Source organism: Amphiura filiformis, chromosome 10, assembly GCF_039555335.1.
Source record: "Amphiura filiformis chromosome 10, Afil_fr2py, whole genome shotgun sequence".
Taxonomy (NCBI): Eukaryota; Metazoa; Echinodermata; class Ophiuroidea; order Amphilepidida; family Amphiuridae; genus Amphiura; species Amphiura filiformis.
The window spans coordinates 2,437,218-2,498,165 of record NC_092637.1 but is presented as its reverse complement, the minus strand read 5'-3'; the positions used below and the strand labels follow the sequence as shown (position 1 = coordinate 2,498,165).

General features: G+C 35.8%; 2 protein-coding genes across 2 annotated transcripts; both read left to right on the top strand.

Annotated features, from left to right (window-relative positions):
* The first annotated feature begins 19,854 nt into the window (after nt 1-19,854).
* Nucleotides 19,855-36,340, top strand: LOC140162084 (uncharacterized). Its single transcript, XM_072185372.1, has 5 exons — nt 19,855-19,951; nt 21,508-21,691; nt 33,666-33,829; nt 34,745-34,928; nt 35,499-36,340. Exons 2-5 carry the CDS (start codon nt 21,536-21,538, stop codon nt 35,697-35,699), a joined length of 705 nt encoding a protein of 234 aa, XP_072041473.1. The 5' UTR covers nt 19,855-19,951; nt 21,508-21,535; the 3' UTR covers nt 35,700-36,340.
* A 16,948-nt stretch (nt 36,341-53,288) lies between these two features.
* Nucleotides 53,289-59,438, top strand: LOC140162411 (uncharacterized). Its single transcript, XM_072185629.1, has 5 exons — nt 53,289-53,559; nt 56,676-56,856; nt 57,331-57,494; nt 57,904-58,072; nt 58,664-59,438. Exons 2-5 carry the CDS (start codon nt 56,701-56,703, stop codon nt 58,862-58,864), a joined length of 690 nt encoding a protein of 229 aa, XP_072041730.1. The 5' UTR covers nt 53,289-53,559; nt 56,676-56,700; the 3' UTR covers nt 58,865-59,438.
* The last annotated feature ends 1,510 nt before the right edge of the window (nt 59,439-60,948 follow it).

Sequence of the window (60,948 nt, the reverse complement as noted above, 5' to 3'; positions counted from 1 at the left end):
GTGGATTTTAGATATAATATCCCAATACTGTTACACATCAAACATCTTCCTTGAATGTTGTAGGTTGAAAAAGCAGAAGTGAAATTACAGACCCTTCTTAGCGACGTGTTAAATGAGACTGGTATACAAGACGCCTTTGAGGATGTAAGCTGGCTTCAAGATCCCCGGTATTACACTACTCCTCTAATTACTCACACCGAAGATCAAGAGGAGGAGTACTTGGAAGAGTAAGTAATGTTTCTTTGTTATCGCTGTTGTAAATATAAAAAAAAAGAGTAACTACATAGCGATAGTGCAGTGCGGAAAAACGGCAAAACGTGTAAAAGGTGGGTTCCATTTAGCAGACTTGAAGTCGAGTCGCCAAACTCGAGTTTTAAGTCATGTTAAGACATTTGAGGTATGAGCCGCGAGATTTTGGGTCACAAAGCCTATTCGAGTCGAGTCACTTCAAATATCATTGAGTCGAGTTGAGGCATTTCAAAACGAGAATAACTTTGCAAGACACCTTCTTTAATGATCACCGGCGATCTTGGGGTCAAAAGCATAGCAGAGGAAATACATTGAAACGATGGATGATGTCTCCAGCAGGGCTGGTGTTATAAAACCCAAACCAGACCAGGAATATCGTAAACTGTGCCGAACATAGACGGGGGAAAGTTATCTCATTGGTTCAAATAGTCCTTTTTAGGTCGCATTCATCACAATTTTCATGATTTTGACCTAATTGTTAATCAGCAATATTCTATATTTTCGCACAATTCGGCCCAGTAAAGTCAGAGCAAGAAAATCTGCGGAAGACGCTGGTTAAGCCGGTAAAAGCGCTCTGATGTGTGTGCCAAATTTGAGTAGGGTAGAAGTTTCATTTTGTCTTCCATTTGCATTTACCGCTCTTTTGTTGGTTTTGTCTTTTTGAATCACACATTTTATAGATATCCGGATCTTTTCTTTCCAAAAGAGGAATTCAACAAGGTCAACGACACACGAGAAGGAAATGGTCAACTAGAGTCGTTAGTTGATGTTGCTCCTGACCCAGTCGGTCTTGGCAGTCCAACCGAGCCCCCTAATGGGAGACGGAAACGAAGCGCCGGATATTCCCGTATTTGTCCAGCTTACGTACCAGGGTCAACCCAACTCGTAGCTTTCAATGACGGGGGCTCTGGACAAATGGTACAGGTATGCACGCTATATTTTAGTCAGGGGGTAGATCAAACCCGGATAATTCACCTTTTCGGTAAATCCCACAAGCCTTTGCGAGTACACCTGAGAACTCGTCATTTAACGTCACATGCCGACTTGCAATGCGCAGACACGATGTTCGATACACAATATGCGCATCGGCGAAGATCGGCGTGATTTCAAATGACAAGTTCTCATGTGTACTCGCAAAGGTTAATGGGATTTACGAAAAGGTAGATTGAATGAATGATGAGGATTATGCAGTTTGGTGGTACTGTTTGACAGATCACCTCTTGATACTGGTGTCTTTGAAAGAACTGAACTGCAGAAAAATTTGGTTTTGGAGTTTCTAATTCAATACAACAACGAAAGGTTTATGTTATTGAATGATAAAGCATTTTCAGATTTTCTCCGATCTTGAAAAACAACTTGAAAAATCATAACTCATTTTAATTCATTCCACGAGTCAAAAAGACTCTGCATTGAACCAGCCATGCCTAATACCCAGTGCTTGAGGACCGATTCATTTGTTCGACGTCAAATATTCGTTCAACAAGTTATGATTATTCAATACTATTAGAGCTTTACCTATTCATTACATTGTACTTCAAACAAAACGGAATAAACCAAGAAGTAGCTCTTTCATGAAAGATATGGTGCATCATGTTTGCTGCATAGACTAAATTGGGAATGATTTATCCAACCCTCATCACCGAAGGTCAGAATGGGTTAAAAAACAGCCTTTAGTGCTAATATGTAACCTCACTAGTAGACATTTATAATGAGAATTCTTTCAAAGTGATGAGAATTGGATAAAAGTATGAGAATTGAAATGTTCTCATTTCTAATACTGATTAACGTGTCATCCACGTGTCATATTGTTATGAGAAAAGAAAAAAAGAAAGAAAAGGAACTCTAGTGACAAGGTTGTTGACACTTTAATTAGTATTTCACATTCATTTGGATGAGAAAGTTTCATAGAAATGAGAAATTTTTTAATTCTCATAGTTTTGTCAAATTCTCAACGCTTTGAAAGAATTCTAATTTTAAATTTCCACCAGTGCTTGTTATTAAATGTTATGTTAATTCCTTTCAGCTCAACAATCACGTACAATGGGTTTTCAACGAAGAATGCTCTCGTTCATATTGCAGTCCAGGTAGCTGTTCATGTCGTAAAGTACGACGTCAGGAAATGGCGTTAGTATACATCTTTAATGCAAATCAACAACTGTCAGGAACACCTGTTCAGAAATCTGTGTACGTGCATAGTTGTGTTGCAGTGGTTTAAGATGAGATTGAATAAGGTAGAAGAGTGTGTGGTTCACCTGTTAGCAGAAACTCCGTTACTCAGAAGGCTCGATATTCAAAATTCTGACTGGGGTATTCTAATTTGATAATAACTAGTTACTAAGAATGTCCGCTAGTCAGAAAACCCGTCGGTCAGAAAACCTATCGATCAGCCATTCTGCCCGGCAATTGTGGGCGTAATTGAGCTATACCAGTTGAAATCCCATACAAACCCCATATAAGTCATGACCATAATCTTCTACACTAGGAGTGTGATGTTTAAAGAGGTTTAACTCCATTGGTGTGCACCCCTTGTTGGGGGGAGATTAAGGTCATGTATTGTAGGTTTTGAATTTTAACTAGAACGACTCATTGCATAATCCAGTCCGCAGCGTTCATTTAATTTGTCATTTGGTATTTTTGAAATGACAAATGTGGCAAAAAACGAAGAAAACAGCAGTACTGACGAAGTTGAAGCCCCATTCAAATACATGTAGCTAATTTAGATACTGTAATTACAGATTCGTGTAAAATGTCTTATTTTGTCTTAAATACATGGCTTTTGGCTGAACCACTCGCAGGCTATGTTAGCACATCTATGGCAATGACAAAGGTACCAAAATCTGAATTTTGATGATTTTTACGATCATCCGGATGAGCAAATCACTGAACGGGCCTTTAAGTAAAAAAATTGAAACATTACGTTTAGCGTACATTTTGTCGACATTTCTAATTGAAATCAATATAAATTGGAAGAATGTGGTGAAAAGTAAATTTTTAAATTTGTACCTTAAGGTATAAAGAACATTAACCCCATGAGAGCTACCTGCCGATTGGTCAAAAAGTAGTTTATATTATCGATTTGACCAATCAAGAACATCTTTAGAATAATTTCACCACCCAAATAATTCAGTGAACTATTTTCAAGCTCTATTCTGATTTTGTTAATATTTGGCAAATCAACAAATTAGATTGGCATGTGGTGCTCAGCATTAGGAAATGAATTTGGAGAAAACCTTCTGTTAATATAATACAGGGTGAGTCAAAAAAAGTGCAATAGAGCAAAGAATCGATATTTATGTATTAGAATTACGTTGAACTTTCCAATTATTAAAAGTTTCTATAAATGCCACACTCAATAGTCACCTGTTGTGAAAAAATATGAGTCCTTTTGCTACGATACCCAATTTCATTATTTGTCCACGAGGTACCATGTATTTTGAATGAGAGCACACACTACACAATAAAGGCACCAGCTCTGAAACTGACTTTAACTTAAATAAGGTTGATTTTTGCGTTATTTTAATTTCTTTTTTCTGTTCAAATTAACTTTCTAACATTACTTTAAGTCCTTCATACCTCACTCCACTCCAACTTTTTTTAATCCCAATATGTCCAACTTACTGGATATTTTATAATTCACTCCACTTCAATTTGTGCGCATTTCATTTCGACATTTGAAAAAATCCGCCTACAAATGTGTATGTTTTTGATAGAGAATAAACATCTTTAAAGTAAAGGTAAAATGAAAATAACAACAAATAATGTTTCTTTTCCTTAAACAAGACCAAGGACAATAACAATTTGGGTGCTCCATTTTATTTCAATGCTAATGAGGTTAAGAAAATAGCAGTTGTTCCAAATCTACCTTACACAGAGTGGGCTGACATTCAAATTTAAGATGTTTCTTGGACAAACATTAAAATTGGGTATCGCTATAAAATGTGTCATAAAAACAAAACGGTTAATGCTAATTCCTTGGTGTTTTCAAACAAGGTCACTAATGGATATATCATTTATAAGATTTAAAACCTAAAAGGTTCAAATCGGTTCTTAAATAAAAATGGATTCTTTTCTCTATTGCACTTTTTTTTGACTCACCCTGTACTATGCTGCCACCAGCCTGGGTGGCTCACGCTCCAGTAATTTCAGATGATTGAGCTCAGTAATACATCAAAGAATGTCTTCTAATTCATGAAAACAAATGGATAATCAGCTTATCGGATTAAAAGCTTATTCCATGTTATTAGAGGGAAGGTCTTACTGCTCAACGAGTGTTTGTAATTATCAGAAGGTTTTCTCCAAATTCATTCTCTAATGAGGGGGTTAAGTCAACCTTAGTTTGGTGTAGAGTACCATCAAATTGTGACCCACCTGTCGCCAAGTTGTAGTTGAAAACATTGGGGATTTAAACAATAAAGAACATGAGAATCGGCGCCAAACTCAAAAACAACTTGGCGACATTGTTTTCATTTTGCTTGTTAAGGTCATAAAATATTATAGTAACTTCATTAACTCATAATTTTGAATTCAATAATACCCAAAAATCATATTTGTGTTTGGTCGCAACGAATCTGTCATTATGTAACATGTTTAGGGTACAGTAGATTGATGTATTAAGGGAAGGGGTATGAACGTTTGGACAGTATTTATTGTGGGACATTAGAGCACATCAGACATATCGACTTGCATTCTGAATACGAAGATTGTCCTTCTGATATCAAATAATTTTGATTTTTTTGAAATTCGCAATGTAATACACATTTATGGCAAATCATTAAAATTGATATTTTTGATATTTAACAGTACTTGAAGTAAACTTTATAAATCTGATGATTTATACTTAAAGTGTATGTAGGTGGGATGAAAAGCCGACGATCAATTGAAAATTTTTGAAAAAAAAAATTTGAAAAATCCATATCTTCAATATAAAAGGTCAAAATTTTCAATTGATCGTCGGCTTTTCCTCCCAGCTACATACACTTTAAGAATATATCATTAGATTTATAAAATTTATTTCGAGTACTGTTATATATCAAAAATTTGAAAAATATCAAATTTTAATAATTTGTCATAAAACTTGTATTATATCGTGAATTTCAAAAAATGAATTCGATACGTCTGAGGTGCTCTCACGTCCCACAAAAAATACTGTCGAAACGCCATAAACGCTCATTAAGTTTATAATTAAAGTATTTTATACAAACTCCGACACAGTTGTGTGTGCCCTTTTTTTATCAAGTCAATATAATAAAATCCTTAAGAACTAAACCTCTGTCTCTGAATTACCGTTCTCTTCTTTTATACTTAGAACAGCTGTACTGTGTGCTCAGACATTCACGTAATACATTATACATGTTATAAGCAGACATTTATTAAAGGCAAGTCATCAAAGAATCTATAAATTAATATAAATTCAGGTTTCTTTGGTAAAAACAAAAATTATGGATCAAACCTTTATTGTCTTTTAAATGATGGCCGGCTTTTCCTCCCAGCTAAATACACTTTAAGAGCATGCCATTAGATTTATAGTGTTTACTTCGATAAATGTTAATATAAATAATATAAAAAATATAAATTGTTAATCATTTGCAAGAAAGTTTGTACTATAGCGTAAATTTCAAAAAAATAATGAAAACTATTTGATATTAGAAAGACATTACACGTATTCAGAAAAGAAAAAAAAAGAAGTATATACAAATATTATACTACTAGTCCATTACAACAAATATCACACTACTGATATGAATTTCAAAGTAAGATTGCCAAAATCAAAAATAATTTTAAAACAAATATTGCCATAATCATGATTATAATAATATATACTTTAATTTTTCATTTACATTTTGTAAGTTGTAATGTTTAATTTGCATTTCAATTATATTTTGTTTTATTGATTTTTATTTGTTTATTAATTTCATCATCATCATTCGTCGTCTTTGTTGTAGTTTCTTCGTTGATGCTGATTCCTCTTTGCCCGCCTATTGTTGGGTGCTTTTGGGTGCAATATTACCCTAGACAATTTCACGTTAATACCTGCCTTCAGTGGTATTTTTGCATTGGTAATGACAATAAAAAATTTCTAATTCATTTATCGTAATGTAATTTCAGCTGTAATTTTAGTAGTTGACATCCACAATCTTACTGTATCCACGTGTTAAGTGGTTTGCCACGGGGAAAACGCTTAAATTTGCGCTTTTTCGGTTGAAAAAATGCGTTGCCATGGTAAAAAATTGATGTGTGGCATTAGACCAAAAATATCTTTGTTATATTTTTGGTTTATTATCAATTTGGTGGAAACACAAAATTGAGAGAAAAAAAAAGGTGCTCGGCAGTCAACAGCGATGGTTCATTTTGTGAATCGTGATTTCAACTTTCTGTCTTAAAGTTTAATTAGTCTTACCGCCGATGAACTTTGTTGTTGAGGAAACAACTAAGAATTTCAACGTTCGGATCTTGTCAAAGACTACCTTTGCTTTTTACGGTAAGTATTTTTATTTTAACATTAAGTTTACTGCTATGTTAAGCGGGGATTGTATGTACTAAGAATTTTTCTTTTTCCGCCTGGTTATTAAATTATTATAAGACAATGGTGTAGGAGTTGTTTGTTTAAGGGTAGCAGCTATTTTAACCGTTGTGATATCGTAGTTCACAGCATCTTGTGAATGGTAGTGAGCTTTGGCAAAAATTGCATCGATCATTTCATACCGAGTGTGTACAAGAATTCAAACATCACAGATAAACTGTTGTAGGTCCTATGGTTCTTGAGTTATGTTATTTAAATAGAGGGATGAAACAACAATATTTTTGTAAAGCGTACATAACTCATTAACAACAGTGAATTAAGCAATTTTTTAAAAGTATATGATTTGTATAATGAACTTTTGCAAAACATCAAAGTGTTATTTTTTAATAATATATTGATTGAGATAATGATTTTTTTGGCTGCTTCGACCAACAATACCTAGTCTACGCTTAAATGGTTTGTTAAAGATGGTTTTCAAATGGATGATTTTTAATGAGATGATTTTAATGAGATGGTTTTTAATGAGATGGATTTTAATGAGATGGGTTAAAAATATTTTAATGGTTTGTTTGAGCAACAGGAATACATTTCAATTATCAATCGATCTTAAAATATCATTATTTGCATTTTTGTGATCTTTTCTGTTATGGAACAAAATATATTCGATCATGCATGCTATGCGACGAAAAAGTCTGGATGAGTAACAATAGGTCTCTAATAGCAATCACGATGTTTGTCATCTAGGGACAATATTTTTAAATAGATTTAAAAGCATTTTGAATTTTGATACGAATGAATGCAAGATAAAAATACCATTATAGGTATGCCTGCTATTTGTAATTTACGCAGAAAGGTAGTTGTCAGTTATCATGGTTATTCGCCGTAGAAGTGATGATATAACAGGGTTATCTACCATAGCAACAGTTAAAACAACTTTTGAATATATATATCTCCCTGCACTACAAGCAGGTTACACTCATTACCAGGATGTGTATGTCTGCAATCATAGATTGAAAATAATACCGCTTCTTTCAAAGATACTAATCTTACAGGTGTGAGTGGTCAGCATAACATGAATATTCTATAAAATTACGATACCAATGTCAATGTTTAAGTACAACAGAGCAAGTTCTACCTAACTATAAGGGTGGTACTACACCCCTTGATAAATTTGTAACTATCTTTGTATTTTACTCAAATAATAACACACTGTAACACAAGTTATTTATATTATAGGGGCAAGGAATTCAGTTACTACACTGGTATTTCAGTGACTCAAGACAAGCGGTACGTTATTTATGATAAGAAAAGAGGTACCGCTCGAATGTACCTCATTTCTTAACATAATAGGCCTATAATGAACCACTTGTCTTGTATCACTGACATTTCACTGAAGTAATTTCTGTCAATAATTTCAGAAACCAACCAAAACGTTGCACCTAATTTGCATATCAATGGAGTCATCCGATCAAGAAACCCCACTGATTCATGGAAAGAACTGCCCCGTAGGTTATGAAGAACAGATCAAGGCTGCGAACGAGGACCTTGAAAAGTCAGCAGTGTATGCAACGGGAATCGTACAGGTATGAGTCCCGGGGGGCCATCATATTTGGCCATTTTAGCCCCCAAAGTAACAAGTTCTGCGCGCTTCGCGCGAATTTATTGCACATTTACACCATATTTCACGAGATTAGCTTCAATATGGTAAATTTGTACGTGGCCATTTGTAACATAAACTTATTCTGTCGCAAAAAAGTGCTGGATTCACTATACTTCAAGAATTTTTTTTATAACCCCATCCACCCCACCCCATGTCAAAAAGAAATCTACGACACTCGCTATGTCATGGTCGCGCTCTTCAATTCACCCCTACACCTCTGCGTGCTCATTTTGTTTCTAATTTAGCAACTTTTACAAATGCACCAAATTTCATTATACTGGTATCTATTATACTATATCTTAGTAAATTTAGAAGTTATGGTAGCAAATGTGGTATCAAATTAGATTTTACAAGATGGTGCACACGACTGTGTCAATCAAATCGTCACGGGTTGCATAAGTGAGGACTTTCTTTTTGTGTTGTGTTTATATGAAGAAGTTGTCCCTCCTTTTCCTACAGATTTTGTGCGGATCCATTTTGGTGATCATGGGAATTGTATCGATGTTTCTGGGCAGCCTCTATCGTTCTGGATTCTTCCTTTGGGGCGCTTTGTTGGTATGTCTGTTTGAAATTTAATCTACCGTAAAACCTCGTCTACAAGCAAGAACACTACATTAATTCGAAACAAGCGTAAATATGCCAATACAATAGATTGGTCTCAGAATAATAATTGCTTGTATATTTGGATCAGTAATCTATTTGCTCAAACTCCGTAATGGCGCCTGGGTTAATATTAGCGTTCATCAGAAGCATGCTTGTAGACAAGGTTTTACGGTATAACGTGCTGTGATTGAGAGTGATGGTCTGCATTAATGGATATATATTATTTTGTTTTTAAAGTTAATTGGTGTTTAAATTGTGATTTTGATGGAATAAATTGAACATAAAATAATGCATTGTTTTTGTTTTACAGTTTCCAATTGCAACAGGTATTGTTGGATTAAAAGCTCAGAATTTGAAACGAAGTACGGTATGTTTCTTGCTGCGCATAATATGTTTCTTTCTCTCGATATAATCACACCACACTCTAAATTACAAGGATTTAAAAATAAATCCCTTAAAGGTTGTAATTAGGGAACAATCAATTTTAGATTTAAAATTAGTCTTAAAGATTTGAATTTTAAATCTTAATGATTTAATTTTAAATCTGTAACATTTAATTTTAAATCTAATACTTGATTGGCCCCTTATCACAATCCCATAGGATTCATTTTAAGTTCTTTAGAGTTCAAACAAGTTCACATCACACCCATACATATCTAAAGTAGTCGCTGTGTAGCTGTTAAGTACAACTTTTGAAACTGCATCTTTTTGCATTCAATGAGTCAACATCCCAGCAAACACAAAAACGTTTTAAAAACGTTTTAAATAAGTTGGCTTATTGGTTTAGGTAAACATGTTTTAATAACATTAAAATGTCGGGTTATATAAAGGTCATGAAAACGTTTTGAAACGTTTTGTATGAAAACACACTACAACAATATGTATTAAATGTTTTCAAAATGCTATTGTAAACTTTTTTTGCAAACATATTTTGCCTAATATTTTGTCAGCACTTAAATAACATAATGTTGAAATATTTGCACCCAGCAAACACAAAAATGTTCTTAGGATGTTATTTTCAAAACGATTTAATAACATTTAAATGTCGGGTTATATAAAGGTCATGGAAACATTTTAAAAACATTATTGCAAATATTTTGGTCAAACATTTTTCGCAAAACATTTTTTCAACCCCAAAATAACATTCTGTTTAGAATGTTTTGTATCAAGTTTTCAATTTTTTTTGGAATGTTATTAAACGTTTTTATACCCTTAATATAACTCGACATTTAAACGTTTTCTGTAAAACATTTTGTGTTTGCTGGGGAGTAGATTATCATAAAATGTTATTTAATGTTATGAACACGTTTATACCCATAATATACCCTTTATATAACCGGACATTTAAACGTTTTCTGACAACCTTTTATGACCTTTTGCGAATGCTGTCGAAAACATTTTGTGTTTGCTGGGATGGCTACAATGGTCCGTATGCACAAAAGAGTTAGACCTGGTCTAAAGTTAGACCTGGTCTAAGTGGAATTTAGTTCCATCAGGAATGGTCCTTTACTCTTATTTGCTTCCAAGAGTAGCTAGCAAATTTTAAAGATTTAAATGCCAAGTTCAGAAACACTACAAAATAACTTAAGAAAATGTAAAGGAATATGTCCTTTCTCCTGGTACTAAATTCCACTTAGACCAGGTCTAACTTTAGACACGGTCTAACTCTTTTGTGCATACGGACCAATGTGTTTATTTTTGCTATTCCAGTTTTAAACCTTAATGTTTCAAAGGTTTCAATGGCCTGGAATTTAGATACTAGCAGGATCGTTATGCAAGCCCTTTGATAAAGCACCTGCTAGGATCGAAAGCTAAGGCACCTAAAAAGTTTGAAATTTTATATTATACATGCTGTTTTTGTGGATAAGCAGTTTACAACAGGTGCGTTAATGCTTAGATTTTGAGTTATAAATTTAAAATTATTTTATTGATGTGTTTAAGATGCATACTGCTATTATATAGATTTGATTATCACCTGATCTCTTCTACTCTCAGAAACGAATCTACACCCTGATGTCCAGTACGTCGGCTTTATTTTCCCTTCTCCTGATTCTGTATGACTGTATTGCCTTGATTCTTCAGCAACAGCATTGTGACATGGATTACCATGACTATTATGCAGAGTATGCAACCTACGAGTGTCACCATGTAAGTAGTAAAAGTAGCAGAAATTATATCAGTGCAATATTTTGCTTAACTAGTAAACGGAGAGTTTGGTTGGTTGGTTGTTGAGGAATCGGATAGCAAAAAAAAAAAAAAAAAAAAAAAAAAAAAAAAAGCGCAGTGATTTATAGTGAGCTACGCACAGGCACATTGCCTAGACATTGATCCATAAGCCTCAGCACACTTTACAGATTGTCGCTGACCCCTACGGCTCACATTCCATAAACCATTAAACAACAATACATGGACTTGCAGCTGAGAAGTGCACACCCTAGACATCATTCCACATTAGACCTTTGCAGCCAGGATCAGCTCCCCGAGTTTCGTACGGGTTAAAATGAGACAATTAACAGTAAGTTCCTTGTCCAGGGGAATTTCAAGTACAGTATTTTTGTGGGACTTGAGAGCACATCAGGCACATCAAATTGCATTTTGAATACGCAGAATGATCAAAAAGTGACATTTGTTTATATTTTTAATAATAGGAGTTCTCGAAGTAAATCTAATGACATGTACTTAAAGTATGTAATTTGAGAATTTTGACCTTTCGTATTGAAAGTATGCATTTGTTCCCTCAAATGACCTAAAATTTGCATTATATTGCCAATGTCAATAAATCTAAATTATTTGACATCAGAAGGACATTCCTAGTATTCAGAATGAAATTCGATGTGTCTGATGTAACCTCATGTCCCACAAAAATACTGTAATGTTGCTATCCGATCCCATGTTAATAACATTTTTGTCTATCGAACTTTACCTACTTTTGTGCCTACTTTTGCTGTACATCTGCCAATGTCTGCATACCGTTGTGTATTGTTTCTCAACATCAAGTTGGCATACCTTGCTCTCGTTTCAGTTGTTCGCATGTACACTCTTGTATCATCTAATTGATCCTTCTTGGGCTTCATCCGTTGGATGCAGTCCTAGTACTATAGACGGACTATCCACGTCTGACGGCGAGTTTTATGGTGCTAACTGTCGAGTCCTTCTAGAAGGACTAGTTGGATGCATCATTATCACTACTTTTTGTGCTGGGTTGCCGTGGCAACCCAGCACTTATTGCTTGGTTTCTGTTTTCTGTTGTTTCTATTAGTAATTCATGAAGAAAACGGAAACTTGTAAAAATATTGCAAAAAAATTATCAAAATGGGTATGACAAACATGAATACTAAAATTGGCCTGTACAGATATCAGAAATGTTGTGTTGATTTTGCATTTTAAGGTATATGTTTTAGGAAAATAATAATTCTGAATCTAGACTAGGAAGTTTTGATGGTTCTCTTCACTAGCACACTGAGCTTGGCAGGCTATGGGTTCTATGGGCAGACACACCGGGTACCATACATGCTTTGTTGTTGTTCAGTATCTGCCATGTATGGCCTGTATCTCTGTTGAGAGCTACCTGCTGAGTAGTGAGCAATGAATACACATGTTCCTTAATCTCTTCATGTAGATAGTGGTCTGTCTGTGGTGGTCTGTTATCAAATATATGTTGGATAATTTTCAACTACATGTAACATGTTTGACCCTGCAACATGCAGCATAGTTATTTGAGGAAAGACCTGTGTTAATAAATAAACAAGATCACTGCTTGGAAATAAGATAGGCCTGTGTACATTTCCTGGTAACAAGATGGTGATCAAAAGCTATTGATGGACACATCACTTTCAAATATTTGGGTCTATTTTATGATGACACAAATGTCAAAACTAGAATGAAGCATTAGAGCATACGTAATGATTGGTTTTTGTTACTACGAATATTATCAATAAACATTCACTTATTGGCTTTAAAGGTGTTATTTTTGGGTTCAATTTGTGTAGGCCTGTAGTATATACTGGTACTTAAAAAAATATATTTCTTGAAAGTTTGCTTGTTACTTTGTATGCTTAAATCCTTAAAAAAACAAAAAGAGATATGAATTAATCTAGGGTTGAATTAAGGTGCAAACGTTGGCTCCAACTCATGCCATCCAAACCTGGTGATAATTATTTGAGTAGGGGGACAACACGTGAGTGGAGATATTTGAGGTCAAAGGTCATTTAGTGATCAAATGAAGTCATTGTTGATTTAGATAAAGCGATGGGGAAATTGCCCTCCTTTGTAAAAGTAAATTTCAATGTCAAACATTACCTAGTGGTAATAATCTGTGTAAGGGGGCATCAACTGAAATTGTTCGTATTGGGCTGTAAGTTAGTGAACGTAAATCTTAGGAGGAGTAACAACATAGAGAGCATACAGAAGTATACAAATTGGAATGGAACTGTTACTCAATGTGAACAACCATGTCCCAGCACATCCCTTTTTAAAGGGATTATTATTATATAAATTTGACGATGTCTTTCTTAAGGGCTGGGGTATGAGCGACCTTGAAGTTCCGGTATCTGGAGAGGGGAAGCAATGAGTTACCCCAAATCACAGCGGCAGGTAGTGACTGGGCCGCCGAGTGCTAATATATATTTATTTTGGAAGGTTCGTGTTTGTTTTAAATTTTGGGGCGTTTTTCCAAAATTTGATATTTTTGGTCATATTTCAAAAAAAGCGACATGCCAAAGACAACTCTTTGGGCACATAGTTTGTTATTGTTATTGCAGTTCTTTTCCACATACCTACGTTAACATTCGATTAGGTGATTTACTAATATTATATATTTTATGACTGCAATTTGGCGTTTTCAATGCGTTTTACACGTATCATGAAATTAACGCAAATATCTAGTCACGCTGCTTTTAGAATTTTACCTGATCGTCGGCTTTTGCAGGCAACAGAATGTAGATTGGCTCACGATAGATGTCGTATTCCTCTATGTGGTTCACTTACTGATAAAATGAGTTTGTATTCCTTGTAACAACGCACACATTGCCGTCTGGAAACCGGGTCTGGTACTGATTTTGGGACAGCCAATAGACTTCAGCGCCGTATCAAATCTCATAAAACCCACACGACTGACGACTATGTGTTTATGTTTCCCGCACGAAAGCTCGTGTCTACATCTATTACTATACTTCTTTGGAAACGTTGACCTTTGACCATTCTTTGTATAACGCCCTGATATGACCTTGATATGTTCGCTTGATTGGGTACGTTATAGCATCCATTTCATTGAGGTGTTAGGACTTGGTCAGATCTATAATACTTGCAGGGATACAATAGTTTAACATGGTGTGTGAGCATGGTGAAAGACTCATTATTGATTAGGCGCGGACATATTAAAGGCACAGGTCCTTTGCGTGTATAACAGAAAATTATAATAGAATGTGTGAATAGAATGTTTGGAATTTTGCAACTAAAATACTAACTGCATTCTGCATTATGTATTTATTTATTTATTTAGGCCTATGCCTATTTATTTATTTACTGACTTATTTATTTATTTAATTTATTTGGTATATTAGTTAGTAGACCTAGTTAGTAATATTCCATGATAGGCCTACGTCGGTTTATTATTGATTGTTGATAACTTGACAACTTGATTGATTGATCGATTGATAGCCATTTCACATTATATTCCTAGTTTATAGGCCAATTTGAATAACATCGTACATTAGATAAATAGACCTATCAGTATTGATTTATTCTATTCAGCAATATCAAGGATTACTATCAAACTTCTCATAGCTGATTGTCAGTTGGCTCAGTGGTAACGCAGTAGGTTTTACAACACCGAGGTCCCGGGTTCGATTCCCACCTCTGCCTATTTTTTGCAAGGCTGAGAAAAATGAAATTTCTGGACTGCAAACTTATTTGGCGCGCGATCTGAGCTGGTCCTTTTCTGGTGGCTGTGTCTGTTACAGGCACACCCCCTCTGCATCCAAACCAGGTTCACGCTCATTACACCTCCCTTAAACGAGCAAGAATGAATACGAGACTGTGGATCACAAAATGTTTCTTCAATCCATTTAATAGCTACATTATATTGTCCTGGTATATTACATGGTGGTGTGGTGGAGGTAGTGATGCTGGTGGTGGTGGTGGTGGTGGTGGTGGTGGTGGTGGTGGTGGTGGTGGTGGTGGTGGTGGCGCTGATAGTAGTTAATATGAGAGTAGTGATGACATCATAATCAGGGCTGTCAACTTTTTGGAATTGCTTGGCGTGAGACGTAGGCGTACCGGGATTTGCCGACTCCAATGTTCATTTTGTACCATGATTATTTGAGCCACGGCGCTCGAGAATGTTAAAAGTGGGATGGGGGGGGGGGGTGGGTTGGGTAGGAGCAACAAATTATTCATGATGATGCGTGAGATTTTACTCATTTTCCAGCTTTTTGCGTGATATTTACTACCTTGGCGTGAGATTATACAACCTTGGCGTGAGACCGTGAGAAAGTGACCCAATGTGTGAGACTCACGGCCAATACGTTAGAGTTGACAGGCCTGTCATAATACCCACAAATATATTCACCTTTTGCAAAGTTGGTTGAAATCTCAAATGTTATTCATTATGTGTATGTCTTGGTGAGCCATTTCAAGTTTTTAATCTTATATATTTTTATCCTCCAGAATACGTACGTGGTTGCTCTTCATGGCTGCTCCGCGGTTGTAGCGTTTATGGACATGGTAATAGCCACAGCGGCTGCTGCGTGTGGTTGTTGCGGCTGTTGCTGTGTTGAGACAACAGTTGATCGAGATGAACTAAAAGTAAGTAACATCTACCATTATACCAATAAATTCTTTAGTACAGTAGACAGTTAACAGTTATATAACCAAACTGATATTTTATTGCTAGATTGATGACACATTATCCATTGCTCATCATCTGACTGACTGATTATGTTTATTGGTTGGAAAACCGCGGATCAAAGTACGAACATGAAGTGCAAGTGTAAAATAGAATTAGTATGTTGTTACGAGCTCCGACTTATTTAGAGCAAAACTATTGTAAGTTTACATAATGTGTGCATGTATATTGTTTTGCCGAACTGGCTTACCAGTGGAGCCAAGCGAACATGAGACTTCACAGAGACTTGAAATGAAGGAAAACTACGCATTCCTAGCACCTGATTAGAGCCTTCTTTATCTGAACTTTATATCGAATTTTAATTGTGATGTTTAGAGTATGGTTTGCAGATTCACTGAAATATGATTTACATCACTCGAAAATCGCAATTTATACGGCGGAATGCGTTAGGAATTATATAGCCTTAAAATTTACATTCTATGGCGCACTTATTAAAATAAAAATACCGCTTCAGTAGATGACTTTTCCTACTACAAATTATTAGCTCTGAAAAGAACCATTCAAATGGAGAATGGACAACTATCGCTGTGCTTTCCATTGATCTGAACATTCAAACTTTTGATTTCGTTCCTTCCTTCGGGTTTCGATAAATTCTGAACGGATTTCAACAAATGATGTCTTAAATCAGAGCTAAAGATTATTGGCTGCTGGTTTCGACATTTTGTCTGTGTTTAGGATATACAAGAGTGAACATAACTGGTATCTTAATCCATTTACTGTCTATATTTGTATGTAGGCTCAGATTGATGTATCCAATGAAGAGGGCTGTTTGTGTGGTCTAATGAAATCTACCGATACGTTTCGCCAACCAGTGCATCTACACTGTGCGTAGACGGTACACCAGAAACATCTTCTTGACTCCGAATTATATAGATCACCTGTAACTGATATATAATGTGGAGGCACATTCGCTAATGACACACTTTACGTATGTTTGATGTTCTTTACACATTTCTGGACAAACCATGGCTTGTTACATATTGGCAGCAAAAATTGGTCTCCAAATTTGCCACGTTTACATCCAGCGAACATTGTATTTCACTTTCTACAAGATTCTGATCAATAGAAGATTAATGAGTTTTACTGAGTGATAAAAAATCTTCCGATAAATCTAAGCATCTGTATTCACACTTAAGACCATAGAAGATATCTCACACTTCCCACAATGCGTTTCTTCAATTCCCTGATTGTCTGATTTGCAATCTAGTGCAATAAGCGTCCATATAGTAAAAAAGTACCTTTATGAACAGAGCCCATCCAGATCTTGCACAATCGACTCATGTTTAGCCAGTCTATTCTTAAAGGGCATATCTATTGCAAAAACAAGTTAACTTGGTTTTGAAAAGCAAAAAATCCAAAATGTTTATTTACTGAACAAACCTGATGAATCTATTCAACGAAGTTTAACTCCATTCGAAGAGAATAATTATTACATTATAAGTTGACAATCGTTGCAATTTTTTTTTTTCGTATTTCTCCTGAAAAAAGTCAAAAGACAAACTGTGTTGGTAAAATGCTGGCTCGTACGGCCCTTTTCAGCGTTCGAAGCGAAATTGATTTCCAATGCAGCAGATTGATGACGTACATTATAAGAAGAGTAGTCTCCTCCGCAGCCAGTTTGGTTACGCGTAACCAAACTGGCTGTGTATGTTCACGAGAAGTACATGAGCTCTCGGAGAGCTTTTTTGATGTTCATTGATGTATGTAATGCACGACATTGTACACGATAAATTGTGAGGGACAACAAAAGGTTAGTTCCCGGGCCATGGAAATTGGCTATTTGCATAATAAACACAATGTTGATATGTCATGCTCAAATTCTAAGCTCGTACGGTGAAATTGATCTAAAATTTATTTTTCATTTTTTCGTCCAAGTATTTCTCATCAGGTTGATATGCAAATACATATGAATTGTAATATCACAATTTACTAATATATAATAAAGAAGCGGCCTGATTTTATCCATATGTGTAAAAACAATTAAATTTGTAATATTTGATTCAGATGTTTTTCTGATAACAAAAACAGTATACGTTCCGTGCATTGAGAGTGTGTACAGTCATGAGTCCATTCTCTTGAAGCTCGCAATTTTCATATTATTTTCATAGTTTATTGTTAAATATCAAAAATCAGAAAAACAAATCAGTCATAAAATTTGTATTATATCGCGAATTTCAACAAATCAAATTATTTGATATCAGAAGGACCGTGACTATCCTCGTATTCAGAATGCAATTCGATATGACTGATGTGCTCTAATTATAATTATTACTGAAGCGTGAGAGCCTAGAAGCGAAAACCTATTATATTACCGTAGTAACCCAACTCACAATCTTTTGACGAAGCCGCGTATTAAGGGTAGACGAGGTATTGTTGGTCGAAGCAACCTAAAAATCGATTTTCATTATCTAGCTCAATATATTATTGAAAATTAACACCTTGATGTTTTGCAAAAGTTCATTCTACAAATCGTATACTTTGTAAACCTGCTTAATTTGTTGTTGTTAATGAGTTATGTACGTTTGACAAAAGTGTTGTTGTTTTAGCCCTCTTTACAACGTAACTCAAGAACCGCAGCACCTATAAAAGTATATCTGTGATATTTTACTTCCTCTACACGCTCGCTATGAATTGAGCAATGCAGATTTTGCCAAAGCTCACTACCATTCGTAAGATGATGTGAACTACCAAATCACAACAGTTTTTAAAAATTTAATAACCTTAAGGTATAACCACATTTTCAAAACCAGTAAGGGAAGATATAACCCAATGTTAATTGAAGTACAGGTAAATTATAATATACATGTATTTATTAAGCTACACCCATTTACCGTAGCAACTAAAAAAAGAATATCGTTAAAAGGCGAGTGGTATGTCAGCAGCCACATGTTTCCACTTTTAACCATTTAACCAATAATTGCATTTATAGTTTGATCAGCTCGATCGTAATCGGCGGGAATTTTTATGCTTTTATTACTACGCCGAAAAGTAGACCCACGTTAAGAGTGATATAGTTGACATATCTGGTCTATAGACGATGCATAGGACTTGAATGCATAATTCGTGATGCTTCTTGCGAAATGTCACAATACAATTCTCGAAATAAAACATATAGATATTAATCTGCGATGTTATAAGACCCGCCGATTACGAGCTGCTCAAAGTGTACATTTTAATAGGTTATGAGTTAGGGCCAAAAAACAGAGGTATAGCCAGCTTTATTGGTCAGTGTGGGGGTGGGGGGCAAAATAACATTTCGGGCGCACAGACAAAACAAAATTACAGTTGCATCATACAATACATAGAGCCAAAAGGCTTTATTGGGACAATGTGCGCGCGTAGCGTTCAACGATTTGGTATTTTACACTATTTTCGCCCATTATCATGATTGAAAGGGTTTTATGTTTACAATGTATTGGGCCAATTTTGTATTTTCCGGCTGAATTTATTTTTTGTCAGAGGGACACTTTTTTCTTTCATTTTTTGTCAGGGGCACTCTGCCCCCTACCCCCCCTGCTGGCGACGCTACTGCCCAAAATAACATTTTGGTGTGTTCTCATCATGCACATGGGGCGGAAATGATACCCCTTATATTAAAGCTTCCTTAAAGAACCCATCATGTACCATTTCTCTTGATTTGTCTCAATATTAAGTGGCAAGTATGCTAACAACGCTATGGTATGCTCCCACTGACACGCCTTAAATGTATCTAGGCAAGTATGCTAACGACGCTATGGTATGCTACCACTGACACGCCTTAAATGTATCTAGGCAAGTATGTTAACGACGCTATGGTATGCTACCACTGACACGCCTTAAATGTATCTAGGCAATTCAACAACACGGTACTATGTTGTTTATACGTTGCCTATCAACGATAGCTTAACAACATATAAATGGGCATGTTGATAAATCATTATACTCATTTGGAATTTCAACTGCGTTTGATTATCCCAGAAGAAACATTGGATTTGGGTATTTTGAAACGCCGCATTTTAAATTTTTGAAGAAATTGGTAAGTACTTCGTTTATTTAAATGTAAAATGTTAATATTGTTCAGGTGAACTGTACATCGTTTGTTTGCGAAATCAACGGGGGAGTCTCACAGTTCTCCAATGGCGTAGCAGCGTAGTGGCGTAACTACCGGGGGCAGAGGGGGCAACGTGCCCCGGGCGGCGCCACCCTTAGGGGGGGCGCCAAATTGACTAATTCAGCATCGATTCTGCGCCCCTCAAAGCGATGAAAGTCAAAGTTTTCGCGCGCATTTCAGCACAAAATCAATTGAGAGAACATTTTAAGACCAATATTCAACATCCAGTAAACAAATTTAATTAGTGGTAGCCCTTATTTGTCCAAAAGATATTCTCGGGTTGGGGGGGGGGTAGGGGCGCCATTTTTTTTCTTGCCCCGGGCTCTAACTCCCCTAGTGTCGCCACTGAGCCAGCGGGCATGCAGTACGGAACAATTCAGGGAAAGGAGCAAAAACCAGTAAAGAAAAGGCCAAATGTTTTTTTTTTTAATGTCAAGCACATCTAGAAGATAAGCATTTTTAACTTTAGGCACCGTATTAGGTTATTCGAAATATTAAAAAAAAAAAAAAACCGGATTGGTGGCATATTTATGCGCTGGTATTAAATAACGATACACATTGTTTTGTCGCATTTGTTAGGGTCAAAATTTAAAAAGGCGATACCTGACAGTGAAATCTACACTGTAATTATTTTACACTCATATTAAAAGTTTCTAAAACGTTAACGCGTTTATTTACACATAAATGTATAGGAGGTGTTGCTTACTATTAACACTACACCGCGTTTATTAGTGTATTTTTCATAAAATTAAATAAATTAAGTGTTACAATATTATGGATTGAATGATTAATCGGTCGGTTTTATTATTGCTGCAATTATAGAGTAAAACATAATTACTATATTAGCCCATTTGTTAGTACCGTTTCCATTACCAACGGCCTTTGTTTTATTATTATGGAAAGATACCTAGCGACGAAATGATTAATGTTGAAACACGAATAAATATAGTATAACTAGTATCGTAATGATAAAAATTAGAAACCTGTTATAGTCAATAACAGGGTTTTAAATTAACATTAGTTTTGTTTTTGATAGATTTTGCTTCTCAAGATCGCCAATTTCACAAATATGTTTACTAGAGGTTAAAATGTTGAAGAGTTCAGCAAATTATTCCTTATTTCATAGCAATCCAGAAAAGTATACTTTTACCTATCTGTGATATACCCTTATGGAGTTATAAGAAATGGTCTCCCATTTGTTCATCAGAACATTGACCTTTGTCATTATGTTACCATAGTAACGAAATCTCCTGACCATGGCAAACTATTATTTTTAAAAATTCATTCTAGCATTATAGAAGACGGACAAGTGGGCTGTTTTTGCATATAAAACGTTTTTAAAACATTTTCATGAAACCGACATATAAATGTTATCAAAGTTTTTGAATCAAAACAAAATATATTTATAACACTATTTATAGCATGTTAGAAATTTACTGTTTGTTTAAGTACATGGACATTTTGTATGTTTCAATTTCCAGGAGGGTATAATTCATCAAAGCAATCATTATGGTTTCTAGGCAGAAGATTTTAATCTGTTTAGGTGGTACCGTGATTGTTGCAGGGATTTTATTTATTGGTGGTGTTGCAGGTTGGTTTATGGCCAAGAATGAGGATCGACTCCGTGATATATCAACTTTTACGGTCAATTTAGTTAAGTCACAGGTAAAGTGTTATTTTTAATAATAATAATAATTAGCATGAAAGTTCATCTGTATTGGTAATCCATATATAGAAAGATTTAACTCTTGATCACAATACAAAATATTTACCTCCGAAATATTACCAGCAAATTCATGGGGCAGCTATGGGGTCGCCGGTTTCACCAATTGTGTGTAACTTATACATGGAACATTTAGAGCAAATAGCCATTAGAACAGCACCCCACCCCCCGGTGTGGTGGTATCGCTACGTCGACGACACGCACACGAAACTCAAGAAGGAGTACGCGGAGGAATTTACAGACCATCTTAACTCATTAGACCCAGACATCAAATTCACAACTGAAGGAGAGGAGGATAGATCATTAGCGTTCCTGGACACTTCCACTGTGATCCAAGCTGACGGCAGCTTAGAAATAAAAATCTACCGCAAGCCAACCCACACAGATCAATATCTGCATTTCTCCTCTAACCACCCGTTAGAACATAAATTTGGGGTAATCCAGACCTTGTTTCACCGTGCGGAGTCTGTGATCACTAAATCCCAAGCTGTGGTAGAAGAAAAACAGCACATAACGCAAGCTCTCACTAAGTGCGGCTACCCCGAATGGGCGTTCAACAAAATCAACAAACCCCAGAGCGCAAAATCCAACCACAACAGGGACAGTACGGTTAAATCTAAAGGACAGGTGGTGTTACCTTACATCAAAGGAATTTCGGAAGCACTTCGCAGAAACTTCCAGAAAGTTGGTATAAGAGTGACATTTAAACCTACAAGAACATTGCGCCAATTTTTAGTGGCGCCAAAGGACAAAACCGAGAAAAAGGACGTCACTGGTCCGGTGTATATGATTCCTTGCCAGGGGCAGACCACAAGAGGAACCTGCCAAGAATCATACATCGGTGAGACGGAACGTTCACTTAAAACCAGATTTTTAGAACACAGACGTCCAAGCACCACTTCGTCCGAGGTTTCCAACCACATCCATATTGAGTCACCGGGCCACCACGTTGACTTGGACCAAGTCCGAATTTTGGATAGGGAGCCCCGCTGGTTCGAGAGGGGAGTTAAGGAAGCCATACACATCAGGGCCAACCAACCATCTCTGAACAAGGACGGAGGGCGCTACAAGCTGCCAAGGTCTATGACCCGATCATTACGTCACACTTCAAGTGTGCTCGATCGGGTCAGTCCGCTGAAGAAAGCTGTAGTATCAACAGCTGAAAATTTCGGAGGTAAATATTTTGTATTGTGATCAAGAGTTAAATCTTTCTATAAATAATAATAATAATAATAATATAAATAATAATAATAATAATAATAATAATAATAATAATAATAATAATAATAATAATAATAATAATAATAATAATAATAATAAAAAATAAATCATTTATTAGGCACATTATGAATAAAAGTCCCTCAATGTGCCTCACATTAACAACAATACAATCAGAATTATACATATCACAGCAAACATATTTGATAACACAGATTAACATGAGAGCTAACTGTCTATGTGTCAAAAATGAGTTTTCATTATCAATTGGACCAATCAGCAACATTGTTAGAATAGAGAGTTCCCGTGTTTTCAAGCGGAACGGACTACAATAGTGTTTATAACGTGATTCGCACCGCCGTATTCCTCATTCCTTTGATTTGGTCAATGACCCTATTGGTGCTACATTCTACAAAATAACATTTGCTAATTATAGCGCGAGTGTTGGTATTCTGAAAATTGTAAACGGAGTTTAGGTTTCCCTCCAAGATGGCGGGTAACCCAAAACACGGGAACTCTCTATAATTTCACCACGCAAAAAATTGGGGTGAATTATTTGCAAAATTCCATTCTGATTGGTGATTAAAATGAAAATACCATCTAATTGAGCAATCGCGGACAATGTTAGATCGGCAGGTAGTGCTCAGGGGGTTAAGAATGGATTAAAAATCCATTTTTAACAAACACATAAAAAGCTAGCCTTGCCATAAACATATCTTTGGTATAGGCGGAACAATGACGAAGTGCGAACATTTATTACTTTTCTATCTATCGATTATAACGACCTGTACCTACGATGTTGATGAGTAAACGTTGAACGCATCTTCAACAATGAAATTAAAATCTCACAAATTTACCCGTTCCCGCAACACCATTAAAATGACAATGATAAAGCCGTGAAGAGCAGACAATGAGTCCAATTTTTGTACCATTCTATTTTAATGGTTCTTTATTATAAACACATCAAAAAAAGTTCCAACTACTCTTTGAGTGACCATGTCTTTGAGCACAATTCACTTAAACAGTAAACTAAAATATCAGCATAAATGTTGCTACAGTTTGGTACACTGAGATGTCGGAACTTGCTCTTTGTTTTGTTAAAACTTTTCCCGATGTCACGATCTCAGGGATTTAAAAACAATACACCAGGCTCTTCACACCGAGGAAACCAGTATCTCTTTTATTTGACAAAATACCTGCCATACATGTACGAGTGAGCGGTTTTGCCGTCTTAGTCCTGGCCCTGTCCTACAGGCCCGTATACATTTTTCAAGGAGGAAAGTTTGAAAGTTGATTCGAGTAGGGTATGTATAGGTCTTCCAAATTCTACTAGGTGGAAAATTCCAAACCCGGGCAAACTCTGTATATGGCCATTTTTCAAAATGGCCGCCAAAATGTACTTATGAACCCTGCAAAATGATAATAACTCTGAAACTACTTTACGTAGAGGGTTTATAACATGCAATCATGTTATGTTATGGTACTTGAATGTATAATCAGGTCCAAGAACCTTTTAAAAGCTTTTTGTGAACATCATCATCTTTGAGTTCAGCTACCTCTCGTCACTGCTCGTACACGTTTCCTACAAGTTTCAGTTTTAAGTCCATCGATCTCAGATGTACTTTCTTCCTTTTCCTCTGTCATTTCTGTCAATCTCTACTGACCTGTAACATTAAGGACGTACCACACCCATATATTGGTTTGATTGGTCTAAAAAATATTTTTTCATTTATAGCTAGGCGATATACGCACGGATCATGTGAAATAAAAAAAAAATATAAAAAATAAAATAAAAAGGTGCTTTTAAACCATTATATAGTAAGTCATTTTAGCCCTATATATTTTTTGTTTACTGTAACCTAGTAACTCAAATGCGTGTTTCATAACAAACCATAATTTATTCTTTTCAACATGTTCAAGTAGGGTACATGAATAGAATACATTAAATCATTTGTTATACTCTCTATAGAAAATCTAGTGGTACATGCAAAATGTATAACACTGAATAAATTAAATAAACACTTACACAATGGATGCATAGTCATTAGTCAATTTAATACTACATGTGTTGTTAGGAGAAGAAAAGGCTATTAGGTCACCGTATGTCAGGTTATAGGTCAATTGGTTCAGGTCAAATTTAGGCATCAATTTTGAATACACATGTAAGAGTCTGTGATATCATAATGAGGAATAATTTTGATATTCTGTCTTTAACTGGATATATATCGAGAAGTGCAAGGTGGATATACTAATATACCTTGGGATGTAAATGGTGAGTACAATTTAGAATGCCTAGTTGAGATGGATTTCACAAATAAATATACCTGTGGCTTAATTAAGTTTCAGTGAAATAATGTCACTAGTTAAAAATACAAAATATAGCTCAACATTGAAAATAGAAGCATTTTAACCAGTTCCTTTTTTGATAGTTGTGGAGCACCAAGTTCATGAAGTCATAAAAGAAATCAGGAACCACTTATTCCCATTTTACATATCAACTTTATTTCCCTAACGTGTTAGCAACACATATCCAAAATTTTAACGAAATCCGTTGATAGTAAGCTCTCCAAAATGAAGTGAATTTAAATCATCAGTGATGTACCACCTTCTGGCTTCTACTTTTAAAAGCATGTAAGCTACGTTGATACTGATGCCACCAATAAAACGAGACGATTTGCCCCTTCATTTTGCATACCACTTTGTCCAATTTTTTTTTTAATTTCTTAACAAAATGAAAAAAAAAAAAAAAAAAACATCAATGGGTGTAGTACCCCCTTAAGAAAGAAAATTAACAATAAATAACGTAACATTAGTTAAGTGGGCAACATTTCATCTACCAATACCCCGAGTCAAATCATTTGCAAGAGTTATAACTGTGGTAATATGCATGTGGTTGATATGGGTAGCCATCTTGTATTTTAGGTGTCCAAGACCTCAGAAAACCATGGAAACCAGCCTTGATTTTCATAGGTACATAGGTTCTAATTGATGACATTTCATTTGGTTTATAGTGGTTGCTATGACTGCCATCTGTATTTGGTGTGATTTGATTTAGCGAAGTTATACACCTTAATTCGTCGGTCGCAACAGATAGTGGCGTACGTGAAGAACAAAATACGTTTCCGAGCAAACCGTTTTTGAAGAATATGCTACTAGTAACGGAGTCCATACTCTTCCACTGTTATCTCTCAGTGGCTCGATTCCATTTGAAATTGAAGTTTAAGGTTCAAACTATTAAACTGTGTCTTTAATAGTTAACCAGGAATAACTATTATAGGATAATAGCTAGCTCTAAACCTGTACGCCACTATGTGAAACGGAAAATTTGGAAAATCACTCTACGCCATTATGTGTTGCGACCGACGAATTGCTCTTCTAGATTAAATAGTTACCGAAATATTGTCAATTCACCTGGTTAATGTGAATATTATATGCTTACTATGAGCGGCCATCTTAGATTGTGGGTGTCCTAGACATCAGACAACCACGACACCCTCTTCATTCAATTAGACAGTCTTGATTTAGTAGAGATAGAGACCTCCATGACCCTAGGTCAAGCAGATTCCGAATTATTGTCATTTCATCTGGCTAATATGATGATTATGGTTGCTACGGGGGGCCATCTTGGATTTCATGTGTCCTATACCTCGGACATCCATGAAACCCCTTCATTCACTCAGCCAGCCTTGATTTAGTGCGGATATACACCTCAATGACCCTTGTAGGTCAGGCAGATTCCGAATTATAGTCATTTCACCTGGCTAATATGATGATTTACGGTTGCTATGGGCGGCCATCTTGGATTTCAGGTGTCCTGGACCTCAGATATCCATGAAACCCTCTTCATTCACTCAGCCAGCCTTGATTTAGTGGGTATAGACACCTCATTGACCCTTGTAGATCGGACAAATTCCGAAGTATTGTCATATCATCTGGCTAATATGATGAATATGGGTGCTGCGGGCGGCCATCTTGAATTCCAGGTGTCCTGGACCTCAGACATCCATGAAACCCCCTTCATTCAATTAGACAGCCTTGATTTTGTGGGGATAGACACCTCAATCACCCCTCTAGGTCAAGTAGTTTCAGAGTTATTGTCATTTTACCTGGTTCATAAGTACATTTTGGCGGCCATTTTGAAAAATGGCCATATACAGAGTTTGCCCGGGTTTGGAACCTATGCATACCATACTCGAATCAACTTTCAAACTTTCCTCTTTGAAAAAAGTATACGGGTCTGTAGGACAGGGCTTGGACTATCTCTGTCTCCAGTGATCATGCTGCACACCAACTGGTCATATTCGATCATTTGCTGAGGAGGACTCCATCAATGCTTTTCAAAATGCTGATTTTTACACGATTGTTTAGTAAACTAACATACACTGAACAAAATCAAGTTTTTAGGTGCAAATGCATTACTCGGTGGTCACACGATAGTTGGCCTAACAATTAAATATTCTTGATCCTTCACACAGCTCAAAAGAGTTTGCCATGATTTGCCATGGATAAGTTCTGTAGACTTAGTCCATTGACTGAGATCAGTGACCATTGTTGAGGAGTTAAGAAGATAAATAAATGCCAAGAGCTATTCTATTGAGAAGGCTCATGGAGTACATTATATAATCAATATTTTTAACAAAAGGAGTTGACCTTGTCAATTTGTAGCCATGTATTTTTTGATTATTTATATAGCTTCTCCAAATCACCATGATCACTGTGTATACATCCATCCCAAAATCTGATTGCTATTATTATATGGGTGAACAACAAAAGAATTGGTCTTTATTGGGCGAATTATTGTGTGTCTACCAGTAATGGACAACATTTGAGAATTTGAATAAAATTACGGAGTATGTTGTTTAATCATTGCGATCGAAAAAGAGTAGTACGCGTACGCCATGCCCACAACACTAGAGAGATTGCGGAGAGGCGTTCACTGCAAACGCCATACGGGTTACGGATTTCTGCATTTTGCGGTAGAACGTCATAGTACCGTTCACATCCAAACTAGCCTCCTACACAGCCAGTTTGTGTCGGTCCTAACGCTCGTCGTTCCTAGTATGTTCGTGATAGCCGCATAGAGTCTGAACCAAGACTACGTGTAAACGCAATTGCAATCATGATGGCGCTATGCTGAGACAAATAATCTAAAGGTAATAGCAGAGAGTTGATATTCTTGAGAGGGCACTCTATTCACGTGGTTTCTTTTCCAACGCTAAAAGATCACGAATTTTGGTGGTTTGCAAATGAAAAGTGTCCGCACTATCGATTGATTACGTAACTGTTATGAATAATTTATTAGGTTTTTCAATGCAATCGCCTCGACCCATTAATACAGGGTTCAAAAGAAATAACTCCCCCCCCCCTAAAGTTACAAAACATTTCTTTGCATAACTTGACATACATTTGGTTGATTTGAAAAATTTAAAAACCTGTGAATAGAGGAATCTTTTTGCTACCCTCCCAATTTTCTTTTTTTGAAAATCATTTTGGTTGGTCAAAATTATCACATTTTCCAAAATGATGCTTTCAGAAAAAGTTGCACTTTTCAACATCCTATACATTTAATGTACAAAAACGTTCTCGATATCAATGTGATCAATGTAAATTGTTAGTTAATTTGTCTTAAATTTGATGTATCCGATTACTCAGTCACCCATGCATTCATCTTTCAGTATAAAACAATGATTCATTGACATGAATTTTGACATGAATGGGGTTTTCAGTCGGTGTTTTGAAAATGGTAAAATCACTATAGGAGTAGAAAAGCTTAGAAATAAGGTTTGCAGTGTGATGCTTATTTCTTTCGTTGGCTAGAAGAGATGACAAATTTACTTGCAAATTGTAGACTGAAACAGTTGCAAAGATCTATAGCAACGGCTCTCTTGAATAAAGGCGTACATGACAAAGAAGAAATGCCCAACAAAGATTGGAGGTTGGAAGTCAGCATTCAGCCAATTAACTGCATGCAGCCAATCTCTTGTGGCCACATCATGAGTATTACACCTTTATCTAAGAAAGCCATCATTTTAAATCAAAATGCAAGATGCTTCAACTGACCCAATACAGGTAAATGTTCACCTTTTTGGTCAAATTTATTCGTGGAGAGCTCATTTCTCCCTCCTAGTGATTTTATCATTTTGAAACAACTGCTGATTAAAAACTTCAAAGAAAATCTCATTTTACGCCGAAATTAAGTTTAACAAATCTTTGTTTTGCACTGAATGATGGTTGCATGGGTGCCTGAAGGATCGGAGACAGAAAGGTAAAGGAGAAAACCAAGAATTAAATCAACTTTAACATTAATATCGAGAATGTTTTGTACATAATGTGGTAAAGTGCAACTTTTTCTGAAAGCATCATTTTTGGAAAATGTGATTATTTTTGACCAAAAATATTGTTTTTGCAAATGAAACAACTTTGGAAGGGTTGAAAAATGATTCCTCTATTCACAGCTTTTTGAATTTTTCAAATCAACAACATATATGTCGAGTTATGCAAAGAAATGTTTTGTAATTTTAGGGGGGGAGTTATTTCTTTTGAACCCTGTACATATTATCTGTATTATCAAAGTACTTGGAATAGCAATCCGGTGAGTTCACTGAACTACGCCCTAATACTGATGGAGTTTTAATGGCGTTTAATGGCGCTAATCCTCTCCATACACAGATGAACAAATACAATAGATGAGGGTCAACACGTATGACCTCCTATGTGACATGTTATATGTGATGTACAAAAACCTGAATATCATAAAGATCAGTATTCGTTTGTGCATATGAACTGCACATTTACGTTGCTAAATATTACTCATTATACATAATGACAAATATTGGTATTATGACAATACGGTATATACATTGTATATAAAACGACTAATAGATCCTACTATCATGGCGTCAGGTCAATGTTCATCATACCCCGTATGTTTCTTAAAATTCATTCATATTTGAGACAAGTTGCTGTGCCAATTTTATTGGTGCACAGGTAGATCCGTGTATTTTTTTTTTAATTTTCATTTCCTTTTAATGAAAGAATTAAGGTTTTCCACTGCACGAGGGCCACAAGGGTGATATTAATTTTAATGCTATATTTTCAAAACGAATACGTGTTCCCGATTGGCTTTATAGCGATTTCACAAAAAAAGTATTTCTAGTACAATGCAGCGTCGGACTCTAGCTGAGAGCGTAGCCTAAGTCATTATAGACTCCAAAAAGGGCTCTCCATACACAAATGAACAAGCACAAAGGAGGGTAGTCTCCTCCGTGACCAGCTTGATTTCGATGGAGCGAAACCAAATTGGCTGCGGAGGAGACGGGTCATTTTGCCATGCAAATTTTTCAGTGTCAGGGCTCTGGTAATAGGAAGCACCCATTGATTCACCTTGGGTGCATCGAACCAGAGAAGATTATCTTCTTTCATCGAACTACTTTCCTCGGTATTGATATGCAAATACGACTGGCTGTATCTATAATGCTCTAAGTAGGGATGACCAATGAACCATCAAATTGATTAGAACACTCCCATAGACATGCAGGGAGCTCAACTGTGCACTGCTTGCACAGACATTTCTAAATTGAGCTCATTCTTTTATTTTTCATAATTTTTCTGTAAAAATTGGAGATGTTAATGTCAATTATGTTTTGTAACTATCCTGCAAATTACAGCATCATAACTTATTTGGTTTTTCTGTAAGTGTGAGTCAAAATTGGTCAATCGCCACAGTGCGCTTAATTGCCAGTGGCCCAGTGCAGCACTGCTCAGAATGGCACAAAATATTCAGAAGAAAAAGATCAGGTGAACACCTTGACCTACTGAGCTGTAATTTGGCAGAGTTGTTGTTATTACCTCTATCATACCCTCTGTAAAAAGGAAAAAAAACGGACAAGTAGATCTCGAGTTAAAAATTAAATCACCAGCTTCCCTTTTGAATTTCCAAACACCTTTCGAATCATGTTAAATAGACACCTTTCTGAACATAAATGTGAAGTTTCATGCTCATTTGTTGTATTATTCACCTGATCTCAACCCTAAACATTTTCTTATATTTATACCATCTGCACTGACTTGCTGCTATACACGCACAGGAGCTGTACTTTTAAAATACGCGCCTAATCAATAATGAGTCTTTCACTCCATTGTTAAAGTACTGTGCTCTCTGTAGCATATGGGGTGACCAGGCCCTGGATGTGATGGTTTTGTAGCACATGACAGTATTCATTCAAGCCTATCAAGGTCTGTTATTAGCCACTTGCTGAATGGCTGGGCATTATCAGCTATCAAAGAGATACCTTATGCTGCTGCCAATCACAATAGAGGTTAAACATTTTGTTAAAACCCCAGAAGTGATATCAGGATAAAGCTGTGCATGTTGGTACTTGATTGTTTGGATTCCTATGTTGAAAATCCCTTGTAGTACATTAGTATTTTTCTTATGTGTAGTGTATATTGTTGTGGAAAAAAAGTTCACCTGGACTTTTGATTTTGTGCCACTTTGGCCATTATGGATGATTTTTGGCAAATGTTTTCTAAAAGCATGATTTCAGTGCCTCGGTTTGAAGAAATACTTAATGCTATTGACTAGTAAAGTGCCATTTCATAAGAAACCCTTTGATACTTTCACAATATGCTTGTTTCATGTTTGCATATATATTAAAATAAAGAAATATAAAAGGTAAATATATGCTTATACCAATTTTGCTCACATTGCTATATTTAGACTTTGTCAATTTATTTCGTTCCAATGACCGGTCAGAATGGGAAACTTTGAAAATTCATAATTCGAAAAGTTTTTGACCGATTTTGACCATTTAACCACCAAAATACTTCTGTTGATGAGTTCTTTCCAGAAAACAATCTTTTGTAGCAAAAGGGGCAACATGAAATTATGATGGTCATCCCTACTCTAAGCATTCAGTCCGTATTTGAGTTGTGCGGGCTATTGGAAAATGAGTATAGGCCTATGTTCACACGTGTATGCTATTTGTCTACATAATCTAAACAGAGTTTGGTGTTGGATGCCTAGGAAGTCTTGGTGTATATTATTCGAATAACAAGAAACAAACTCCATTATCATATAAATAATACCCTGTTTACTTTCTAAAGCAAAATGAAAATAGATAATCTAATATGCCTAGTTCGATTACTACCCAGCAAACACAAATATATTACAGAAAACGTTAAAGGTTATGTGAGGGTCAAGGGCATTAAAAGTTTTAATAACATTCAAAAAACCTTTGTTCTAAACTTGCTGATAAACGTTCTAACACAATAGACACTTAAATATGTTTGCCAAATGATATTTTACTATAGCATTTCGAATTTTGGCTTAAAATGTTGTTGTATTATTTTTTTCAGTATAACACGAGTTTTCATGATTTTTATATAAACATACATCGATATGTTATCAAAACGTTTTAACTAAAACCAAAACCACATGCATTATCATGTTTTAAAAACATTTTGGAGTTTGCTGAATAGTATCCATAAGCAAAACACTTTGACAGCTGTTTAATGCAGAACGAAAAAGCAAGGCGAAAAATAGCGTTGCACGAACTTCGGTTCCCCGTCCCAAACAGACAATTATACCGCATTTATGCCGTAACACGACACAATCTTGCCTAAAACGCCTCTTCGCAAGCTGATTTTTGGACGGCATTTTCCACACACAAATGAATAGGCAATCTGCCCGTTCGAATTCGCGTCGAAAAAAATCGAAATTTGTTCACTTCTTCTTGTCTATACGAGATCAAATTTTAACCCCAAAATGGATTTTATTACATGTCGGACTCTACTTGTTCTATTAAGATACTTTGATTCGTTTCATAAGATGATAAACATAACATTTTTCTGCATTTTATAATGCGTTTTTTTGTCATTTTGGAACGTCATTTTTTACTACCAACCGGAACGTAATCGCCTTACGGTAATTCCACGATTGACCAATTCACAATAGATTTCACCCTCTAGAGGGCATAATAACCGATTTTCGACTAATGTAGCTTGCTGTTCGCGGTCACGTTTCACGTAAATTTCGCAATCTCTCTACTGTATGCAGACAGCGTGTGGGAAAGCCATTAGGGTTCACTTTTGCTGAATTTCCCGAAAAAGTGTCCAAAAGTGGAAGAAATATTTGAACAAGTCATGTGTGCGGTGATAAGGTGTTCAAAAAGTCCAAAGTGGGGCAAAATCACCTTGTACTATTTGCAAAAAGTCTGCTCGAGCGCACTTACAGTTATTAATTATTTTAAACTGTTGTGATTTGGTAGTTCACAGCATCTTACGAATGGTAGTGAGCTTTGGCAAAAACTGCATAGTGCAATTCATAGCGAGCGTGTAGAAGAATTAAAATATCACAGATATACTTTTATAGGTGCTGCGGTTCTTGAGTTACGTTGTAAAGAGGGCTGAAATAAAAATACTTTTGTAAAACGTACATAACTCATTAATAACAATAAATTAAGCAAGTTTGGAAAGTATACGATTTGTAGAATGGACTTTTGCAAAACATCAAGGTGTTAATTTTCAATAATATATTGAACTAGATAATGAAAATCGATTTTTAGGTTGCTTCGACCAACAATACCTCGTCTAACCTTAAGTTCATTGTAAAGAGGTCCACTGCATGGAAGCCCAGCACACCCATCCCTTATCCAGGTCACGTACAATACCGTTACATATCTTCTTTTAATGTTGTAGGTTAAAAAAGCAGAAGTGAAATTACAGACCCTCCTTAGTGACGTGTTAAATGAGACTGGTATACAAGACGCCTTTGAGGATGTAAGCTGGTTGCAAGATCCACGGTATTATACTATTCCTCTAATTACTCACACCGAAGAACAAGAGAAGGAATATTTGGAAAAGTAAGTTATATGTGACCGTACAGCACGAATGAGCCGTAAATGTCCTCAATTGTATTCTGACTTACAGTGTAAAATGGGCATGAAGGTCATATTCATAGGTATTTCAATTTGGTGCTACGTGTATCTCATTAAATGAGGTACACGTAGCACCAAATTGAGGTACCTATGAATACGACCTTCATGCCCATTTTACACTGTAAGTCAGAATACAATTGAGGACATTTACGGCTCATTCGTGCTGTACGGTCACATATTTGCTTATTTGTTGTTAATTTTGTGTAATCCTATGGAAGAAACAGTGGACATCTTTAAATTCAAAATTGTAGATATGAGTTAATGTTATGCTACAATAATGTTAAAGGTAAAGGAGACGATCCTGTATAAACAGTGATCGGAGTGCCCATCTCTCTTTCATTGGCGATTGGGCCAGACTCCTCCATGAACTGTTGTTACAGGGGGATCGCTACACCTCCTCTACAGCGAGTCTGTTACCTTCCCAGCATTTAAGAATGCCGGTACCCATTTAAACACCTGGGTGGAGAGGAGTAATCGAGATAAAGTGCCTTTTGATGGCGTCGCCGGGGCTCGAACCCGCAACCTTCCGATTATGAGTCAGTGCCCGTTCTGCTAGGCCACCGCGCTCCAATATGTTAATTAAATTATTCAAGAGAGATATCACCACCTATTTCAACTTAAAACTGATTTTTCAACGCGTAGATAACTAAAATCTACGACTCACATTTTGCCGAATATCATGTTCCTTGTAAACAATAAATGTGAACTCCATTTTTATTACTGTAAAACAATAAATGTGAACTCCATTTTTATTACTCTAAAACAATAAATGTGAACTCCATTGTTATTACTGTTCTTGTAACGGGAGTGTTAATAAATCTGCTGCATTACATTTGACAGATACGGAGACATATTCTTTCCAAGAGCGAAATTTGATTTGCTCAACAGCTCTGGTCAAGTAGAATCAGTGACAGGGGGACGTAAACGTCGAGCAACCGGGTTTTCACGTATTTGTCCAGCTAGAATTCCAGGACCCACCCATCTTGTGACTTTCACTGATGGGTTCACGGGAGAAATCGTTCAGGTAGGATTATATAAGTAGGGATGGGCGATACCAGCGTTTGGTATCGATTATCGATACCGATACTGATACCGATACCAAAAAGTATCGACGATACTTCGATACTTTCGATACCAATGATCTAAAGGAGAAGGGAATGTCTGTGGGAGGGGTACGTATGGCTGTATCACATTAACGAACTTAACTTACTCTTCGTGGGATTACGAATCTTAACACAAACAACAGGTGATAATAAAACCAGTAAAAAACATCATTTAATCAACAAGATGCAACAAGTTTACAACTTTCATTTTAATCAATTATATTATTTTTGACTCAAAGTTTCATTTTAAGATGCTAGTCGAAGTCAATTCAAAACTTTGCCCATTCTTTCTTTCTTTCTTTCTTTCTTTCTTTTTCTTTCTTTCTTTCTTTCTTTCTTTCTTTCTTTCTTTCTTTCTTTCTTTCTTTCTTTCTTTCTTTCTTTCTTTCTTTCTTTCTTTCTTTCTTTCTTTCTTTCTTTCTTTCTTTCTTTCTTTCTTTCTTTCTTTCTTTCTTTCTTTCTTTCTTTCTTTCTTTCTTTTCAATTTTCAGCTCAACGAAAACGTACAGTGGGTATTCAATGAGGAATGCCATTCAAGCACATGTTCCTCTGTCACATCTACTGGTTGTACATGTAGTAAGGTACGACGCCAAGAGGTAGCTATGGTGTATGTCTTTGATGAAAACGGCCAACTGTCATCCACTCCTCTGCAAAAGACTGTGTATGTACACAGTTGTGTGGCAACTGTTTAACGACATGCATTTCAAAATAGATGCATCTGTAGAATTGTAGATTTAAATTGACTAGATTTTCTGTTTGACAAATAATCCAAAATTACAAATCCTGAACAAATCTGCCATATCGCAATAGAAAACCATGTCAGCAATTATTGGGATGAGCCTCAGCTACCTGCAAAAGATGGAAACAAGACTTATCAGAGAAGCAATTTGGATTAGAAGATGGTGACACAAAACAGTCAACCGGGACATCGGTAGTTACTCTCTAGAGTAACCATGTTTACGATCCGCTAATAATAACCAAGCAACCGAAAGATGCAACAAATCGGCGGAAGTAGCAGTCAGTCCCGCGGGAAAAAGATGGATCTCAGTGGTCATTCTTAAGAAGCCATCAGCCAAGTTGCCGAAAGTCTAGTGAGTAATTTTTGATATGTCATTCAAAATATGTAGTCAATATATCAGATCGTTTTGCATACTGCAGTTACTGTCCGTTTTCCTATACACAATACACAGTGCTCTTACCATTGACGCGTGACGTCTACAAATAGCGTACGTTAGAAGTATGGGGATTTGCCTAGTTAACGTCGCTGTGTGAAAAATAACCGGCCAATATTAAAAGTACTCTTCTAAACTTCTAGAAAATATAGTTTTGTAACATGTCCTAAATTTTTAGCTAATTTAGATGTTTGGAAATATTCGTACTTTGGTGTTTTAGGAAGGATATGTAAACGACAGATAACAATATGATAACAATATGAAGAAATTATTTCCAAACCGTGTTAAGTCAACAATCATTATGTTGCTCATTTTCAAGAATGCTGGTTAACAAAAAGCAGACCATTGTCTCATTTCGTGAACGAAGGTTCACATACCATTGTTTCCTTGCGTTTCCTTTATAATCGGTTACCCAACTGAAGCTATAATACCAGCTCATTGCGATACCGCACATATAAAACAGACACATGTGCACAACCAGAGAAGATCTGATTTAATCAGTTGAGCTGTTTTCAATGAGTGTTATCTTGGTTTAATAGCTTTTAAAGGGGTTTAAGTCCTGCAAAGGTCGCGGTAAATTCTATTGTAGACATGACTGCATCATGGATAGATTTGATTTTTGATATTATCATATACTTTAAGACGATGAGAACTGTTATCACATGATTTTTACGATATATCAGATACTTACCCATAAAAGTATTAAACACTGCGACATACAGTCTATTATTTCACGCAAGTACATCTGAAGTCCACAATTACAGTGCCATTATATCGGCTTTACACACAACTGTTTAATTCACTGCAACGCATGACCATTATGTGACCATCCATCTCAAACCGCTCGTGAAGTCGGCAAATTGTATTTCGAGTTACAGTGCAAATCGGGCATAAAGGTTGTATTCATAATGTACCTAATGTTTGTCCTACATGTTTCTCATTTTAGTCCAGTCAAACACTAATCTTTAATCCTATTGTTGAAGAGGATAATAAGCTCATACTTATGTATAGAATTAGTAAATAGCTTTAGTCTTTGTTTGCTTTGGCTAAATCCTGTTCAAGTGGTGGGTTAACCAACAATTAACAATGAGAGGACATTCCTGAACCTCGTTGACTTGGGGGTGATTTGAAGTGACCGCCAATTATGACCATTTGATATTTAATACCAGCAATATGTAGCACCAAAATAATGTACCCTTTTACTGAAGGATCAAAGTTTAACAAGCCATAACTCCGCTTCTGGATATCGTTTGAAGTCAAATGATATACCATTGTAAAGCTTATGATATATATTTTCTAAACACGGAAGAAAACAAATTTGACCAGGGGCCGACTTTACGAGCATTTCGCCGTGGACGGTCACATATTGACTGAAGTATTTCCAATAGAATTAAAATTTACAGAAAGTATCTCTTAAATTGTGCTGAGGCTTGTGGGTTTATTTATGCTTTACTTATGCGTATTCACAATAAGTCTGCGCTTGTTCATGGATTCAAAGGTTCAATAAGTGATTATTTTTATATTGTCTAAGTGGCTGCTACCATGTGAGAAAGAATAAGCCTGATGTGCTTTAAGGTTGGTCTAAACCATGATTATGGAAACGTTTAGGCCTAATTGCTGCTAAATTTTTGGTCTAAAGTATAATATTTAGAATGGCAAAGACCAAGACAAATCCATCGTGAAATTCCAAAAAAAAAAAAAAAAAAAAAAATAATTACGTTACCTTGACCAAAATTTTTCGGGCAACAGAAATATTCATCAATTTGTTTTAATCATTATTTCTTTAGATATAAATATCTAGGAAATGTTTTATTTTATTTCATTTTGATTTTGACTAGCTTTGAAAAATGGTCACCGAAAATGGTTGAAATGCTCAATTTTGCAAACAAATTACAAGAAAGCCCGATTTTCACCCAAATTTCAACACTTTTTTGATCAAAATGTACTTTAGACCATAGCAGTTATGAATTTCCATAAGTCCAGGGTTAAGAGCAATCTTAATTACAGTAAAATTAAATTTTATAATAAACCCGTGATCTCGGTTTTATTAACCGTGTTCACCGATCGAATGATGGCTGAAATGTCTCCAGCATGCGTGGATCATTAATGTACATGGTATATATTGTTATTAGTCTAAGGTTATACGTCTTATTTTTACGTCCCGGCTGCGTGAAGCTCCGCTCAATAACAATTGGCGAGCTAATGAACGCACTGACGATTATTATAGGCGATGGAATGAAATAGAGATTTTCTTTGGTTTATCTCATTTGTTCGGCTCGAAATTAAACATTTTGTGGAAACAAATTAAACTCTATTCTTTATGGAAATCGCACATTATTATTTTAAAACAATGGATAGCTAGATTTGAGTTTTGATATTGATATGACGATGAGACCTGCAATTCCATGTGATATATCAGATATTTGTCCACAAGAGTTAGAGTGCGACATAAATTTGTAATGAATCTAATGCCCCTATTTATCTACTATTCACACACAAAACAATTGTTATGTACCAAAAATCAGAAGTCCTGTTACCACACCATTTTACAAGTAAGCCTGAAATATTGGCTTTCATGGGTCATAATATTTATCATTATTATTTTTTAATATTATTATAGATTAGATAGTAATTGTAGTGGTATTGGTGGTTTAGTATGTTAATTACTCCCCAGCAAACGCACTACGTTTTACAGAAAAGGTTTAAATGTCGGGCTGGGGTTATATAAAGGATATAAAAACGTTTTAATAACATTCATAAAACGTTTTTGAAAAAGTAATGTAAAACATTCTAACAGAATTTTATTTAACTGTTGACAAAATATTTTGCAAACATGGTTGCCAAAAATATTTTACAATAACGTTTTAAAAACGTATTCATGATATTTATATAATCCGACATATAAATGTTATTAAAACGTTTTGAATAAACGTTTTAAGAACATTTTTGTGTTTGTTGGGATTTTTGGATGTTTATTGTTATAATTATTGATATTTTGTACATTATTAAAATACTTCTTTTTGTGTAAATTATTAGTATATATTCTGTCATATGTGCAATCATTGTAACCTTAATGTTCATAAATTGTATTCATGTGAAGATGTGATACCGTAAAACCTCGTCTACAAGCATATAGAGGGCTTTTGATGAAAGCTAAATTAATCCAGACACCATCTATCGAAAAAAATCATCACATTATGGAGTTTGAGCAAATTAATTAACGATACAAACACACAAACAAGTACTATTGTAAGACCAATCTATTTTATTGGCATATTTACGGTTGTCTCGTTTTAAGTTAGCTTTCATCAAAAACACACTATATGCTTGTAGACGAGGTTTTACGGTATTATATGAATAAATCTGAGCTGACCATCCTGGTTCCGCATATGTTTTACATATCACCTGTCCTAGTTCTAATAATGTGAATTTATTTAAAACGGTATCTTTTATCTGTATCTCAAAATCGATCTTTATAATTTCAGCAAACAAAGCAATAATTCCATTCAGGGCATTGAACTGAAGATTGGCATGATTGGTGAATATCTGCGAATACAGGGTGTCCCTGAAAAAACTGTATCGTTGAAAACTGCAGATTTTTTGGCTATTTTAACGCGTAAACTAAACTAAACTAAACTAAACTACCTCATTTTCAATCAGTTCCACGGAGTCAAATTAAATGACAATAGCTACGTGACATTGCTTAGCTCGGGTTTAAGATATCATTCATTGGACGGTCACATATTGACTGAAGTATTTCCAATAGAATTAAAATTTACAGAAAGTATCTCCTAAATTGTGCAGAGGCTTGTGGGTTTATTTATGCTTTACTTATGCGTATTCACAATAAGTCTGCGCTTGTTCATGGATTCAAAGGTTCAATAAGTGATTATTTTTATATTGTCTATGTGGCTGCTACCATGTGAGAAAGGATTTCTTTGCAGGATTATGTTCATCTTTATTCATCTGTTAACACCAGACATCATTTACTTCGTTCTTTTCTTGATACAACCAAACTTCACATTCCATATACAAACCGCTGCCTAGGGGATCAGGCTTTCCATGTTGCTGGCCCACGGATATGGAATACTCTTCCACAGCATATCCGTGAGGCCCCCACCCTAAACCGGTTCAAAGAACTCCTCAAATCACATTTATTTCCTGTTGCATAATATTGTTTTTCTTTATATTCCATTTGCATGTTTTTGTAGCGTAAGTCTTTTGTAGCTTAAGTCTCTCGTAATGCGCTTTGATATTTGATGATAAAGCGCAATATAAATTCTTTTATGTATGTATGTATGTATGTATGTATGTATGTAAAGAATAAGCCTGATGTGCTTTAAGGTTGGTCTAAACCATGATTATGGAAACGTTTAGGCCTCATTGCTGCTCAATTTTGGTCTAAAGTATAATATTTAGAATGGCAAAGACCAAGACAAATCCATCGTCAAATTCCAAAAAAAAGAAAAAATAATTACGTTACCTTGACCAATATTTTTCGCACAACAGAAATATTCATCAATTTGTTTTAATCATTATTTTTTTAGATATAAATATCTAGGAAATGTTTTATTTTATTTCATTTTTATTTTGACCAACTTTGAAAACTGGTTGAAATGCTCAATTTTGCAAACAAATTACAAAAAACCCCGATTTTCACCCAAATTTCAACACTTTTTTGATCAAAATGTACTTTAGACCATAGCAGTTATGAATTTCCATAAGTCCAGGGTTAAGATCAATCTTAATTACAGTAACATTAAATTTTATAATAAACCCGGGATCTCGGTTTTATTAACAGTGTTCACCGATCAAATGATGGCTGAAATGTCTCCAGCATGCGTGGACCATTAATGTACATGGTATATATTGTTATTAGTCTATAGTTATACGTCTTATTTTTACGTCCCAGCTGCGTGAAGCTCCGCTCAATAACAATTGGCGAGCTAATGAACGCACTGACGATTATTATAGGCGCTGGAATGAAATAGAGGTTTTCTTTGGTTTAACTCATTTGTTCGGCTCGAAATTAAACATTTTGTGGAAACTAATTAAACTCTATTCTTTATGGAAATCGCACATTATTGAAATCGCACATTATTATTTTAAAACAATGGATAGAGTTTTGATATTGATATGACGATGAGAACTGCAATTTCATGATTTTTTTGCGATATATCAGATATTTATCCACAAGAGTTACAGTGCGACATAAATTTGTAATGAGTCTAATGGTTACATACCAAAAGACTGCATTAAAATCGCTGAAATTGATCAAGTTATATAGCAAAAAAAAAGTACTTTTTAGGGTTTGATGTTTCAAAATGGTATATTTTCTCTCACTATATGACATTTTTGTTGTAATAGTTCCAAAATTCATACGCACGGCTTCGGTTTTTAGTAAATATTCGCCCTACCATACTGTAACTTTCAGGTAAACCTATGCTGAGTTTTTGATCATTTGGCATCTAAATCATATAGTTTCACCTGATATTATGGCATTTAACTGTGTGAGTTCTGAATATGAGAAAATTCCACCCGAAATTAGCCATTTTTCCATTGAAACCCGTGCAATACATAATAAGTGGTATTTAACCTATAGCCCCTATTTATCTATATATCATTCACACACAAACAAATCTGAAGTCCACAAAATACCCTTTGGTTGGCTTGCCAATTGTTATGTACCAAGAATCAGAAGTCCTGTTACCACACCATTTTACAAGTAAGCCTGAAATATTGGATTTCATGGGTCATATTTTATATTTAATATTTATTATTATTATTTTTATTATTATTATAGATTAGATAGTAATTGTAGTGGTATTGGTGGTTCTAAAGTCTGCACAAAAGGTAACGCAGTTGTTATAAATACCACTGTAGCTTCAGAACTAATAATTGTTTCCACAATATTTTTACATAGAAAGAAGGATGATTTATTTACGCGCATTTTGATACCCCATTTGTCAAATGTCGTTCAATATTAACAACACAGTAGTGCTTTTAAAGAAAAAGAAAAACCCGAATTTAAAAGTTGCAGTTTACAGCGATCAATGGTTATTACGCCCGGGTTATTACGTAAGTATTGTGGCACGTAAAACCCTCCATTTATCTTCGCGCTGACTTCAAATCAATACAAATAGCGGCAACTTTTAAATTTGGGTACCTGTTTTTAAAAACGCTGCCTTGTTGTTAATATTGAACAAAATTGGACAAATAGGGTATCAAAATAAGCGTAGATAAATCGTCCTTCTTTCTATGTTAAAATATTGTGAGCACAATCAATAGTTCTGACGCTATAGGCGTATTTATAACAGCTGTGTTACTTTTTGTGCAGTCTTTAGTATGTTACTTACTAGCAAACACACTACGTTTTACAGAAAAGGTTTAAATGTCTGGCCGGAGGTATATAAAGGATATAAAAACGTTTTAATAACATTCATAAAACATTTTTGAAAAGGTAATGCAAAACATTCTAACAGAATTTTATTTAACTGTTGACAAAATATTCTGCAAAATATGTTTGCCAAAAATATTTTACAATAACGTTTTAAAAAAGTATTCATGATATTTATATAGTCCGACATATAAATGTTATTAAAACATTTTGAATAAACGTTTTAAGAACGTTTTGTATGTTTGTTGGGATGTATGCATGTCTATTGTTATAATAATTAATATTTTGTACATTATTAAAAATATACTTCTTTCTGTGTAAATTATTACTATATATTCTATCATATGTGCAATCATTGTAACCTATGATTTTGTTCATAAATTGTATTCATGTGAAGATGTGACATTATATGAATAAATCTGAACTGACCATCCTGGTTCCGCATATGTTTTACATAGCACCTGTCCTAGGCATATAGTTCTAATAATGTATATTTATTTGAAACGGCATCTTTTATCTGTATTTCAAAATCGATCTTATTATAATTTCGGCAAACAAAGCAATTGAACTGATGATTGGCATGATTGGTGAATATCTGCGAATACAGGGTGTCCCTGAAAGAACTGTATCGTTGAAAACTACTGACTTTTTGGCTATTTTAACGCGTAAACTAAACTAAACTAAACTAAACTACCTCATTTTCAATTAAATGACAATAGCTACGTGACATCGTTTAGCTCTGGTTTAAGACATCATTCATTGAAATCGGTCAAGAAAATAAAGGCATTCCTTGGTTTTCGATCACCGTTTCTTAAATTCTCAACCGATTTCAACAAATGAGGTCTTAAATCAGATCTAAAGGGTTGTGTTGATGCATATCTTTGACTCGAATGAGCTATGTAAGTTATTCACATATTGGTGAAGGGGTCCCAGGGGGTGTTTTTGGGTGTCTCAAGGGCCTGTGGATTTCAATAAAGATTTACTGTATCAAACTACAGCAACGAATCCTCGTTAACCCTAATTCATACCAATTTTCAGGAATGTTCTGTTGAAAATTAAGGTAATTGCGACGCTGTAGAGCGCCAAGGCGTCTTACCTTTAATTGTTGTAATAATAATAGATTTGTTTATAAAATATTCGATTTTTTTACAGATTTTTTTGTTGACAAAATTGCTTTTCAGGCACCTGATTGGTCACGTGACATAATGTAATTTTATGTTTTCGTACATGTCAGATGCCTGGCATGGTGCTGAGAGACCGGACGCAACTGTGGCATGTCACTTGTAAATTTTATTGCCAGTATTCGATTCCACATTACCTATATTTTATTTACTAGAAGACTAATCTACATCAAGATATATAACTGTACCGTAACGTTACTGTCTGTTAAATTAGCTTAGATTATTGTTTTTTTTAAGATATTTGAAAAAAAAAAAATTATGGTCAAAGTCATCAAAGAAAAGTGTTAGCACAGCCTTAGACCAAACGTGATTTATACTTTTCAAATTCCAAAGTTCAATTTGAAACCCATTTCTTTTAAATTTTGCCTCATTTGAGACAGTTACTTGAGTCACCAAAAGGGTTCCCGACCTTTTCACAAATCGAGTGGGACGGTCAATTCTCAACTTAGTGCGTAGACCCTATCGAATTTAACAAAAAATCTGTCCACAGAGAGTATCTATTTTTACTTTGATTAGTATTCCGAGAAAACATTACACATATGCGGATACAGGCTTCAATACCATGCCAGTAGCTCACGAGGGCAAGGTTAGTTACTTTTGTCATTTCACACTCTGCTGAATAATCGTAGCATAATATTATTTTGCACATTCATAGTCAAAGTCACAGACAGACGAACCGCAGTCAACTGAGCGAGAACAAGGTAAGGTTTATTCCCATGTTAACGTCAATATTGGACTTTCATATGAATTCATAGGCCTACACCCATAAAAGACACACAGGTACCGTCATTATGATCCAATGCAAGGAGCGCCAAACAGCCTGAAACATTTAGTTACCATGTCTAGTTAAACGTCAGGATCACGGCATGGATCAGATTATGAGGAAAAGAATAGTAATGTTTTACTTGTCATAGTAAAACTGCAGTAGACTCATGCAAGCAGTACAATCAATGTGTACGTTGGGCCGTATACCGTAAACGTTCGCCTAATGGCGCTATGGAGTTCATGGAAATGAGAGAGCGCCATCCCTGTAAAAGCCCTGTAGTTAAAGGATGAAACCTATCGACACATACAATTATGAACAAGATCGAACAAACTTGTTCATGATAATGCGGTAATCATTCACCTGATACGTTGTGGCCCAGTGAGCAGAGCATTCGAGGATTTAAAAGAACTTGTGGAGAAGATTGATGGTTCGAATCTCATGCAGTAATTTCTGACAGATTATGATGTCTGTCAATGTTTTTTTTTCTGATTTGAGGAAATTTTATTCTCTATTTTCTTGATTTTATCTTTAACATTGTTTATATAATTTTATTATTTTATCTTGTATGTGTCTTTGTTCATGATTCTTTTTGTTTCGTTTCATTTTAGAGTAACTCAATCCATTCAATCAAATGTTGTAATGAACCTATTTGATTGTATAGGCATTTGTTATGTGTGTGAGACGAACTGTCGCGTGCGACAAGTCTTTCAATTCGCGCGAGTGTCCTTGCCTATGCATCAGTGGTCATAAGAGGTATATCATTTTATTCGAAAGGGGGGGAGGGGTCCCAAATATACGGGGGTATAAAGTCTTGGAAAGAATAATAGGAGGGGGTCATAAAATGTTTTATGACCAAAATGTAGGGAGTCACACGATGACCACAGAAAGTGTGTTATTTTATTCAAAAAGACTGATTTCAATACAATTTTGGGGTTTGGGATCATAAAATTTTTGTTGCCGAAATAGGGGGTGCGCAATTTTATTGACGCAGACTTTTTGTAAATTTGGGACCCCCCTTCCGGAAAAAAATGATAGCCCTCTAAGAGGATTCAAAAGATAACCTCTGCCCCAATAACCCCTAGCTATATTTGTTTGAAACTGTTCCACGGAGGATGTATCATAATAGGCTCAGTCTTCAAATGATATAAATAAAATTTGAATGAGTCAACGAACAAAATCATACAACGACCAACTGAATAGAGGCTGTGCATGACGTATCATCGCGTAAATATGGCGGACTACTCAAATGCATTCAACAAAAGCATGATTGCATCTACCGCGACAGTTCGTCTCACACACATAACAAAATGCACTATGACAACATTTGATTGAATGGACTGCACTGCGCCATGATTTAGGGGAAGAAACCGGTTCAAATCCTTTGTTTGGAGCCAATCGCTAAACGCAAGGCCTTTATAGCTATCATTGAATACTGGCTAGGATTCCACAACACAATGAGAACAGAACATGTTATACGGCGCTTTGGAAGGCACACAATTCAGTATCGAAGTTACGTAATGTTACTATGCCAACGGGATCACGCGCCAGAGTAATGAACTACGATCGAAACAATCACCACACAAAGTATAGAGGGTATTCATTACTACGTCATTGATGTGATTGCTCATGCATAAAATTCCTCCACATAGGTTGTTTAGCTTAATCGGGAGAGTGACCTCTTGAAATGATGATCACAGTTATCTTTGAGTTATTACAGTGAGACCCACGTACAATGTTCAACACAAAGTGAACAATGCTATAACTTGGAGGACAAACAAACAAACACCGCCAAATTCGACTGACATGTGTACAACGTGGGAAGCTATGGGAAAATTGAACACTTGTTGTCTGATCATGCATGTGTTTATGGTTCGGGTAGCGGTTACTTAGCAACTCTCGTTCCGCTTGGGTTTATTGCATACACTCTATATGGTACTCGAAGGATATCAAAATAGCGTGATCCGGTAACCAAGAGAATTACGTAACCACTTCGATGCTGAATACCGCAATGGCTTTCCATATTATGTGCACTCAACAACTATTCAGTATCGAAGCCCGGTATCGAAGTTACGTAATGTTACTATGTCAACGGGATCACGCGCTTAAGTAATGAACCACGATCGAAACAATCAGTATACAAAAAAGGCCTACCAAAATAGCGTGATCGTAATGATCGCCATACAAACAGTGCTTGGTTCCGATACCATCACGGAGTTACGTAACTACTTCGTGGTCTGATAGTTATATGATCAATGGTCTGATGACTCTGATCTACTTGGGTTCGATCCTTTTAAGAAAAGAAAAAATAGCTGATCATTTATAATGCATAAATGAATAAAGTAATGTAGTTACACAATTTGAAACATTGAGGCCGTTCTATTTTTCAAAGGTCATTTAACTGTTAAATGTAGTGGAATATATCACGCATTGATAGGTAGCAGGTGGAGCAAATTTTGTCAGCGGTTTTGTTGCCGTTTGTTCGCAGTGCCTATTTATCTAAAAAAAATAAGAAAATTAAAATTAAATTAAAAAAAATTCACAATATTCGTTCGTAAAATGGGGAAAAAATCCAAAAACATTTCTTGACGCTTCTTCACATAAAAGTGGGGGCAGAAATCAAGATTCGAACAAGTACCATTCACCATTCAAGGCGCACCCTCTACCGACTGAGCTAACGGGTCAGACAATAGAAGGGTGTAATTTTGAACTGAAGAATATTTAAAAAATATGAAGAAATTACAATGTTATAAAAAGATTTACCAAAATGAGTTATAGGTATGAATCGATTTACAAATTAAGTCTAATGGCACTTTGAGAAAGAATACCTGAAGAAACCCCAAAACATTTGCTGCTCTAGCAACTAACCTAGTGACCTAAAGTATTGGGTCATGTCACGATATTTTTTCTGAGGCATTATGTCCAGGTTGCTCAATTTAACATACACGTATCCTTAATGCTGTTGAGATTTTACAAGGATGGCGCTCTCACATTTCTAAGAATCCAAAAGCGCCATTAGGCGAACGTTTACGGTAGTTTAATGTGCATTTAGAGATACACAGAATAAGTTTGAAATGAGTGTCCAATTTGAGATAAAATGGTTTACATAATTATTTTAATAATTATTTTTATTAAAGAATATCAGAAGGCTATACGGTCGCGTATGAATACAAGGGTATGTGGGATGGGGTTTGTATTAACCATCAAACGAGTAGTGCATTAACGGATTTTACCGCCAGGTCCCAGCCAGTGGCGGCAACGTGAATTTTTTTCGGGGAGGGGGGGGAGTGAATTTCAAGGGGGGCCAAATCAACAAATTTTGCGCACAATTTTCGCAAAAGTGCAAATTACCGTAATTTTTGGTAGTTTAGCTCAAAAGTGGGGGAGGGGCAAACTGGGGGGGGGGGGTGGATATGGGGGGGGGGGCACTGTTCCCAGCTGCACAATTTGTTTAAACTATTTGAAAATACATGTAATACAGCTGCTGCACAGAATAGAACCAAAATAGTATTTGAGCGTAGTACTATATATAACACAGTGTCATCGCCCCGATATCTTCAGGGCAGAAATCGCCATAAATGGTAGATCAAATCCACTTGTTCTTTACAAGAGTGCAATAGAGAAATGCATCCATTTTTACTTAAGAACCGAGTTTTTGGTTTTAAAACATTTTTATAAATAGCATATAGTGATCTTATGTAAAACAATCAAGGAATTAGCATTTACCATTTTGTTTTTATGACACATTTTATAGCGATACCCAATTTTAATATTTGTCCAAGAGACATCTAAAATTTGAATGTCAGCCCACTCTGTGTAAAGTAGATTTGGAACAACTGCCATTTTCTTTCGTTGGCATTGAAATTAAATGGAGCAAGTGTTGTTGCCTTAATGTACGATCTTGTTAAATTTTTAGATTTCCAAAATGATGCAATCATTATGAAAGTTCCCAATACATTCGTACGCGAAAAACATTGGGAGTTTGACAAGAAACAACATCATAAACTTCACCTCTATCGCTCGAAATATCCCAGAGTTAGTCTCCTATGCAGCCAGTTTGGTTATGCTCCCTCCACATGTGGAGGGAGCGTAACCAAACTGGCTTCGTAGGAGACTACGATTTGCGAGTCGTTCTGACATATTATCATAATCTAGAAATTATGATAATATGTCGGACCAACAGAAAATCACCCAGTTTTACTACAAATAGGGCGAATTTGACAGTTTGCTCATAGATTGACGTTGGAACATGTGTAAGTATTACAAATATGCCAAAAAATCCGTTTTGAAAAAAATAAAGGTATATTCTAAAGAAACATTATTTGTTGTTATTTATATTTTCAAGCTATCAACAACATATAAATTTGTAGGCGGGGTTTTCAAATGTCGAAATGAAATGCGCGCAAATTGAAGTGGAGTGAATTAAAAAACAACCGGTAAGTTGGACATATTGGGATTTAAAAAAATGGAGCTGGAGACGAGTGAGGTATGAAGGACCTAAAACAATGTTTGAAAGTTTATTTGAACAGGAAAAAAAGAAAGAAATTAAAATAACGCAAAAATCAACCTTAAATCAGTTTCAGAGCCGGTACTTCGTGGACAAATAATGGAATTGGATATCGCAGGAAAAGGACTCATAAAAATGAAACGGTAGTAGCGAGCTACGTCATTAGGTGACTATTTAGTGTGACATTTATAGAAAATTTCAATAATGGGAAAGTTCAACTTGGTTCTTACATAAATGTCAATTTTTTTGCTCTGTTGCACCTTTGTTTGACTTAACCTGTACAATAAGTTACCCGCAATGTAATGTAAACACATTTAACAAAGCTTTGAGGAAAGAACAGTCGGTAACCTTTCAACTTCACCTTGTACACCATGAATAAAAAAGGAACAAGTCCTGAAGAAATTACACTTTTTTTGGTGGGGGTGATATCTCATTCCCGTTCAACTTTTACCAACATTTGAAGGTAATAATAAAAAAGAATAATAAATTCAAGTACATAGATTAGGCCACATAAAGGCCCCTTTGACTTACTGAGATCAGATCATAATTGTTCAATTTTCATATTGAATTCAAGTTTTTAATACTTTAGTAAATCCTATTGCCGATAAACCAGTTCATTAGTTCACGTGAATCACTCAAGTATTTTTGTGGCACACTAAAAGGGGTGTAACCCCCTTAATCTTAAAATACAAAAATGACCTATAATCCAGGAAAAAAATAGTTGGCACACTTGCACTAAACAATGGAAATGTGTGCCCTACCAAAATTGGTTAGGCGAGTGAAATATGCTTGCAATATATGTGAAGTACAGACCCCCTATATCTCACCATTCCCCACTCCCCATCTTATAATGTTGAATGGTCCCACGGACCTGTTGACAGCATTGCTTGGTCCAACATTGAATTGGGGGAGCGGGGCCATTGGTATACCAAAAGACAGGCAAAGTGTGCCAACCTTTTTTTCCTGGATTGTAATCATTTCCTCGAAAACTGCTAGTTATGTAACTTTTACTAAAAACTGCTGTATCAATGCCAATTACAAAAAAAAAAAGAAGCAAAAAACAAAACAAAAAAGACAACAAAAACAAAAACAAACAAACAAAAAATACTCCCTCCCTCCTCACTGTTCCAAACTAAGAAGACGGAACACGAATTTGTAATTATAATTAGTTGGCCTTTACTTGCATTGAACTTCGAATGACCTGTGTAATAAACACAGATCATTAGATCATAACATTGACAATACCATGATTATTATTCGCGTTTTCCACTTGATGAGATCCACTGCAATTACTGTATACGTACCTAGTGGCGTAGACGAGAATTTAATGTGCGAGTGGGGTATGTGTGTGAGGGAAATTTACCTCTGGCTTCAACCCGCCTACACCACTGTAAGTACTTAGGGGTGGTGCAATAATTATGTGTACCCCGCGGGGTGAATTATAGGGGGGCAAAGATTTTTGGCAGGCCAAACGGGGGGGCAAGCATTTTTGGCAGGTCGAAAGGGGGGGTCAAGCGATTTTTGGCAGGTCGAAAGGGGGGGGCAAGCAATTTTGGCACAGATATTTTGGGCACCGTTTCTATAATTATCTTAAATAAAGAGATGTTTTGCTCTCGGACATTCCTAAGCGAAGGTAATAAGTAAAAAAATATTATTGACAATTATGTTCGTGCAAATGTACATTGAAAAATGTCTGAAAAATACAAGATACCAGTTATATTCCGGTCTACAATATCAGACAATATTTTAAACATTATTAACATCACAAATTTGCAACAAACCCAAATTGTGAAAAAATCACACCGGATAGATTTGTGGCTACTCCATTTATGATCCTGCCCAAAAGTGTATCCTGTCGATATACCACGTCACAATTTTAAATTTAGAATATTAGAAAATCAAGAAAATTGCTGAAAAACGGCAATACAATTGCCAATCAGGTCACTGCTTTTTTCCAAGCACTGCTCAGCTCTAATTTCTGGTATTTAATACTGAGTCTTTAGACCTGCGCTGTGGAATAATTAACCTATGAGCAGGGACAGGTGATTTGCGCGGAAAAAAATAGCAAATTGCGCGGAATTGCGCGGAACTCTTTTTTCAGTGCAAATCATCTATCCCTGCCCATAGGAAAAGAAATAGCCAATTGCGCGGAATTGCGCGGAAAAAAAGTTCCGCGCAAATCGCCTGTCCTTGCCTATGAGATACGCCAGGGTCCACCATACAAACGTTCACAAAGTTATTAAAACATACCTTTTTTGCAAATTAAAGAGCAGCTTCAAGTAAATATGTTGTAGCACATCACGTATAGGCCAATATATTGGTGGTTAAAATTTAAGTAGTGTGTGATACATGGTTGTGTGCCATTGTGTTGTTGTAACAATATAATATTGTTTATATGATAAATTTTTATTGATGTCACAGAATGCAATGTTTTAAAAATAATCAGTATGTGTGTAGCATGTTTAAAATTTTAAAATATATAGTATTTCATTTTAATTTCTTTGAGGGTAAATACTCTTGTATACTGGTTTGATTGATCCTAAAATATGTTTCATTTTTAGCTATGCGATATGACTATGGATAATGTGAAATAAAAAGCATCAATGAAAACAAAACGGTGACAGTGTCCTTTTCGCATATTTGTCTAATTTTGACTTGTTGTTAAGGACGCTTATTTGTTAGGGGCTGTGAAACAATTATGAGGGGGTAACATTTCTAAATTGTCCACCACCGGCACCTCTTGGCCTGCCAAAAATCGCTTGCCTCCGATACCCCTCTCGCCCTGCCAAAAATTCTCAGGGTCGTGCATTTGAAATTTGTTTTCACAATTCGGTATAAAATCGGTACCCATCTCATTGTGCTTGCTAAAAATCGAATGGCTTTTAGTGTCCAAAAAGGCAAGATTACGTCAAACCTCCGCTGAATTACAATAAAATTATTTATTTGGAGTATTCAACATACCAAAGTTGTTGGAAAATTCGGCGCGGGGGAAATTTATGAAATCTTGGCGTCCAAAAAAAGTGCGTGAGTTAAAATGCAACATCAAATAAACAAGCCTATTTACATAATTTCCTAAGACCTTACCTTTCCTAATACCTTGATCATGCTCAAATATATATCAAACTATTGACTTTGGTCATTGATATGCACCATCAATTTTGAACCTGTTATCAATGTTTCTAGGCAAAAATTCACAGAAAACATGGCAGATTCCTCCCATTTCTGGGCAATTTGAAACAGTGTGTAAGGTAGCTTCGAACAAAAATTGGCAGTATAGATTTTGTTAACATCGTTTTACATTGAAAAGTGCTAAACCAATATATCAATTTATATCTCGAGTTAAATATTGTCGTGTGTGTGGACAAACTGAATGTTCACTCTGTTTCGCACTTAATGTATTTACACTACAGCCATTACTTTAATTAATCTTTTTTCAACCATTTGTGCGCCACACATTTGGCAAAGAGAGTCTTTTCGAATGCGTAATGACGATACCTTGAAAATAATGTCAGTTAGATTTCAATTGTCAAAATTCCAAATGCATGTATATGTCAACCACACCAGTTATTAAGTTATGTTTAGTTCTGGCGTTAAAATACCCAGACAATTAAGTTTCCGACGATATAGTACTTTCGGGGACACCCTGTATCCATTAGAACACGATATAACGGCATGTGACGTTTAGATTTGAAAATGTGGGGTTGGATGGGTTACGAACCGCCCGCCCCCCTTTGTAGTCCCATATGGCCCAGTGTAGTTATAGGGTTAAAATTAAAACAAAATAATGTTTTTTACTCTATGGGTCTATTGTTTGGGATCAATTTAATCAGTATTGAGCTCTATGATATGTCACCCTTTTACTCAATATTGAGTAAGTCTTACTTTTATTATTTAGAGTGTAGGGACTAAGGAGTGTATACTGAGCCTTCTGTTTAAAACATACACCATATGGATATCAAGGTATTGCCGTGCCATTGCTTCCTTAAGTCGCACTAGGATCCATCACATGCTCATCTATCAAGGCAGAGTTCTTTAACCCCTATACATTGGCACATTCATTGAATGACCTTTGAAAATTTGGGTACAAAAACTCATACTCTGAAACTTGAGGTCAAATTTTGCACTATGATTGTTTAAATGAGGTTATTGAACTATGCCATTGGGACGAGGCCATTGTGGTCCACAATGTCATTTAATGTCGTTTATTTTAGGAAATCCGTCTCTTTCCAAAATAACACCGCAGTATTTGTGAATGTCAATACTTTCCACATGGGTATGAACTGCAGACAACAAGTTCAATAGTTTCTTTAAAAATTCTAAAAAAATGCATTAAAATGAGCTCAAACAAGTGCATTGTTGGTTAAGTGGATGTTAAGGTAGCTACTCATATTTTGATAAAAATATCTCAAAAATTGGACTTGTTATATTGAGGCCTATTACCAGCATACAGTTCATAACAACAGATGTGATTTTACGATAACCCTGATAATCACTCATTTTCATCATTATACCGGACGAAAATCGAATATCAGGTAAGTTTTTGCTATTACTTAATTCTTTTTTTAAATATTAACATCTGTTTAACATCTCATAATGTGTTTATGTTTATTTATTTTATTTATTTATTTATATATTTATTTATATATTTATTTATATATTTATATATTTATTTATTTATTTATTTATTTATTTATTTATTTACAACATGTTTACCCTGCAAAATACATAAAAAGATTATAGAACTTTACAAAGAACATAATTATACAAACATCTCATAGCAATTATTAACGCATATATCATATGCCAGTAGAATGTAAATCTTAAGAAAATACATTTGTACAATTTACAATAATTATTCAAACTTATATAATACCATTATTAAATGAACACTGAGTCATAAAAATATCATATAAAGCACTAAAGACGAATTTCATAGTTCTAGTCCAATAAAACAGCACCTACTGTGGACGTTTCGAAATCTGTCAAATTTCTTTATCAACACTGATGTTGTTGTGACGACCTTCTGTGTACAACTAGCGGGGCAATACAACCTAACTCACATGTTTGACGATCTCCTGAAGAACCAAGTTGCTAAGCAACAACGAGTTGCACACAGAAGGCCGTCACAACAACATCAGTGTTGATAAAGAAATCTCACAGATTTTGAAACGTCTACAGTAAGTGCTGTTTTATTGGACTAGAACTATGAAATTCGTCTCTATTTTCAATAACAGTTCTGATGAACATGTTCAGTAATCATTTTTAAACACATATAATAAGTCAGTAGCATATAAATTTCAAGATATTATATACAACATTATACATTATACCCAATTAATTTAAACCGGTGAAAATACATTTTTGTAATACGTTTCAAAGTGCGCACACTATAACTGAATGCTGATTTAAAACATAACATGTCATGGCCATTAACTAAAAGTGGCAAAGTCAACTGACCAGCAGCAGCCTGTTTTGTGTTAACATTATGAGTTGTACATACATGGTTAAACATTTTTACAAGATAATGTGGGGTCAGGCCATTAAGAGATTTTTAAACCATTAATGCTTTGAAATAATCTATCAAATAAGAAACATGTCGCACCAAATTGAGGTACATATTCGCCGTAGAAGTGACGTAATACTCAGATTAATTACCATAGCAATAGATGAATACATTTTTTGAGTAAATCGCCCTGCACTACAAGCAGATTGCACTAATCACCTGTATATGTCAGCAAACATAGATTGAATACAATACCGCTCTTTCCAAAGATACTAATCTTACAGATGCGAGTGATCAGCCTTTCTTTGATATCTATGGTTCAATGCATAGGTACCGCGTGAACGTGGTAGTGCGGGGCGATATATAAGTATATGATTATCAACTGTGTTGGCCAGTACACATATTTTCAAATGAAAACCAAAGTATTGTATTACATGTAGGCTATAATGAGAATTATAGCCTATAGGCTATAATAAGAATTGTAGAATTTGGTTGAAATAAAAAAAAAAATAAAAAAAATAAATAACTAATTATAAGTAATGAAATATATCAGGTATTATTACTAGCCCTAGGGAGGGGCTGAGAATAATGTGGCGGGGGCGGGGGATATATTTTTGATAAACCAAGAGGGATGTGCCAAGCAACTTTTGGCAGATCAAAAATTTATGAGGCACCTTTTAAATATAAAAACACATATTTATAATATCATAAGAAAAACTTAAGTTATTCAACAAAGGGTGGTGTAAGCGTATTGGAAAAGTTGGGGCCATAATGAAGATAATGAAAATCATTTTACCGGGGCTTTTTGGTGATCATTTATGTCGAGTATTGCTCTATTCTATTTATACCTTTTGATTTCTCAGTCAAATAAATTGAAAACGAAATTGGGATCACGAATGTGCAATATACATTAGATGTTTTCCCGTGATTCCTATGGCCTTGTCTTTAGCACACATCCCATACTGGAAAGCAATTCAGCGTCGTGTAATTGTTTCCTGAAGGCGTGTATTCACCGTTCCAAAATAGTACAACACTTAATGTAAATAAAGGTTACGAATAATTACGATTTAGTTCGACGGTGTTATTGGCAACACAAATAAAAACGTTTCAATATTTGGTTATAATATGGTTGAAAAAGGGCCGAACCACCACTTTGATACATGTATTAAGACTCCCTCAAATTCTCATAAATTATATTCGTACGGTGTAATGAATGCATGGATAACTATAATCGTTGGTGAGGGAAAGATACATACTCTATTTGTCGCCACATAATAGGCATACATCTGAAGATCTGAGCGCAAGAAGACCGTAAGTCCACTTGGCCTCTCAACATGTATACACTAAAGTTGCGTATAGTTTTGTATAGTTTGGTAATGTTTTATACATGTTCAGGGGCCAAAACAAATCTTTCACAACCTTCCATGATGTTTTTATCCTGGAACTTGTATTAAACATTATAAAACCCTAAGAAACTATACGTAACATGTGTATACATGTTGAGGGGCCAAGGACTTACGGTCTTCTTGCGCTCAGGTCTTCATCTGTAACCGGCTACCACGAAATGAGCGTAGAGTCACAAGTTGGTAGTTTCGAGACGACCGTACAGGCCAGTAGTATGTCCTTCGTGAATGGTCCATTGAGCCCCCATTCTGATTCTCAAAGGACATGCAGACATACTTCTGGCTTGAACAGGTGCGTGTGAAACAAAGAACACCAACGTAGTAGGCAGGACTTTTCGTAACATTTTATATATTTGCGAGTTTACGCTTCTTCGTGGTAGCAGGTCACATATTTCAGTCAAAGTAATGCAGGAATAAACTCTTCTGTAACTCAGGAACCCGTTGTCATTGTAATAAGTCTTTCTGTCAGGGGCTATTTTAACGTGTCTCACTGTCACGTTCGTGCCGACATAAAATATTCGTGCAGTGACAATTAACAATCCGTGTATTATGCTTTAATAGTAGACAGTGGTAGAGCCTTTCTTACGGTCACATTCAGGTAATTTTTATTTTTGAAACGCACTCTACTTCATCAACACTTTTATCTCATTGCACGAACGTGACAGTGAGACACTTTTGAAAATAACCCCTGCTTTGTGTAGAATTTATAACCATGATCCTATTTAATATGTTTGGATCGTAGGAGAGTAAGAAATAAAGCATTCATCATGGTTTCTAAGAAGAATTGTGCAATCTGTTTAGGCGGCACCGTAATTATTGCAGTGATTTTAACTATTGGTGGTTTCGCAGGATGGGGCATAGCCACGAGTGAGATCAAGATAGAGGATATAAAAAGTTTCACATCGATGCTAGTTAACGAACAGGTAAATTACTTATTATAACATACAAAACAACTCACTATAACTTAAAGTAAGAGATAAAGAAACTATGGTTTGATCAGTTCGTAATCGACGGCAATTGTTGGGCATTTACCACTACGCTGAAAAGTAGATCCACATTAAGAGTGATACAGTTGACCTATCCGGTCTAGATTTTACGTGTTAAAGAATGTATTACAACTCTTGAAATAAAATATATTGATATTAATCCGCGGTGTCATAAGGCCCGCCGATTAGGCCTACGAGCTGATCAAACTATAGTTCGCGTCTGAAGTCGATGAAATTCAGAAACGTTTCTTTTAAAGTTTTTTGTAAGCAGCATGCAGTCGTTACAACTCACTCGTCAATTACGAAACATGAAATCAGCGCAGATGAATTGGACTATTCATGGTTGGATCGATTTACTGATATTGTTTGGCGAACTGATACCGTTGCATGCCCTCCATTAATTCTTTGCAGATCGAAAAGGCACAAGTTACATTAAAGACCATTCTTATTGATGTGACCAATGCGACTGGTATAAAAGACACTTTTAGTGATGTAAGTTGGCTACAAGATCCCCGGTTTTATACGATTCCTCTAGTCACCCTTACCGCGGAACAAGAGAAAGATATCATCGAACAGTAAGTAATGGTCATTTGTTTGTTTGTTTACTTGTTTTGTTGTTGTTGTTATCGTCGTCGTCTTTACCCCTCTCTTGTGTAAGTATCTTAAAGTTAATAGGAGAAATTTTTTTAATTTCTGCACGTACAACTACTTTGGATCGCTCATCACCCATCTTTCTTGCTGTTGCATTTACCAAAGCACAGTATTATCTATTAATTAGGATGAGTCCTTCGTACGTGGATGTTTACAAAATTTGAATGCGTCGCATACAATTGACATTGTAATGACCTTACGCGTGTTGACGTACCGCGGTTAGTTTAACTGTTTTACTTCATATTTTTATAAAAATTGTAACAGTGCTATCTATTATCATACGGCCCATTTACTCATGTTGCACATCTTCTTTTTAATATCGAACATTTATAGATATGGAGCCGATATTTTTGTGTCAATGGAAGAACTTGAATCGATTAACGACGTTGGTAACGGGTTACGTAAACGTCAAGCGGGGTTTTCACGTATTTGCCCTTCTCGCGTTACGTCAGTTACCCAGCTTGTAGCTTTCGCTGACGGAGGCTCTGGACAACTCGTTCAGGTATAATTACTAAAAGATAAACCAAATTATACCATATTTATGCTGTTCAATGTGTTATAATAAAAATAGATACAGCATCATTATTTTGCCAGCTGATGCCAGACATCCGTGTCCATGACCCCAGGTTGCGACGATCTGTGAGATCCCATGACCTAGCAGTGGAAGTCCCAAGATCAAACATTGTCAGCCATGAAAGATCATTTCTACCATCTACAGCCCAATTATGGAATTCTCTACCTGCCCACATTCCAGCCATTAGATCGAGGGCCAGCTTCAACAGGGAGGTTACTCGCTTTCTGGGTGCTTCCTCGTCAGCAGCTTCTAAATGATTTTTTTTGTCTCTGCTGTTAATGCCCAGCTATGCCATGTCGTAGAAAAATAATACGGTATGAACGTGCATATGAACGGACAAATGACCGAGTGCAAGGGGTGGGGCGTATGGAACATCGCAACCTGGGTCTTGATCTGCAGGAAATGTTCTACTGAACTGTCTTGATGCTATAATATCCACACACAACATTTCATTACGTATGAATTTGCATTCTTTCTTATTTATTTCTTATTATTTTCGTATTTGAATTAATTTTTCAGGTCAACAATCGCGTGCAATGGGCTTTCAACGAAAATTGCACTTCAAGTATTTGCAATTCTGCTACGACTGGGCAATGTTCATGCAAATTAGTAAAACGAAAGCAAACAGCTAAGGTGTTTGTTATCTTGAAAGACTCTAAGGTGTCCACCACACCCGTGGAAAAGATAGTGGAGGTACAGAGTTGTGCTGCAGTGGTCTAACGGAAATCATCGAGTAGTTTGATTCACATTTTCATTTTGAGATCGTCGTATCTTTACTGTAATAGTGGGCAGTGGCGTAGCGACGGTTGGTGGGTGGGGGGAGGGGCAAGAGCACATGCCCTGGACGTCACCCTGGGGCGCTGAATTTAACAATTCAATTTAAGACTGATATTCAACTTAATGATAACCAAAATTAATTAGTGGTAGGCCCTATTTGTGCAATTTTTCGCACGTTCTGAGCAATTGTTTCAAGAATAGAGGGCGCCATTATCCTTAGCCCTGGGCGCCACAACCCGTACGCCATTGATAGTGGGGACTATTTTGTGACAATGAGAGACGATATACCCCTTGTGATGTAGTAGATAAAGGGTGAGAAACAGATCATTACCATAGATAATCGATTATCTATGGTGATGGTCTGTTTTGAACCGTTTATCTTACATATACGGCGAGAAAAATAAACGAATTTGTTGTAAAAGTGTATTCATTTTCCAAAAAACAAAATGGAAAAAACTGATGTATTATTTTGTAAAAGTTGTGGGTTTTTCCCCAAAATAAAAACTCCTCGAGATAGTGTAATATTCTTCCTATGTGTCCTGCGTGCGAGTCTATTTAATGACAAATGCAAGTGATTTAATCAAATCAATACAGAATTGATCTCAATTGACAATTGTATTTTAAGTGGTTTGGTAGGTTATTCACTTGCTTTAATCCGCTGGAGTGACCCCGTGACCATTGTTATTCAAATGATTAATGAATAATGCAAATTATATACAGTTGTCAACTTTGGACTACAATCTGTTTCAACACCATGAAATTTATATCTTAGAAAAATGTGAGTATAAGCAGATATTTGAAAGACCTAGTAACGTTGTGTCCAATGGTGCTCCCCATTATGGGTAGGTTACAGTAAGGCTTTGCACCCCCAGCCTCTTGACTTGTAATGAGTACCGCAGGTTAGTTTGCGGAGCTCCCCTGGTCGGGTAGTATCCCGGGGGTTCTTGCCTAGCAGCTAATTTGCATGGACCGTTGAGCGTTTTTGGGTTGGGCAAGGATAAAGGCAGATTCCCTTCTAAAAACCAATGGCAAGTTTATATACATGTACTGAGTTTACATTCAACGAAACGGCTACTTTTTATTTATGAATATTTACTTCGTTATGCTAATTAAAATTTAATTTGCATAAATCTAACTGAGCACCAGTGGTGTTATATGAATTACTGTTATACGGACTGCAGGAGCCCTCTATAATTTTCTCTTGCCATGTAACATTTGCATTTAAATCGAGCTGTAACCAACTTTCCATAGTGTTTCTAGAATGTCCATGGTATTCCTTTTGTTTAGCTCGCTGCCCGAGAGCGTTATCTTGAGCTATTGTGTTGATAACGGTCTCTGGGCAGTTAGCTACCTCCATTACTCTAGGTAATGGTCGAGGCAACGAACCTCAAACAAAAGGAATACAATGGATAATCTGTGAATAGAAAAGGGCTAGACGTATATATAAGGATATACAGCTTGACCAGCCGCGTTAGGATCCGTATAATATACGTAATCCAGATATAATAAATATGGCGCGTCCCACAGCATAATACAAATGTTGTTACTTACCTACCTATTAGCGGTTTCCACAGTATTTTTTGTGGGACCTGAGAAACGTTTTTAGACGTTTCATCCTCCTACGGAAGACTTCATCAGTAATGTGATGAACCAGCAACACTCCTACTCTCATCTCCAGAGTGCACAATTCTTTGCAGTAGCTGGTCATATACATGATTGGGTGAGTATGTCCGAACTGGACTATTGAAAAAGTAAAACATCAGATAAGCGATAAGACCAAAGCGAAAAAGAATACAAAGGACAAGAACGCAGAAAAGAGTAAGGGCATGGTTGTTATACCGTATGTCCAGGGTGTGTCTGAGAGACTGCAGCGAGTGTTTAAGAAGCACAGCATCCAGACAGCGATGAGACCACACAATGCGCTAAAACAGAACCTCGTGCACCCCAAAGACAAAATTGAAGCCACCAAAACTTGCGATTGTGTATAATTATGAGATACCATGTAAAAACTGCAAGAAATCGTACAT

What these genes read in the sequence shown, in the direction of transcription:
- LOC140162084 (XM_072185372.1), top strand. Translation starts at nt 21,536, where the DNA reads ATGGTTTCTAGGCAGAAGATTTTAATCTGTTTAGGTGGTACCGTGATT. An exon ending in TCAATTTAGTTAAGTCACAG is followed by an intron (nt 21,692 to 33,665) that starts GTAAAGTGTTAT and finishes TTAATGTTGTAG; the next exon opens with GTTAAAAAAGCAGAAGTGAA. An exon ending in GAGAAGGAATATTTGGAAAA is followed by an intron (nt 33,830 to 34,744) that starts GTAAGTTATATG and finishes TACATTTGACAG; the next exon opens with ATACGGAGACATATTCTTTC.
- LOC140162411 (XM_072185629.1), top strand. Translation starts at nt 56,701, where the DNA reads ATGGTTTCTAAGAAGAATTGTGCAATCTGTTTAGGCGGCACCGTAATT. An exon ending in CGATGCTAGTTAACGAACAG is followed by an intron (nt 56,857 to 57,330) that starts GTAAATTACTTA and finishes AATTCTTTGCAG; the next exon opens with ATCGAAAAGGCACAAGTTAC. An exon ending in GCTCTGGACAACTCGTTCAG is followed by an intron (nt 58,073 to 58,663) that starts GTATAATTACTA and finishes TTAATTTTTCAG; the next exon opens with GTCAACAATCGCGTGCAATG.